This window comes from Rhipicephalus sanguineus, chromosome 8 (assembly GCF_013339695.2).
Source record: "Rhipicephalus sanguineus isolate Rsan-2018 chromosome 8, BIME_Rsan_1.4, whole genome shotgun sequence".
Lineage (NCBI taxonomy): Eukaryota > Metazoa > Arthropoda > Arachnida > Ixodida > Ixodidae > Rhipicephalus > Rhipicephalus sanguineus.
Genome location: NC_051183.1, coordinates 29,196,179 through 29,257,020, shown reverse-complemented (window position 1 = coordinate 29,257,020; position 60,842 = coordinate 29,196,179). Strand labels below are relative to the sequence as shown.

At 46.6% G+C, this 60,842-nt stretch overlaps 3 protein-coding genes across 3 annotated transcripts; 2 read left to right on the top strand and 1 right to left on the bottom strand.

Annotated features, from left to right (window-relative positions):
- The first annotated feature begins 12,136 nt into the window (after nt 1–12,136).
- On the top strand, nt 12,137–18,532 carry LOC119401618 (D-beta-hydroxybutyrate dehydrogenase, mitochondrial). Its single transcript, XM_049418174.1, has 4 exons — nt 12,137–12,341; nt 13,711–13,917; nt 16,493–16,675; nt 18,183–18,532. Exons 1-4 carry the CDS (start codon nt 12,137–12,139, stop codon nt 18,530–18,532), a joined length of 945 nt encoding a protein of 314 aa, XP_049274131.1.
- Nucleotides 18,533–24,358: 5,826 nt separating this feature from the next.
- LOC119403109 (tear acid lipase-like protein) lies at nt 24,359–36,095 on the bottom strand. The gene is made up of 4 exons (XM_037670056.2): nt 35,955–36,095; nt 27,260–27,331; nt 25,825–25,893; nt 24,359–24,763 (listed from the first exon to the last, which is right to left on the bottom strand). Exons 3-4 carry the CDS (start codon nt 25,873–25,875, stop codon nt 24,509–24,511), a joined length of 306 nt encoding a protein of 101 aa, XP_037525984.2. The 5' UTR covers nt 25,876–25,893; nt 27,260–27,331; nt 35,955–36,095; the 3' UTR covers nt 24,359–24,508.
- Nucleotides 36,096–53,474: 17,379 nt separating this feature from the next.
- On the top strand, nt 53,475–55,544 carry LOC119403107 (uncharacterized). The gene has a single exon (XM_037670055.1). The coding sequence runs from the start codon at nt 53,475–53,477 to the stop codon at nt 55,542–55,544; it is 2,070 nt and encodes a 689-aa protein (XP_037525983.1).
- The last annotated feature ends 5,298 nt before the right edge of the window (nt 55,545–60,842 follow it).

Genomic DNA, 60,842 nt, shown 5'->3' with positions numbered 1-60,842 from the left:
TGGGGGTTAATCGAATGTTTTTAAGCTGACTGTTCTATTACGTGCACTGTTTAGGGGATGGGTACATATGCACAATTATGGGGAAGCCTTGTTTGGGCTCGACCCCATCAGCGCCTCTTCAATTAGATGCGAAGCATCTTATGGCGGAGCTCAAACGGTGTGCAGCGCGGCCACCCTTACTGCGCATGCGCAAACCCTCTCCACGCACCTTCTCTCCACTCCCACTCTCCCCCTCTCCACTCCCCACCCTCGTTTAGATAAAAGGCTCGCGTTTCAATGCCAGTAAGATGCGCCCGATCCAGCCGTTCACCACCCTCTCCTCTCGTTCTTTCCTACCCTTCCCCGTCGGCTAGCCTTCGCGCCTGCCTTGCGTTCATGGGGCAGAGTACCATTAGGTGGTGCCCCGCTACGGAAATCAGTGGAGGTAGTTTTTTGTTCAGTTGTGTTCCTATTCGTGGGGCGGCGTCTTGCATCCCTCGTGATTAGAGTGCCTCGATGTTCTCCTCACCCGCCACTCCGTACGGAGGGGAGAGTTAGCACAGACTCCAAAGGAAAGGCTGGGCCAAAATAGCGCTGAACACAAGAGCACCGCCATTACCCTACCATTGCCACTGTCGCCTTTGCAGTTATTGACAGTTCGGCTAAGATAGCGCTATTCACTGTTAGGAATATTAGCAGTATTGTGGGCGTTTGTTGTGAGCTTCTTCCTTACCTGTGCATTATCATTATCATCATCACCATCATCATCATCATCATCTGTTTGTCTCTCCGTGCTCATCGTGCCGTGCTCGTCGTGCCTAGGGCCTAATAAACGTCGTCTCAACCAATACGTCGTAATATAATTCAAACACGTGCATTTTGGCGAATTACAAACGCGCCGGCAGTGTTTAATGTTTATTTAGAATATTTTTAGGAAAAATTCGAGGCCATTTAGGCAATTTACTGTGCGTGGAACTCGCGGTGCAGGAAGATGCCTTCGCAGGAACTTTTGCTAGATGGCGCCACTATATTCACTTGCGTTCCAGATCACAGCAAATTGCGCGCTTTCTGACTAAGTTTTGAGTCGCTGGGCGTCGACTTCTGCGCTTTCTGTTTACACGTGCTCCCGATATTACTTGACGTGAGCTAACTGTCTTTAATTACGATGAAAACTGAATACTACCGTCAAGTCTAGCACGCGTCTCAGGAGCTCGTAAAGGCCTGAACATACGTACGCGTTGCAGCGTGTCAGTGCGTGACTTTTTGACGTGGCACCGCGTGCCTTCCTGTTTTTTTTTTTTTTTTTTGATCACGTGACCTCAGAGTCACTTGACAAGATGTAGTCACAATAAGACATAGCCAGTTAAAGCCAGTCGCTTTAACCAATGACGTCATACGTGACGTCGCAACTTGGGGTCACGTGACCCTGAGTTGTTGAGGCGCAAATAGACTCTCCCGCCAAGCGAGCCTTTCGAGCTTGCGGGGCCCTGGAATAGGGGCTCCACCCACGGGAACCTCAGTTTGCCGATTGACTCAAATGTTTATTCCTCGTCCTCCTCCTCACTGCGACGCTGCTGCATGCGCTGGCTTTAAGATGTGCCACACGAGCGCGGTGAGGTGGCGGCGACATTGCTTCGAACCACAAAGGAAAGTGTACGGAGAAAGAAATCTTACAGACGCATAGGAGAGGGACGGCGCGTCTACCGCATCTCCATGGGAACGCGTTCAGAAACACGTGTGATGCAAGCAGTCATAACCTTTAGGTGGCCTCGCACTATGACAACTCCTTGAACTAAGGCCAACCAACGGTTCCCATGAGGAGCGAGCGTTTGCACGGGTAGACTGTTCTAGAAGCAGGCTTGTACACGTTACAGAAAATAAATAACCGATTACAATTACAATTACTTCCTTCAAAATGTAATTGATTACAGTGGTTAATTACAGCCTCAAAAAAGTAACTGAGCAATTACAGAAATGTAATAGATTACTTTTGCGTTACTTCAAAATTTTATTGCCGTCAAGCAATAACACAAGTTTACGCAACGAACTACTTTGCCTTGTATAGTAGAGAGAAGGCTGGAGGCTTACGTAAAACCTCGAGGCTTACTGTCGCTTTTGTGATATAGCGTTACACGTTGTTAACTTCCAACAGGAGTTGTTTTTCAGTGTTGTCGCTGATTGTTCCACGTTTCCTGTTTATTAAGAGGTCAGCTGCTACACTGAACACTCTCCCAATGCATGCGCTGGAGTGAAGGGCGGTATTACAACGTGGGAACACCTTGCGCACCAGCTAGTTGTGGCGCAATGCTTCGATGCTAGTGTCCATGTCCCCCAATAAAGCGTTGCACTTCGCTGTTGCTGGCACTCGCGTAAGGCGTTGCAGGTGAGGCCAAGGTAAAGGTGAAAAAAATTGGCTCCGTAAGGACGCCCCTTTTGACAGGACGGAGCGCCCCTACAGGGCGGCTTCATATTTTTTCGGGACGAGAAATGCTTTAGAAGACTGGGTAAAATATGATTTAGGAAAAAAAAGGAAGTGATTACCGGTAATCAATTACAAGAAAATGTAATTGAAGTACCGAGAACGTTAGTTGCGAAAAAAGTAATCGATTATATTGCAAAATTACTAGAAAATGTGATGTCAAGTAATCGGTTACTTGTAACGCGTTACGTACAACTCAGACTATAGGAGCGTTTCTAGCACACTCTACCACTGGCACATAAAAAATAGATGAGGCGTTGACACCACGAAGCTCCAGGCACGCGACGCTATAGGATCATGTTTGCTGCAGGAACACCGCTTAAAATAATTAAAAATTCCGCGGCGGCTGCATTTTCGATGGAGGCGAAAATGTTTGAGGTCCGTGTGCTTAGATTTAGGTGCACGTTAAAGAACCCCAGGTGGTCGAAATTTCCGGAGCCCTCCACTACGGCGTCTCTCATAATCAAATCGTGGTTTTGGGACGTTAAGCTCCAGATATTATTAAAATAATTAAAAATTGAAGCAAGCGTAGCAGCAACGTCCGTATTGGTATAAAAGAAATGTCTTTTGTACAAGAGGCTATGACTGCTGCTTTGGTTCTTTAGAATGTATCCGAGTGTTCAAGAACTGAAAGAACCTCGACTCAACAACTAACTGAAAAAGATACTACTGTTATGAATGGGGTGGTCAGTGTCTGATCCTACTTGTGCCTGAAATAACATTAGTGAATGTCGCGTACACTTTCTTCTCCGTATTTGAACCAACTGTAGGTCACCGTGTACAATATGTACTCTCTACGTGTTGACACAGCCCATCGAATACCTTCGTGAATGCTTCGTGATGAAGTTCCTTAAGCGGTCCCATGATCGTAGCCTCCCCAGTCAAATAACGGCGCAACATGCAGACGAGAAAACGGCCCGGGTTGTGGGGATCGTGGCACGCCCGAATGCGAAACGTCTAACGCGAGGTAGCGGCCTCTTTATCATGGCAACGTCGTCAAGTGCGCTCACCTCATCGCCCGCAGATCCGGCATGAACATTTCTGCATTGAGAGGCAGATGCGCCATTGTTTTATGCGTCTCATGCTCGTGGCGCTAACATTTTAATGACGGCTTCACCAGTGGCAAAATGGGACGGCGATGTTTGGTTCAGCAGTACAGCGGTAGCTGCCCTACTTGGAAGTAGAACGTAACTCTTTTCAATGCTCCATCTTATCCAAATCGGATAAAAGACTGCAAAGACTGCGACGTGACTACGGGTTGCTTACACTAGATTACAACGTATTGGGGCTACTCTTTTAGATGCGAAGCAGCTCTTTGACTCACATGTGTAACGCCGTACGTTACGTGCGTCCGTACGAATGCGCCGCAACGCGTTCCCCTCGCCACAGGTGTTGAAGCGTTGCCAAGTAGGTCACGCCACAGCTTTGCGTTGACGTCACGCTCCCCTCGCACGCTTCCCTCGCAGGTGCGCGCTGACGCCACTCTCTCCCTCACCCGCAGCATGCTCGCCGTAGCGCCCGCAGCTGCCGTCTGCTCCGCCCGCTCGCAACACCTCGGAACGAGTCACTTCTCTCTCGCTTCACCCGTGGTAGTCAAGGCGAAACGCGCGCCTGCTCCGGTCCAGCGCCCGTGTCTCGACTCTGAAGAAACAACGACTACGAAGTCTTGCCAAACGCTTTAATGAAACTTACACGAAACCCAACCCGCCTCCCGTGTCTTTGCGTTTCAAACAAACGTTTACTCGAGTAAACGCTACACCGAGTTTCGCTTCAAACCGTTCTTCCAGCACTCGCGTCGACTCCCGTTTCAACCGGGTCAACGCCGTGCGCACCGCTGCTGCTTCGCATCTCATCAGGGTTCCCTTCGGGGAGATGGTCCAAGTTTTTGGCTTTATGTTTTGTACAGTGTCGTCCCCCTCTCCCGCTCTCTCTCTCATTGATTCCTCTTTCATTCTGTACATGCCCCAGAGTGCGCAGCGTGCGCAGTTCGCTTTCTGAACGATGTTCCAGCCGCTGTATGCTCTCAGGATAAACTGCGGGTTGAATTTAGAGAAACCGCACGACACGTAAAAAACATCACGCCTCTGTAGGGCGCACAATGCGGTCGACTTGCCGGGCCACCGGTTAGATCTGAAGTCCCACACTCACGTGTGTGAGGTATGCAAGATATCTTAGAGAGAAATTTGAATATTTATATTAATTAGCGCCTTTGCTTTTGAGGCACTCTTTTGCCAGGCACATTTCTGTACAAAACACTCGAGTGAGTGAAATGGAGCATCGGGAGGCAACGACGTATCTTAGTGAATATGGGTCCAGTTATACGACCAGTTCGCGCTTTCTGATTGGCCCTTGTGTATAGGCCCTATTTTACAAGCCCAGTGGCTCTACTATGCCTATGTAAGAAAGCTTTCTTCGTTTACGCAGTTCTGCCGTGTCGCCTACGAGCTGATGCAATCCCGGTATGCCGAAACGGGTGCGGATGCGACGCCCAAGGCAGTGTCGGTGGACGTCGAATACTTCTACGCTTTCGTGCCCTTTCCACCCCGACGAACGTTGTACCCCAACACGCGCGTCTTCGAGAACGAGCTGGAGTGGACGGCTCCCGGTGTGCTGATCGAAAGGCACGACGAGGTAGCGTCCGCGACCGAGGCGAAGGAGAAGATTTACGCGGATGGTTTCAACACTGGTCGTCTCGTGGATTCTAGTGTGAATGACAGCCGCACAATATTTCCGCGCTTTAAGACAGTACGGACTTACTTCGTGGCGCACTATCGTGCTTTCAACAACTCGCGAACGTTGTTGTAGATTTTTGTGCTTTTGTGTGCCACTTGTCTTGTAAATAAAGCATCGCTACGCATTTTGTTTCCCAATGCTTTTGTTAAGTGTCATAACTCGACGACTGAGCTGATGACACCACAGACGATTTTACTCCCGACACACGGCGCCACCATCGCGGGCTTCTACGCGAATGTTTTCTTATTTTTATATGCCGTGACGGGAAATTACAAAGGTTCACGAGACATCGAATACACAAAACCAGCCGTTTCATGCGTAGTCGTCTACCGTAGCACGGTTACTTTAGCTTTTAAACATATAAAACAGCAAAGTTAGCTGCCCATTAGGCTGGCACCGACACCCATCTGTATATAACTTATAATAAGCGCAGGGCAAATAGGCTGAGCACGAAGTGACCGGAATTTAGGTGAGGAGCAAAATAGGAAATATTCGCCGATGACGATGAAGTGGCCGGTTCGGGCGTTTTTGTTCATCGATGTTGCATAACAGTCTCAAGTTTTGTGATTGAAAAGACAGACACTTTGCCAATAATTACCGTAACTCGCAGCTTAACCACATTAATATTAGGCAGAATGTCAGGTATTATTAGGATTCATAAACTAGATACGATGAAGAAGCTAAAGAATAAGTTCCGCCTCTTCCCTTTCTGGTTCCTTGATGTTTTTTTAGTTCCTTATTCGTCTGACTCCGTCTTGTACGTTGTTTCGCGTCACGTATTTTGGAGCATATTTATGTTTTTTATGTTCTCATAACACATTCCTTTAAATTTCGCAGCAGAAGGTTAGTGTCACAGTCATCCTAGTCAGAGACAATAACAACCCTGTAGTGGGTGTGTACATTCCGCGCCGAGGCCAACCGTTCGAAACGATCCTTCGACAAAGTTCGCATCATGTTCGCATCATAAGACAAAGTTCGACAAAGTTCACATCATAAGAGACGGTAAGGAACCCGCCAATGGTCCTCAGGGTCTCCCCGCGAACTTCAAGAGCTCCAAGAGGTCCACCTCCCATGAGACCCGAGCACCCTCCGAGAAGCCCGACGCGTCCGTCCACGGCAAGCCATCACCACGGTATGAGGCTTCAAGTCATGCCGGGTATCGCGAGCCCGAGGCAGTCGATTGGTCGTCCGGCTACAAACCGTACGACCGTGAGGCCGCCTGGCCATCAGCCAGCCGCACACCCAGGAAAAGGTGCGAGGTGTGTGAGCCCACCGCGAGTGGTTAGGGCGCTCCCTAATCAACCGATCCATGCCGCCGAAAGGGCTCCGATGTCCCCGGCCTACAAACCGATGATGAGCCCCGAAAGAGGTTCGGGGCATCCCACGTTCCAAGAAATGGGGCACCCGGCCGCCCAGTCGCCCGTGAACCCAGGACTCGCTCCTAGGGTTTCGTTCCACTCGCCGATAATGGTACCAGAACGGTACGTCAAGCCGCCGCACAACCAGCCGCACGTGGGCCAAGAGTGGGCTTTTAGGAATCCAACAAACCAACCACCAATGGGCCCCGCGCAGGCGTTCAGAATGCCGGATGTTCACCATAACCTCAGCGCACAAGGGTTCGCGATGGCTCCGGTGAATCAACAGATGACGAACCCCGGGCTGTACGTGGCGCTACGGCAACCAAGGCCGATAGCCGATACCGACTTTCTCGAGGGAGGCTTTCACAATATACCGATAACGGTGATCCGCGGGGACTTCAGTACCAAAAGTGACGACACGTCGCCACCCCAATACCCCCTATCTCTGAGGCGCCCTCGGTAGTCCTTGTCCTACACGTTGTTCAGGGGGGCATGCTGCCTTGCATGCTGCTCGTGTGGCGCATCGTTAAAGGCGCCTGCCGTCATCTTCGTACGGGATTTACCAGCGAGGCCCTATCCAAGGCATCCGCAACACAAATACTCAGAATCATTGGCGACGAGAGCATTCCTGACAGTGTGTTCTGGACAGAGCCCCATCGTCGCGTTTACTGCGCTTTTTACGGCACGTTGTGCCGGCACTTAGATCTCAGTGATTGCTCGTCTAACAACTGTCGACTAGTTGGTCTTGTGCGGACAGTGCTTTGTAAATCATGCTCGGCATTTTAGGCGCTAAGTTTTTTTTCTGCGATAATAGTAAAGATATATTTCGATTTCCACGACGCGTGATGACTTGTCTATCCCAGTCCACGTTCTTTGTTGAGCATTGTGCGATAGCTTGGGAGACTTCACGTTCCTGTGAAGAAGTACGCAATCATCCAAAGTAAACAAAGTAAGCAGTAAGAGGAGAACAATAATAGAATTGGAACATACAATGATACGCCTAGACGTTAAAGGGGACATGAAGCACCCCTTGGGCTTGTTGAAAAAACACATCCTGCGGAAAGCTGACACGGCTATGAACTGCTCTGCCAAATACTACAGTCGTGCGCGCCGCGTAAAGGCCACAAGCGGAGCGCGAAGTTGCCGTTTCCCCAGGCGCCCTCTTTTCAAACAGAGGCCGGTTTTCACTCTCGTCGGAGGGCGGGGCGTCTGTCAGTTTACGTCGCGGATCCGTCAGTTTACGTCGCAAGAGACATGGCATGCTTATTGGCCGATAGCCGACGTAAATCGAGAGCGGCGTTCGGATCAGATGCGCTTCTTGCCGCGGGGTGCCGCCACTTGCCGGCGCCGCACTCCTCAGTACACGGTAGCCGCACTCGCGCACGCGAATCACAGCGGGAGAGCGATCGCGTTTCATGACGCGCACTGACGTAACTTCTTTCCCCCGTGTCATCCCTCCCTGTCTAGCTTCCAGTGCGCTCGTCGGCACGAGAAAAGAGAGAAAGCGCTGGGAGCGTGCGCCAAACCCCCGTAACTCCGCTGATTCTTGACGGATTCGAGAAATTTTTGCGGCAATCGATTCGGGAGGCAGTAAACTCCGATACTAAGGTCATTAGATCACTACTTGGAAAAGTGGTTCATGACCCCTTTAAAGACGTACCAAGAACGCACTGAAGTAGAAATTATGAAAACATTTCATCAAAATTTTATGTTTTGTGCCACAGGTGTCTATATGTGGCATTAAAACTGAATGTCATTTTTTTCTCACGTTTACTGTCTACGGCAATAACATGGGGTCTGTGTGTCATTTGATACCTCAAGGCAGTTTTGATATGCCGAAATTTTCGCATTAAGTATAAAGATTTCACTGTTTCAGTAGTGTTGTTGCTTTGTGAAAACTGTGACGCGTTCTTTTAGCGAGCGGTGTTATAGCGACGGAATTTCGTTCGTTCAGTTTTTTTTTCGAAATAATTTGCTAAGACAATAGAATAATCCTTTCGAAATAGTCTTAGTAATGGTTATTACTGGCTGTACATCGGCTTCTTTTCATGTAGGTTGCTTCAAAAATAAAGTTTTCCGTGAAGAATTCCTTAAGGAATTCAGTAAACAAGGCTACTCGCCATTTTTATCTTGTATCTAGTTGCACTGTTATACTTTGGTACAATGCCTAACCGGTGAGCTGAATAATTAACAGCATTACCGGATGTATCCTTTCTGGCAAATGAGTACGTCTCGCCATAAAACTCTGTATTCAGTGGCTGATTTAGGTTACATCTGTAACGTGCGCATTGGCGCACTTATATTGCTGCTACATGAGCACGACGTCATACAGCATCAGCGAGGTCGAGTTGCTCGCCATCGCGTCAAGTAGTTGTGCGCGTTGTATAATGTCCTGTACACCTGCACCACCTGTCGTGATCGTCGCACATGTTGGTCGAGGCTAGGCATGTGTGCGCCTCCACTGTAGCAAGACCGGTTCGCACCGTCCACTTGTTGCACGGTGATGTAGCGAGGGTAAATGTCACGGCGTACAGACTGCTGAATGAGTGCATAGCCTGGGTCTGCCGTTTCGGTGTACAAAGCGAGTGCACGAAGGTTTGATCAAGAAAAACGCACGAGTTTTTAACAACAAGGTACTTTAAGCCGGCGCCATCAAGAATTTACGGACGTCATTTCCGTCACGGAAATCACGTCTCTACAAAAGCACTCCAGTTTTGCAGTATCCACGAGAAAGATCTCTTACTGAACTTTCGGTTTCAACTTCAAGCCTCCCACTTGACTTTTGGCATCTACTTCCAGACTCTTGTTGACGGATTAGGAAGGCATTCGGCTGGAGGTGAGCAGAATTGCGGTGAGGGTTTGCAGCGTGGACTCGAATCCAGTGTACCCCGGAGCAAGCCAACAAACCATTATCTGTTATATTTTCAGCTGTAATTACGGGAAACACCAGTTGGTCCTTCCTACATACAATACGGGTCTTTTCTATGTACTGCTGGTGAAAATGCAATAATGAATTGTGGTTACCGCTTCGTCACGAGCTTTTACTGTTCCCAGTTGTGTACAGTCCTCTGTTCGGTTTCGCTCTGTCGCTACCAGAGGCGTATCCAGAAGGGTGCTGCGTATGTCCTGAACACAACTCCCCCTATTCCGCCGCATTAATTTCATTACTTTTTCATTGCGTACTCCGAATATTATCAATTTAGATATATGCGATTACGAAACGGATAAACGACCCGTAAATCTTTGATACAGTGCACCTATCTTTGCCTGTTGCGCAAGTTCTCCGCTATAAAGCTAATAATTGTGGATTATTAACTAGACCGAACCAATTCTTTGCTTAGATATAGACCTCATACTCAGCTCTGGGTATCAGACTTCCTACAAATTCCCCTCCCTATTCAGTCAAAGTATGGGCAGACTTTGCGCCCCCCCCCCCCCCCCCCCCCGTGCGCTCACCTATGGGCATAGACACATTAGTTTGTAGCCCTCTTGCACCCTTGTCGGGTACAAGAATGTGGTTGTTTAAATAAGCTTTAAAACTGCGTACTTTTACTGTTCTTTACCTAACATCTAGTGGCTGCCGCAGCGTACCCTCAGTTAGCTTTTTCGCCATAAAAAACTTGGCTTGCCAGAGCCGACGGAGATTTAGGGCTTAGTCGTCCTCAAGAGCCACATAGCCGCATTTGCTCAGTCATTGACCTTTATGTGTTTTCTCTTGTTTGTTTGTACATCATGCGTAAAAAATTCTGCCATATCTCGGGGATTCAGCCATGAATCACGCCATACTAATTGTGAGGTCTCTCTCTCTAGCCGACCCGCCGCGGTGGTCTAGTGCCTATGGCGCTCGACTGCTGACTCGAAGGTCGCGGGATCGAATCCCGACCGCGGCAGCCGCGTTTCAATGGAGGCGAAATGCTAGAGGCCCGTGTGATTAGATTCAGGTGCACGTTAAAGAAACCCAGGTGGTCTCAACTCCCGGATCCTTCCCTACGGCGTTTCTCATAACCATATAGTTGTTGTGGGACGCAAAACCTGAGCAATTATTATTCCTCAAGAGTCGTATAGCCGCATTTGCTGAGTCATCGACCTTTCTCTGTTATATCTCGTTTGTTTCTACATCGTGCATTGATATTCTCCCATATCTTTGAGATACAGCCATGATTACGCCATATTAACTGTGAGGGTGACTGTAACTCTCTCTCTCTAACCTTCTCTATACTTCACTCGTCATCATCCGGCGCCTCCTTTCCAGTCAACCTTCATAAGGAGAGCGATACAATATCGCAACCCAGATCGTTCGGGTCTTTCAATGCCAGAGCGGCGCGCCAATTCTAAACTGTACTGGCGGCCGTTGCACGTATATCGGGTCAAGGAAAGGAACTAGCACCGTCGCGTTCGTGTTGCGTCGCCCCCCTTCCGCCTCTTGCGTCTCGAACTCGAAGGTGCTATGGCGAGGTAGTTTCACCGTGAACGGGGCACCAATCGTCGGGCGCAGTTTGAGCCGGAAAGGTGTGTTTACGTAACGTGACCGGTCGTTCATTATCCTTTCCCGGTACTGCCGAGCGCAAGGAGAGTTGACGGCGCTCGGCGGCACTGCGTGAACTCCGCGTAACTGCAGGTAAGTTCTAGAATGCAGAGTTGTTAATAAGAACCCATGATAGTTATGATACTTATATTTATTTATTTCCTTTCATCTTTCATGTCAGACACTGTTGTTCGGGACAAATAACTTTCCTCTTAGTCTTCGTTTTTTAACCGTTTTAGGAAGCAAAGTTGCGAAAACAACAGCGTTGAAGATAACCATTGCCATGCACGTTTCGCGAATGTGTCTGAAGTTTGAGCCGTTCACTTTCTTGTACTGTGTATTGTGATAACAAATCCTATTTTGAGCCTCTTTCGTTGATGCATGCATACTTACTCTGCAAACGACCTTCTGGTTATAAGGAATGCGCATTTACGGATAGATAATTAATTTTGATCGCTTGAGGTTCTTGAAGGTACACGTAATCGAAGTACAAAGTACACGGGCGTTGTTTTAAGATTTCGACTCCACTAAATATGGCCACTGAAACTTGCATCGCATATTCATAGCCTGTGGGCTGCTGCAGTACATACTTTCTAATCAACTTAATCCGGAGAAGTGTCACCAACTCTTGCAGTAAGAAGCAGTTGTGACTCAGGACTTATCACTGCCAACAAAGATCGATTGATCTTTGTTGCATGATAACGGCGATTCAGTGGTTGACTTGCTGAATAAGGGAGCAGAATGCTAGAGTCTTGTGTACTCCCTCCACTACGGCGTCCTCATAATCATATGGGCGTTTTGGACGTAAAACCCCAACAATTATTATTAATAAATATTATATTGATTGATTGATTGATTGATTGATTGATTGATTGATTGATTGATTGATTGATTGATTGATTGATTGATTGATTGATTGATTGATTGATTGATTGATTGCGTTTTGGGTTGCATAGTTAGACTTGCTGACTTTGTAAATGGGATGTCTTGCCCGTTGACTACACTTACTACTTCGAGTTCAATGTTTACAAGCATGAGCTCGCAGTACCCGCAGGAGACAACATGAAGACAAGGTGGATACTCTTCTTCGCGCTCATCTTTCCCGTCTGGCAATTCTGGAATCGATTGCCGTTACTGCTGGAGCTGGGATCTTACTTCGGTTCCGGATTCCTAGTGCTCCTGATTAGTTTTGGTACGGCGAAATTCCTGTCGGCGAAATTCTTCAGGAAGCTAGTTGACGGAGACGGCAAGGCTGTCCTGATAACGGGTGAGTGAATGTTCATCCCACTTGTAGTTTATTATTACTTCATGTGCTTTGTTAAAGTATATGATGCCCAGACAAAGGTTGAATGGTCAGGCACTTCAGCGGGGCCCTTGATCAGTTGGAATGGAAAAAAAAAACTTTATTCAGGTCTGTCGGGGCACTAACTAGCACGTAGCGGGCCGCTCCCACGTCGGGACAGACAGGCCTGGCTTCACCGCCACCTCGTGGGCCCGTTGGACTGGCCATAGTTGTGTTTTAAAATCAAGACCGCTTAGCGCAGCGTCCAACTTGGAGTTGCCAAGATATAATACAGTACGTAGAACAGAAAGCAACAGCATAGAATAAGTTAACGATATAAGAAACGAGTGGAAACTCCAAGAAACCAGTGTGTTCCATAGCGTAAATGTAGCAAAAGATTATGCAATTTTTCTTTAATTAGTATAACACACAACCAAGATGAAGTTGCCTTGTGTTACAAGCTTCAAACCAATGGCATTAACAACCAGTTGAGACCTTATCAAGGAATAGAGAACTCATTTAGTTAGTAATTGGAAGAACATGCTCGCTACATGATTGTGGCACAGATCTGTAGTTTGAAGGTTCCAATTTCTACTGTGTTATTGCTCAGTTATTTTTCTTGTTTTCCCCAAACGTTCAACAGTGTTTAGGGCTATTCATTTTCTGAAACTACGTTGGTTGGGGTGGTGGATTTTCTGCTAGGTAATGTGGCCCACACTACTGTTACGCGGAGCCGGAACTGTCGCTGAAATTACCTCGAAAAGACTGACACCGCACAAAACGTGCCCCGAGACGCTGGTGGTAATGAGAAGATCGATAATTATAGTGATCGAATCCATCACGATATTCGCAATCCAAGTAGCAATTAGTAACTAGGACATTACTAATTGTATTTCGGACATTTTCTTTTACGTTATATGTCCTTTGGCATATGTGTGTCTGCGTGTTGATTTATTGTGTTGTATGCTTGATCCATTCACCAGCTAAGGAGTAACCGGCGCCTTATTTGCGTGCCGACATCTCCTTCCGATTACATCAATAAAGAAAGCAATTACAAAGTTAAATTGCCATATCTCGTTCTTGGGGAGGAGGCGTTGACAAATCACGGGAAGGGGGGTAGCGTGTTACGGGCAGGGGCGAGTTTCTTCGGGGAGGAGGGGGGGAGCTGTCAGGCGAAAATGGAGGGAGAGGGGGGGGGGGCGCCCCTGGTTACAGAGAGAGCTCTCTGTCTTTGCTTTATTCTGGTTAAAAAAGGAGGGATGGGTGTAAGGACCCTTGTAGGGTCGTAGGAGGATTCCTGGGATAAGTTGTATAAGGTACTGAGTACACGTTTATTTTCTTCGTTCTCTGCCAGGCTGCGACACAGGCTTCGGGAATCTCCTCGCTCGGCGGCTATCCCGCGATGGATTCCTAGTGTACGCCGGTTGCCTGAATGCCTCAAGCGAAGATGCCTGCGAACTGGCCAAGGAGCCTAACATTCACGTCCTCCAGTTGGATGTCACCAAGGATCAGGAGGTTGACAGTGCCCTTGATGCCGTGAAGAGCTCCTTAGGAGACAAAAGCAAGTGAATCTCCATTCTGACGCTCTGACTACAAAAAAGAAGAGGCTATGCGGAGCCCCTTGTACCGGAAGTCACGTTGAGTCGTCTTTATTGGAAGCTGCAGATAGATACCAGTGGAAATTACTTTTTTTTTTCCTGGCATGAAATGAGCATTCAGAAGATCTCAGCAACTATTGCAAACGTTAACTGCTAAGTGAAAAAAAGAAAGCTCCATGGCGAGCGTTCAATCAACTGTATATTAGCAATATCCGGCTTAACCGGACCTACAACAATTCCTTTCCCTGCAAGATTAAGTTCAGGAAAGGCATCATACGTAATTGGACAACTTTGATAAGCCGGGACTCAAAATTTAAATTGCTTAGCATTCTTGGCCCACAGAAAAGCACCACCTGGTTCCTTGAGCGTAACGAAAGCACTCATATATTTTTCTGAAGTACAGGCTTAATATAACGCCGCGAACTACTTCAGTGTGTGTATGTGTGAATTATGCACAAGTATAACTGTTTTCTGTAATACTTGTGAATATGGCATTTATGTGATAAATTACGATGCATCGTGAGATTTTGACTAAAGCGGGCACATTTCATCGCTCGCAATATAGGTGATGATGGCTGAACGTAAGTTGTTATCGGGGGCGTAGCTAGAAATTTTTTTCGGGATGGGTTAACTTGTATATGTGTATGTGTGCGTGTATATATATATGCAAGCAAAATTGGAAATTTTCGGTGGGGGTTTGAACACCACCCCCCCTTGGCTAAGCCCCTGGTTGTTATGGCTAGGGAATCGTCGACCTGCTCACGGTCCTTACGTGGTCCCGGCTGTAGTAATTCTTGCAGTCAGCAAGGCCGCGACCTCGCGCCGAGGCTGCGTATTGCAGTACGGTCGGTTTATTCCCGCCATTGGCCTTCAAGGTGCCCTAGTATCAAGGTGAGAGTACGGCCGCCATTTTCGATGATTGCAATGCCGAATGCAGCCAACAGAGTTGTCGCTATACTGCGCAATATAAGTTGCTATTTTTCCGCACACTGAGAAGCGCAAAGCTGAGACATTTCCGTGCACAGGGCGATACCGTTTGATTTATTTCGCTTTGAATGCTGTTCTGCCGATGGTGCGATTAGGACTGAGTACAGCAGCTCTTCAAATAAGACCATGATGTCCGTAAATGGTGGTGTTGTGTTGATATTGCGGTAAAATACTTCTTAATTTTTCGCTCGTTCGCTTTACAACTAAAATATTCCATTGCTTCCGTGGAAACATAGTTTAGAGTACTTTTGTGCGGAACCTGAGCAAAGCCCAAGCACTAATGCACTCTAATATACTTTCTGAAATTTGGGCAATAACGAAATAATTAACGTCCAAAAAACTGACGGTGCTGAAACGAAGCAAGCTTCAAAAAGCGCGTAATATTTAGGAGGCTTGGACTTCGACTTCCGCCCCGCCACGGTGGTCTAGTGGTTATGGCGCTCGACTGCTGACCCGAAGGTCGCGGGATCGAATCCCGGCCGTGGTGGCTGCATTTTCGATGGAGGCGAAAATGTTTGAGGCTCGTGTACTTTGATTTAGGTGCACGTTAAAGAACCCCAGGTGGTGGAAACTTCCAGAGCCCTCCACTACGGCGTCTCTCATAATCATATCGTGGTTTTGGGACGTTAAACCCCAGATATTATTGTTACTTCGACTTCCGGTCCCATCCAGGGCGGAGCCACCAACTTGACCTTAGGGGGCCTCCGGCTTTCTAGATCGGAGTTCCTGACGACTGAAATAATGTTCTTGTCATGTCATGTCATGGCTGTATGGAACAGAAACTCTGTTGTGAGCTTGGTATCACGTCAGCTTTAAGAGAGAATAGGCCGCTTGCCGCTAAGAGCGTGAAACATGTTTTCAAGTTTCGGGCGTCGTACGGGTACATATTAAGTGCACGGAAACCGGTGTCTTACAGCGAAATATATGATGCATTACAGAGATATACAGTCACAGTATCTGTAAGCTGCACACATGCGATCAAGCCAGTCGCTCCATCGCCTCAAAATTGTGTACCCTGCCTTTGAAGTTCATGTCCTGTTATGTTATCTTCTGTTATGCTAAAAATGATAAGTGTAACCTTAAGGGATAAGAAGAAAGCAGAGTGTGTCAGGGAACAAGCGGGTTTTTAGTACATTTTAGTCGAAATCAAGAAAATCAAGCGTACGAGGGGGAGACAAAGTTCGGTGGGCAACTGAGATTAAGAAGCTTTGCGGGGATAGCGTGGTCGCAGTAAGCACAGGACCACGGTTATTGGCGAAACGTGGGAGAGGCCGTTGCCCTGCAGTGGGCGTAATCAGGCTAATGTTTGACCTGCCCTTCACGGACAACTTTTGTTGGAAGTACTACTATAGTGTGTAGTATGATGATCGATAAGAAATCCAATGCAGATGGCACGATAGTAACATGAATGTTCGAGCGCATGCGTATTGACTCAAATGCCGACTTTATTATCACTTTGAAATGTTGCAATCTTATTCAAGGCTGACTAATGTTAGCACAGTTAGAAATGTCTTTGAAGCGAGACATTCCATTTTCTTTTCGCTGGCGCAGAGCTGTGGGCTGTGGTGGCGAACGCTGGCGTAGCGAGTCATGGCCTTCTCGAATGGGCAAGCATGCCGTATATCAAGAGAATCTTTGACGTCAACGTTTTCGGTGTAGTCAGCGTTTCGAAGAAGTGCCTGCCACTTCTGAGGAAATCCAAGGGCCGTCTCGTCATTACAGGAAGTGTTCTCGGTAAGTACAGATTGACTGACTGACTGACTGATTGACTGACTGACTGACTGACTGACTGACTGACTGACTGACTGACTGACTGACTGACTGACTGACTGACTGATTGATTGATTGATTGACATGGATGGATAGATGGATGGATGAATGGATGGATGGATGGACTGATTGATTATTATAGATGTATGGATGGGTTATTGGGAAGGATTTATTTATTTATTTATTTATTTATTTATTTATTTATTTATTTATTTATTGAATACGAATTGATAATTACAGGTCGAAGCACTGTGCCGACAGGTGTCGTTTATTGTATGAGCAAGCACGCTGTCATCTCGCTGGCAGACGGACTACGCAGGGAGTGTTGTGACAAGGGTGTGTACGTCGCCACCGTAGAGCCCACGGCCTACAGGTAATGTCGTGCATTCCGTATCCGCAAATCAGTGCGATGTCCTACGCACTCTACCAGCCTAACTTTATTCGTATACTTCGATAGAATAAATTCGAAATCGCACCCGTGAGCAGCTACGATATTTTTATGAAGGAGATGGTAACAAGCGTAGCGGTAACAGCGCGCATGCTCCATCTTTATGTCAACTTCTTCCATGCACGATTTTATACTTAAGACACATGGGCGCCGTAATCTTGCGCTGTCAAACTAATATCTTCTTATTTCTGTATGTCGCGACGTGAATTAATAACGTCATGAAACGTCAAATGCACCAAGACGACCATTTTAGTACGTATGCGTCTACCGTAGCACTGTTCGTTTAGTTGCTAAAGGCACAAAATGGCAAGGCTACAGCCCAACATCGCGGCACCTAAACCCACCAGTAAAATAATCTATATGTGACGCCAGCCATCTCAGGTTGGTTAAACGAGATGTCTGGTAAAGAGCACTCAAGAAGTTAAGGTTATCCTTATTCCACGGTCTTGACATTTTTAACGGGCCTGGGAAAGTTTAGAAGGGCCCTGAGCTAACTAGCGATAATTATATGGATAACTTCACAATGCGGCTGATGGGCATGGCTCCATCAACAGCACATGTAAGACTGAAGTCTTCAGCCGTCAAGAGACCGGATTCGATGCTCTCCGAAGTTGCAACCGACCACTATTTGATTTAATTGAAGTTCTCTTGATTGACGCGACCTTTTAGCAAGAACTTGGGCGCTTGAGAACAGAGCAGTGGAAATATTTTCGCTGTCGTGTTGCCTTGCCAGTTAATGTAACATTTGCAAGACGCACAAGGGTCAGATTATAAGGAATCTATCTCATCTATCACGATGTTTTGAACTATGGCTAACTATTGCTGTTAACAGGTTCTTACTTCACCATGGAGCAGCGCATACTGTCAGCGAAACCGCCCGCGCAATCGCTAAACTAATTTGCAGAACAGTACTTCCCGTGATTTCACATGTCTGCAATCCGTCATACGATGCGTTAACATGCTAGCTATCTCACGGATCGCTTTCTGTTCTTAATCCTCTCACTAGGACGCGGATACTTTCAGACGTCGGTTCCATGGAAATGACTCGCAAGCAGTTGAGCATTTTGCCTCGCGAGAACCTCGATGACTTCAGCGAGAAAGAAATCACCGACTGGATGAAGGCTGCCACGATGATCGCCGATCTCACGAGGCGCGACGACATCAACGAAGTGGTCGACCAGATGGTGCTCGCCGTCAGGGAGGCCGAACCGAAGCCCAACTACGCAGCCTGGGGCCTCTGGGAGCCCGTCTTCTACTTAGTCTGCCGGGAAGCACCGGCTGAGCTGGTTGACTTTCTACTCGTTGTGTTCCGCAAGGCAAACAGAGCCGGCTTGTTAGACGGAACTTGGAGGCTGGCCCGCCTATGGACCTAGTAAAAGTTACTCAAAAAAATTGCACGGCCCCTTAAATATTTCCGTAAAACGACCCGAAGGCAGAAGCCATCTTCTTTTGCTTCTCAGTCGACTGTACCAATTTTCCCCACCCCCTGAAAGTTTTCTGCGCTATTGAAACGTGGTTTATGCACTACCTGGGGGATCTGAGGCATTGCAAGCTTTCTGCACCTCACATGGTTTTGCAGTGCCTCCGGGATCGGCCCATCTTGGACTATGACACGATGTCATGTGATGACATCATGATGTCATAGGGTGACATCATCATGTGATGATGATGTTTTTTTCAATCAATCGCGTTGACACTGACGGACGCGGTTCGCTTTTGATGAGGCATATAAGGCTTTCGCCTTAATATTCCCATTTATGCAAAAAACACCAGGCCTGCGCGGAAAGCGCAGCACAGTCACAGCGAAAGCTGGAAGAGCGACATTTCTAGAGCCCATTGTGAACTCTCTTGGGGTTACTAATTCCAGTACTCTAGTAATTAAGGTACCCACTACGCTATAAATTATAATTTTCGTGAATGTGGGAAGCACCCACTACGCCATTATTTGCCATTCTGAGGAGAAGCGAGGTGCCAGCTACACATCAGTAAGGCATTATGTGCACTTTGCTGATTTGACGGCTGATGACGATGAAGAATTATGGCTGAGCCCATTGTAATGGGTTGGAAGCTTTAAACGACCCTCTAGTTACGTAATTCGTGACACCCGTTCGTTATTTCACTCCCGCACCACGCTATATAACATACGTTAACGTAAGAAAGAGGGAGAGAGGGAGGGAAAGAAGTTTATTGAGGCCCTGAGGAAATAGGTCATGGGGGCCTTATGGGCTTCCTTGGCAACCAATACAAGTGCACTTGCTACGATCCCACTACGCTATAAATCATAATTTTTGTGATGTAGGGAAGCAGCCAGTATGCCATTTTTCGTCATTACTTCTGGTTAACCTCCCTGCCTTTCACTTACCCTTTCTCTCTCTCTCTCTCTCTGCGGAGAACCATGGTACCCTCTAAACACCTCTAAGGCATTATGTGCACTTTGTTGATGCTGTACCTGATGACGATGAAGAATTGTGGCAGAGCCGTTTGTAATGGGTTTGGAGCATTCAACAACCCTTTCGTTGCGCAATTCACATTGTGTGACGCCTGGTTACAGAATTCGCGTCGCGTGACGCCTGGTTGCTATTTTACTGTTCTACCATACTATATTACATATGTTTATGCGGTTCCTTCTCGACATGAAGCCTTTACAGGGACTTTTTGCGAAGGAGTTTCGAACACCGGCACTGCTCTGTGTTAGAATATTGGGCTCCCACGCAGAGGGCCTGGTTCGAACCCCGTTCCGTCCTAGATATTTTTCTTACTAGTTTTTTACTTATTTCGCGCGACAGCGGATACGGACACTGGCGGTGGCGGCGGCGGCGGCGGACAACTACGGCGTCAAAAATGGCCGTTGTTGTGATCTCATAACAGCTCTCGCTGTAAAAGAAATGAGAGATGGTTTGGCTCCGCCAAGCAACGTATTACTGTGTGAAAGCACATTGGAAAGCCTAGTTGGGTTATGTTAAGCCACCGAAGAACTGGCACTTTCTTTTTGTCTGTTTCAAGTAGCCGAACTAGAACTATCAACGGTGAAATTGGGCACGAGGTCACATTCCAATGTCGAATTTCGCGTGGGCCATGATGTCTCCTAGGCATGTCCAATCTTAGATCTGCAGTGAAATTCATATCTTGCAGGGTCATTGCCGAATTGCGTTGGCATGCCTATATATTAGCCCACTGAGTCCAGCTTAAGCGTTGTGTTCTTTTCTAACATCCACGGAATCTCGATGGGTAGGGTAGAAGTAATTTTGCACTAAAACGATTCCTCGGCGGAAAGGAGGTTTGTTTGGTTCGGAAAAAGTCCACGCCACCACAAAATAAATGTTCCGGATGCACAAGTTCTGTTGGCGCCGGCCTGTGCCTACCAGTGTTGCGGAGTGGCCACTACGGAATTGGAATGACTCCGTAATCATTCCACATTTTCGCGACCCCGGAATGGAATGGGGACAACGCTTGGAGGAATGGAATGGGAATGGAATTAAGCGCCTTTTGCTCAGAATGAAATGGCAATGGAATTACGCCTTTTTCTGAAAATAGACCACGTTCTCGTCTACGCGCTGCTTTTCAAACTTCAAACATTAGTAAGTCAGAGCCACAAATTTAACAATTTAACAACAAGACATTGCATGCCTGCGCACAGACGAACACAGAAAGTTCTCCTCACCGCATCCATGCTTGCGAGGCGCGCCTGACAAGCTTCAGTGCTAAAGAGCAGTGCAGCCCAGTGTTCCGTATTTGATGCAAAGGCACCAGGCGCCCGAGTGGTGCTCTGTTCCAACTAATACCAGCAGATCTAGAAGGTTTTGTTCCTCATTCACTAAATCTTGGTTTTCTCCATATTCACGACCGCTCCAGAGGCGTGGCAAAACTGCTTGGTCTTCTTGAACAGTACCTTTGTCAGAAGAGCGATGAATTTGGCTAGTTGGTGGTCGTTCATGGTTTCCTTGTTGTGCTGCAGATGACGAGACGAGGACGGTAGGTCGATACAGGGACACAGGACAGGTGGTGCACAACAGGTGTTGTGCACCACCTGTCCTGTGTCCCTGTATCGACCTACCGTCCTCGTCTCGTCATCTGCAGCACAACAGGGATACCTTTGTCAGCATAAAAAAAACATGGCTGATCCCTCTGTCATAGGAATCGGTATAACACGAAAGTGAAACGTGTCTTCACAGACGTATTTGAGCGTTTGTTGTGCATCCTCTCGCCCCAAGCGCGAAGCAATGAATGCTACAGCATCACATTGTAAAGTTGCGTGAAGAACGGCAAGCCGCTCGAAACTTGCAATGCTCTGCTCAAGCAGAAAGGACGCGCGGAACGAACATACACAGGATGAGCGCGAACTGTCACAGTTGTAACTTATTTCTGTGTGAGCGCTCTCCTTTCGCAAAAGCGGCTGCTGAAGTGAGCGAGGTGACCTTCGTGCTTTCAACGGAAACTTGCAGGCAGAGAGCAAGACGTACAAACCACCGATATCACGAGATAAGCGCCCGCACGAGCGACCACGCCCTGTCAAGGCGCGCGCTAATCCACGTGGGGGACGACTTTTAAAGCGCACTCTTCGAGCCCTTCGCGCCATCTCACTAGTGATAACGAAAACACGCTGTACCGCCAATCTCTGAGTACCGCCATCGGCAAATGGTGTACATAAATAGCTCGCCGTTAGCATAGCAGAGAACATGCCGTCTGTGGCGGAGTCGTTTCGCGCTGCGCACTGGCGATCGAGAGGTCGTAAGTTCGACTCTTGGTGACGGAACTTTTTCTTATAGTTTTTTCTTTGCCATATGTTAGTCTTTATGGGTCATTCCACGCCAACTGTCCCAGCCGGGGCGCTCGACAAAAATCAATTTCTATGAAAAAATCTGAGTAAATTACGCACATATAGACATTAGTTCTACAGTATTTTCCCAAAATATTTTGAGCGGCCAAATTTTTTCGGGCACGTGAGCGCCATTTGAACTGCTAGATATGATGGAAAACCAGGTACGAAAAAAAATTCGCTATAAATGGACCGTTTCACGCATTCATTCGAAACTTGTTTTTTGTGTTTTTAGAGCATCGCGATTTTATTGTAGGATAGTTGCTTAGAGTAGCTTTATATTTTTCACTCCTTGGCGCGTATGTAAAATTGAGTAAATTGCAGTGTTTTCGGGAATTTTTTTACAAAAGACGATTGTAGACCATTGTACTTTTGCAGTTCTTAATGCATCTGATGACATCAGCTTTATGGGGCGTTCGTTCTTAACTCGCTAAAACTATCAAGATGCCTTTCCTACGTTGAGGAATTACAGGAATGGAATAGAACTGCCAGGCCATTCCCGGAGTGGGAATGGGCAAAATTTTTTCATTCCCAGGAATTGAAAGGAATAGAATTGCGGCAAATTCTAATTCCCCGGAATAGAATTGGAATGGAATGGAGGCGCCCATTCCGAAACACTAGTGCCTACCTTTAACGCAAGGTTCACGAACACACCGCTTCGCGCCGCCACCTTCCGGCACTTTAGCTTGCACACCTAACAATCATGACCCGTATTTCAGGGTGCGTCGCTGTACGTTGCAGAATGGACGGCATCTAGGCGCACGCAAGATAGGTTGAATAGAACGGACCCATGGTTTTGCTTACAGCTGCGAAGTGTAGAGCGGTTGAATATGGAGATATGCTTTTACAAAAATACTTGTGGAGACCACGTGTTATCGAATACAAGCAGTAAGGATGTCGTATTGATGTCGCCTAAACATTTTTTTTTATTTTGCAAGCAACACAGTTGCGTGCAATACACTTCTGTTGGCTGTGTGCACTGACACATTGGGAATAAATTTGGAGTGTTTATTTTCAGATGGCGTAGCAGTAAAGTTTTGAGAGACTGTGCGCTAAAAATTTAGCGCTTTCGCCATATTTGCGACCATGGCATTTACTTAAGGCTGTCCGTTCCAGAGAACAAGCCTGGGTGTTGGAAAATTTTTGTCATTGTTATGGTCCTTAATAAGGAGACACCAAATGAAAACGCTAGTTAAGGTATACGAGCTTCTGCTGATAAATTATTTCTCGTAACTATACTTTCCTAAATTTTAGATTATACACGCAATAATACCACGCTAGAGAATGTTCCTTCAACTTCCACGGTAAAATTTAACCGTGAAACCAAAATGCCACTACGCCAATATGATGTCACCTGCTTCAGCAGACAGGTTTGTATTTGGGCCATTTTGTCTCATTAGAAGCGTTTTGTTGCTTATTAAATTAATTGGTTGATCTTTGCAGCTCATCTTAGCTGAACAATAATCTTAGGCCCGATTACACTCCACTGAAATTAATTATGTCATGTTAGGTTGATGCGGGAGCTTTGATCCGTAGTTATCACTTGTTCTTTTGTGCGTAATAAGCCTAATGTGATAGTATCAGTGATATTTCTTGGTATTGAAGACTGCTTTGGTGGGCCTATTGCACACACTTTCCTAAATACAGTATGATGATTTCTGGCACATTTCTGGCACATTTCAAATTGTCGCTAGTACGGGAATTCCTTACAGCCAGTTCTCGCAAGTGTTAGGTAGCCCTAACTATCGTAGGGCGATATCGGCTACTGGTGGCTTAGTGACGGTTATTACCAGCCAGTGTTGGGTAATTGTTGGAAAGAGTTGGTCATTATCGGCTATTGGTAATAATTCTATGTGAAAACAGCAGCGTTGTGTTCGCTCAGTACTAATATAGGACACGTTCCAATATTTACTGTTCTCAGCAAAATAGCCACCTTAGCGGACAGCGGCCCTCTTAAGTCGCATTCCAGTCCTCGCATAGCCAGTAAAATAGACAACTTCGCGAGGACAGCGTCGGAGGCAAATACGATTCAGGTTAGTTTGCTGTCCAGACAAGATGGCAGCTGAGCGGAATGCTTGGATCTGGCCGATATGGTCGTATACCCTCAAGTAAACGTTTTCTTATGCGCCTTATGTAAGCTACGCTCAGTTTTTGAAGTTTTCTAACTCGAAAGAAGCTAAGTTAAGAACAATTCTGTTTTCTTCAGATTTATTTTGTCGACGAGAGGTAGCGTTACGCCACACAAATGTCATCAAGACGCGTTCTGTTAGCTTAATGTTGTCTTCGAAGCTGTCAGCGTAGACTGTCTACGATGCTGGTAGATTTCGAACACAGCAATAATGATAAGGTTATCTACAATTTTTGTATCATTTAATCTATCACTGATGCTGTTCAAACGATACTTCTCTTTAATATCCTTTCAGCGGGAACATTCCTTTAACTTGGCAGTTATTTTGCCCGAATTAAAAGTAACCTCTTCTTTGATAAGGGGATCATACGAGCATGAACTAGCGACAGTGGACATTGAGAAGAATCATGGGTTCTGGGAAGAGTATTTTTTAGCAAGTTCGATGGCAGTGTTGTGCACAAAGTCGTTGGCCCTATTTCCGTTGACGAAGTCCTGGTGGCAAAAGCTGGCCTGGGGCACAACACGATGGAAGACGACGCTGGAACCGAGTCTGTATGCCAGGTCTGTCACGTCGGCTGTGTCGGCCAGTATGTCACCTTGAGACGAGAACATGGCTATCGGCACTTGTATGCGTTCCAAGGGATAAGGTGGTGGCGTCACCTGTGCGTGAGAATGCGAAAGCAACAAAGTACACAAATATAAACCGATTACAGGATTAGGTCAGCAAACTCCCTCAGACCCAAAAGAACCAGTGAGACGTCATAGCTATGATTCATACGACACTTACGGCACTGTATGCGAGACAACGTGATTACGCAGAATTGCACGTAGGTGTAAGTCCTAGTTGTTCCGGTTGTCTCAATTTCTTGTAGTAAAAGTCAATGTGATCATAGCCAGGTGTACTTTCTGTGAGTCCAACCCCATGTGAGCTGGTTGAATTAAATTTTCGTTGTGTCGGTAAGTTACCGTGAGTCGGATTTCAGTGGGCCTCATTAAGCTTCAGGTAAATATAAAGATTGTTAGTGAATCTGAGTGAGTTTACTATACTTTAACTGTACGTCCTGTCTTTCTGCACAGAGTGACAAAGTAACGCTAGCGAGTGATCCACGGAATATATTGAACTCTCTCTAGGATACCCTAAAATGAATTGTCAGAGGCTTTTTTGCCATATAAGTCAGATTCTGTTTTTGTGTTCTTGACCTTTGTGGTATGATGAAGTGACGACACTTGCCTGCCTGGCATAAACGAACAATTCCGCACTAAAATCCATTAGTTCGCCATTATTTACTCATCAGTATACCTTTGTATTCGTGAAAACTTATTATTGCATGGTAATTAAAGAAAGAATGAAGCGTAGTCAAATAATGCCACAAGGACTTTTCAAGTCACATGGCTGAACTCCAGACGGATTCACGCATTTATAACTGTTCTCACGCTATGTGAACCACCGCTGCTCAACATTGCTGTCTGAAAATTTTTCGAGTTTTCTAGGAAATTTTATGTTTCATAGCTAACATCATATCGTACGTCTCAAAAAAAAAAATGAGCGCGATTTTCTTCCCGTGCCCAGAGGATATGCGGAAATCATACGCGGATATCTCGCGGTATTGCTCAAACCAACAGCAGTGTAGAATGATGGTTTTAATACTGCATGCTACATAGATCGGGTATATCAGAATGAACTGCACAGCTAAAAAGCAAAATGTAAAGCCGCCGTTTACCTGGCCGTATCTCCTACGGTTCTCAGCTGCCCCGTGGTCATACATAACCATGTTCTTTGCTTTGTAAATCTGCAACAAATCCACGATCGTATGTGACATTCACTCCAGCAGCACTCACGCGATTTTCTCAAAAGGCGGGGCTTATAACAAATGCTAATGGAAGCTGGAAATTGTTACCGAATGATTCAGCGACCAGATGTCATTGCACTAAAGCTTTTTGAGGCATGCAGTTAGTCCTGTCTCTATTCGCCACAGAGATGGAAAAACAGTGAATGAATCGAAAGAGGGAGTCCGGAGGAGGAGAAGGAGAAGGATAAAAGAAAGACAGGAGGGTTAACCAGGGCTGAGTTACCCTGCACTGAGAACGGAAGGAAGGGGAAGAGAACCCAAGGGGAAGAGAGAAGAAATAGTAGAGAAGGAAAGGCAGGGGGGTTAAGCAGGTTAGAACAACCGGTTTGCTACCCTACACATGGGAACAGTATGAGGGACATTGAAAGATGGAGAAGAAGGATAGAGAAAGACAGTACATAACACAGCACACATACAGTCAGTCAGTCACAGTCCATCAATCCTGCGAGGTGCACGACATCACTGTCACTGCCGCTTGCCCTATAGTTCGTTTCTTTTAAAAAACCCAGGTAGTGCCTTCATCGCCTTCAGCTGCGATGTCTTCTGCCGACGACATGTCAGAATGGTTTCAACAGTCATTGGTCTGTTGTCATGCTGCGCTAGAGCGGACGCCAGCGACTGTACTTGAACATTATATCCCGAACAGTCTCACAGAATGTGATATAGCGTCTCCTCGCAATGACAGGTACCGCAGAGAGCGTTGTCGGCCATTCCAGTGAGAAATGAATAAGATTTCGTGAATGCCACCCCTAGCCGTAAGCGATAAAGGTATTGCAGCTACAGACGGTAAATATTTCAGCTGACTAGACATAAGGACATGGACGTTGCGTCGCTACATGAAAAGCTACATAAATATAGACCGAATGCGACCACCTTGTGCTTGTACTTTAAGTAGACTATAGTACAGGGTCATGGGCAAAAGAAAAAGCTCCACTAACGTGAAAGCCGGGGAAATCTAAGCACAGGTGTTTCTCATAGGCGACACGCCAATAGCAACGAGAGGACAGCGTCCTCTCATTGCTACAGACAGCGTCCAGCGTCCATCGCAGAAACAGAGCTTTACCTGAGCCAAAGTGCCGTCTTATTTGCCACTCGGACAAGCACACGTGGTGTTGTCTCTCGCGGGTGAGCCCGAGTTCTCGCGAGCGTTTCCTGAGGGAACGCGTCCTCTTATTTGCCACTTCCTTTACTCTGACAGGCGACGACAAGAGACACCATGACGGGCTAAGACGACAGGAGACGCCGACAGCCCGAGCGCATAAGGTGCTTCGCCCCTAAAACAATGGCGATGGTTGTCGCATCGTACCTGGTAGTAATGAAGAAAGTTTTGCACGCTCGTGCCGATAGGAAAATGGCCCAGGTAAACCGGAATCCGCGTCTGCAAAAGACAACATTAGGTATGAGTTAGACAACTGCCTTAGACGTGGCGTTACGCGACGAGCCCAGTTTTCAAATTGTTTTTGCTATGAAAAGAGGAATGAAACAAAAAAAACCACGGTTGATCCCTCCGTCATAGGAATCGGAATAACACGAAAGTAAAGCGTGCCCTTACAGAAGTAACTGAATCCTTACTGTATATTGATATAAGAGAGTTTGCACAATGTATATTGATGTCTGGCAGCTAATGGCGCCGTTTAACGTGTATGCACCCACTTTGACGATTGGTGGTACTTCTACATCCCGACGACTAACGTCCATGCTAAATGATTAAACAAACCCTTGTGGTAGCTGTAGTAGTTAACGGTGAAAGCGTAATCAGACAACGAGGTGTTAGAAGCCAGAAGAGCGTCGCATATTGGACGCAGAAATTGGTCGCCATCCCGCGGCATGTTAAAATGTGATTGAACACCACGGCCGGACTAGAGGGAAACGCAAAGCGCGTCGTGCCGCCCCGGTAGCCCGGCCGCGATTTTTCTCGGGGCGAGCGCGTGAGCATGGAACGCGGTGTTACAACCAGGTGAGGCAGGCGCGTGTCGCAGAGCTACTTTTGGTTTGTATTAGCGTGATGCTGAGCGAGGCTATAGTGAACTAGAACAAGCTTGTTCTAGTTCACTATAAGCGAGGCCGACGCTTTTACGTTGGGCGCTGAGCCGTGCCCCCACGACGGGAGGCAGAAAATAGCGCCCCTTTTCATTTTTTTCTTTTTCGAACCACTCTCTCTCTCTCTCTCTCTTTTACGACGCTTGGGCAAAGGTCGCCACCTCGCGGTGTGTTAAGGCATTGACAAAATTCAACTTCTATTGAAAACGCGCCGAATGGGACGGACGCGTAAACGCGTTGCAGGTGCTAGTCGCGGAGGCCACAGCAATGACGAATTACTTTACCTTACCACTCCCAGAGGTCAACACCACCCAGCCAACCGGGAGAGTGGTAGATATAAAAGGTGCGTTCGTAAAACCTCCAGAGTCTGTGACCGTGGCGCAGTGCATAGCGTGCCCAGCATCTGTTCTTGCGGACCGAGCGGTCGTTGGTTCGATGCTCGTTGACGGTACCTTTTTTCTTTGCCATCTGATCGTGTATATTTTTTCGACGTCACTTCCGTGACGGAAATACGTCACTGAAGTCTTGGTGGACCCCGGCATAAAACACTTTCGTGTTAAAAATGGCAAGAAGCAAATGAATGCTTAGCACGTCACAGAAATATTGCGTAATAATTCAGGATAAGCAGTATATTTAGAATGAATGTCGTGGCCGTACACTGTAACAATACTGTCGATTCATTTCTACTGTGTCTTTCTGTCGCCATAGGCTCTCACAAGGCTTTCACAAAGTTCGGTCATTGGGTGGCAAACACAATAAGTGTAGTGAACTGAAGAAACAGAATGCGCACAAAATACGTTCTCTGAATTAGAAGAACACTCGAAGTGTCCTGTTAGAGTAACTTGATATTTTTTCAAAGAGCCGCCGTTGGAGCAGCTTCGTAGCACATAATAATAATAATTGCTGGAGTTTCAAGTTCCAAAATCACGATGTGATTATGAGACAGGCCGCAGTGGAGGGCTCCACAAATTTTGACAATATAGTGCTCTCTAGCGCGCACGGACATCGCATAGTACAGGTCCTCTAGCATTTCGGGTCTATGGAAATGCGACCGCTGTGGCCGGGATCGAACCCGCGACTTTCGGGTCAGCAGCCGAGCACCGTATCCACTGTACCACCACGGCGGCATCTTCATGGTTCAGACTGCTCCCCTGCTACTCCTTGCTATTACAAAACCTACATGTCTACCTCAGCAGGAGGTATTAAATACTGGCTGATCGTTGTTTATTCACACTCTACAGCAAAGTAGCCAGTGCAATCAGCAACAACTGAAGGAATGTTTTGTCACCAAACCAGCTGCACTCAACGACAAAATTTTACCGAGAAGTAACAACCAGGGCCAGCTCGTCCAGTTCCCACATGATTAAAATGAGAGGATGAAGTGGGTGGTTGGTGAAGTAGTAGTAGTAGTAGTAGCCTCTACTGCATGGCTCATACCCACTCAGGGGGATTGGCCAAGAAGTTGTCTTACAAAAAAAATTTTTTTAAATAATATTTTGAGTATTGAATGCTGATGCCAATAAAAAGAATAAATAAATAAATAATAGCAATGCATATACAAAAAAACACGTACGCATCAATGAAAGAGTGCAATAATAGTTTTTTAAACATACAGATCAGACACTTTAATCATTGTTCCGAATAGGAATTAGAATAAAAATAATAAGAAGAAGAAGCACAATAATAATGAAAATAATATCAAAACTTTTTTTTTGTTATAATAATACTTATACAAGCGGAAATTTAAAGCCGTATTCGTTTTGTTTCTTGAAGGTAGCTACACACGGCATCAAACGCATTTCTGTGGCTGAAGCCCAGAGTTGAAGCACCGAAGGTAAGAACATTGTCAATTGTGAATTGCAGCCCCAGGTTAGCGAATGGGCTATCAAGAAGTCTTTTTCTGAGTAATCTGTATCTGCGACATGATAAAAAGTAGTGCTCTATTGATTCTATTTCTAAACAAAAGTGACATAGGGGCGATACCGCCAGACCAGCCCTGTGTGAATATAGATTTAACGGGGGCACACGACATCGTAGTCTAGTTACTAATACTTCCAATTGTCTAGTAGGACACCATTGGATCTTCCACGGAAATTTTAAATGACTAAATTCTGTCCTAGCTGTTATTGATTCTATGGCGTCTGCACGAAGTGAAAATTTTCTATATCTAATCGCAGTTACTACAGGAAGGACAGGAACAACTGGGCCATTCAATGCAGCTCGCGCTAGTGAGTCGGCCATTTCATTTAATTCTAATCCAGAGTGGCCAGGCACCCATAATAATTTTAAGAACTTCAGCTGTGGAGGAATTAGCGTCAGGAACGTCTTTAGGGCAGTTGATTTTGATGAAGCTGTAAGGGACGTGCATACTGACATGGAGTCTGTTATTATTATTGCGCTATGGGCGTTCAAATCTAATTTACGCAGGGCTAGAATGATTGCCAAGAGTTCAGCTTCAAAAATGGGGGTGAAGTCCGGTAGTCTTAATGAAAATGACCAACCAAGCGAAGGGGAGTAAATGCCTACTCCTGCCTTTTCGTCTATTACTGAAGCGTCTGTGGCTACTACATTATTTGTTTCCACGTGTGCAAGGTAATCTTGTAGCCGGCTATTTAATACCCTGTATGGTTGAAATTTAGGTTTAGGGGGGAAATCTCATCATATTCTATCTTTAGATTCTGATTGGACACATTTGCTGCAGGCACATCTCGAATTTTCACGTTTATCCGGTCTAGCTGCTTCTGAACAAAAATAATCTGCGGTGTATGAAAACGTGGCTAATGAGCAACAAAAAAGGAGTCTTGGTTTTTCATAAAAGCATATTCAGATCGTCTTAATGGATAGCTATAAAATTTTAAAAATGCCTGCACCGTTAGGATGCGGAATCGACAAGGCAATGTTGGCAATCTAGCTTCCTGGTACATAACATTGTTAGCTACAAACCTAGGGAGCCCTATACATAATCGCAAGGCTTCTCGCTCCAGCAGAATCAAAGGCTTAATTTTGTAAGCAGGGCCACCTGAGAACAATACACACCCAAATTCTAATATTGGACGCATGTACATTTTATATATCATCACCATTGTGTCCCTACGTAATCCATATCGTCTGCTGCTCAGTCTGCGCAGTATGCCTAAGGCACTTTGTGCCTTAGATGCAATACTTTCTATGTGAGGAGTCCAGTTTAGCTTGCCATTATAAATTATCCCCAAATATTTAAGCGACTCAACCTGTGGAATGGGCTCTTGTTTATAACATATTGAAATTGAGATGGGGTCTGTTAATGGAAATATTAACAGTGCGCTTTTATTTACATTTAAGGTCATGCAAATTGCCTCTAGCCATATCTCTAGCATATTTATATATGTCTGCAATTTTTGATATAAAGAATGAATGTCACTATCTGCCGCGAAGAATGCAGTATCGTCTGCATAAATATATGTTTGCACGTCCTGGCAAGTGGGGATTGAGCTCATTAATATGTTAAATAATACAGGAGACAAGACTGCTCCTTGGGGGACTCCGCGAGTCTGTTTAAACTTTGACGATGCGCTTCCATCCTTAAAACAATAAAATTCTCTAGCCTTCAAAAATTCCCTCAGCCATGCAATCATATATTGTGGTAGATTGTGGCTCTGTAAGATGTCTAATAATACTGAATGTTCCACACTGTCATATGCTTTGGCTATATCTAGTGTCACTAGAGCAGCGTGTTGCCTTCTTTTTCGAGCAAGTTGAATGCGGCTTTCTAAATCTGCGTGTGCGCACCATATTGAGCACTCTGCTCTAAAACCAATTTGATTTGGATTAGTACTACGTTTTCTGCCAGCCAGACTGTAATTCTTTTATGTAACACCCTTTCTATGAGTTTTACCATATTCGATGTAAGAGAAATAGGTCGTATATTTTCTATGTTATAGCCTAATCCTGGTCGTTTTTCTATCGGAATTATTTTAGCTAGTTTCCAATCGTACGGAATCCAGGTGTAATTTAACGAATAATTCACAGTGTTTAGGAGGTCACATGGTGACAATTTGAATAGTATTTTTATCATATTAACTGTAATTCCGTCCGGACCTGGAGCTGACGAGGGCAAATCTTGAATCACCTGAGCCAATTCTTCCAATGTAACTTTGGCAAAATCTGTCATTAACGCTGGTATTTGCAAACTGTACGGCTTAGTTGATGTAAATCGACACTCCAGTCCTCTACCTATAACTTCCAAAGATTTCTTCATTTCCTCTGACGACATAATTTCATAATCTATGTTAGTTGGAGATGGCAGAATTTTACGTAATCTCATAAATCTAAACAGCGCATTTTTATTCTTAGGTTTTGACAGGTAATCATAGTGTTTCCTATCATATTCCTCTTTAGCTAAAGAAACTGTGCGTTTAAAATTTGCAGCGTAAAACTTGTAATCAGACCAATTTTGGGGGCACTGGTTATACAGAAGTTTTTTCCAAGCTGCCTGTCGTCGTCGGAAATCACGTGCACAGTCTGAATTCCACCAAGGACTATGGGCGGTACTCTTTACAGTTTCGACAACAAATTCTGCCTTTTTGTACGCTCTTTTTATCAATGCACTTAGTCTCATAGCTTTTGTGTCTTCTCGTTCTTCAGTATGGGTGGTCAAAGCAGTTTCTAGATCTTTTTAAATTTGCTATAATTAATAAATACTCGAGTATGAGAACATGACGGTGTTATTGTGCAAACAACCTCAAACATCACTGGCAAGTGATCGCTGTTGGTAGCACACTCCAAGGCTGTCCATGATACACTAGTGAGTGACGAACTCACAAAGCTTACATCCAAGGCTGAGCGAGATCGATGACTAATAAATGTAGGCGTTCGCGAATTCAGGCAACGCAGATTGTTATCTGCTGTCCACTCCCACAATCGTTTACCACACCGATCAGTGCGAAAACCCCAGCACGTATGGTGCGAGTTAAAATCGCCCACCACAATTTTATCCTTACAAATAGATGTTACTGCGGCGTCCAAGCATCGAGTTTCTTGCACACCTGTAGGGAAGTACGCATTGACTAACAAGAGGGGCTGGCATCCTGGCAACGTTATTTCCAGAGCAAAAATTTCGCTTTCAGGTGACATATGCTTATATGCAATTTTCGCCTTGAGACTTCTATTATTGATAAAAATGCCAGACCTCCGCCTTTCGAAGGGCGATCTAGCCGGAAAGATCTGAATCTATTTAATCGAAAAGACTGATTCATTGAAAGCCAGGTTTCTTGTAGAGCAATGATATCTGGAGTGAATTTCGATGCCAAATATATCAAATCAGTTACAGCTGAGTGAATGGATCGGCAATTCCAGTGAAGAATTTTAAGTGACCCTATGGTTTCGCTAAGATGGACTCGGCTACTGCCTTGCTTAAGATACTTTCTTTTAGAAAATCGGCTTTAGACAGGGTATCTTTCTGGTACTTTTTAGTCTTTGAGTTGATTGGTGTAGTACCTTTTTTAGCTAAAGGGGATCGAGGGCGCTTTAGCGATCGGGGATCCGTCTCCATCTCATCTGAGTCCTGCCCGTCATCTCCGATAACCTCCCTTTGATACGGTCTGGCTTCAGCAGATGCACCTACAGACTGAACACCTTGAGAGGAGACATCAAAGACTGCCTCCTTTGAAGGTCCTGAACGCTCACTATTTTGAGGTGTGAGGCTCAAATTATCCGCTGAGCCTAATATTTGGGCCATCTGGTTCGTTAGTATTTGGGCTAATGACTCACAAAGGTTCCCAGCGAGACGTTCCATTGCCTTTTCCATTGCCTTTTCCATTGCCTTCTCGATAGCTTCCGCCATTGAAACGGAGAGAGACGCTTCCATTGATGGAATATGGCGGGCTGTAACACCAGCATAACCTTGTGTGCGTGTCTGTATTTCAGCTATTGCTTCCTTACGAGAACAGCGTCTTCGTTCAGTTATCTCGAGAACTTGCAGCTCACGTGCCTTTGCAGAACAGCTTGAACAATCTGCAGCATGAGGTTCGTTACATAGGCAACACCTTTCTTCCTTGCTTTGACACTCACTAGAATTATGATCCTCCCCACATACTCTACACCTGACAGCGGACCTGCAACCTTTTATGGTGTGCCCATAACGCCAGCACTTTACGCATTGGAGAGGGCGAGGGGAAAGAGGTTCGACTCTGTAAATTAGAGGCCATGCCTTAATTTCTGATGGCCGCACTGACCCTGCAAATGTCACTATGACGGACTCCGTTGGTATTTTGTTCTTGTCAACCACACGTCCGCATCGGTACACTGAAATAACACCTGCTGGAGAAAACAATTCTAGTACTTCAGATGGTGTCATGTTGGCATCAACGCCACGGACTAGACCTCTGGTGCATGCTAAGTGTGGCGGTATGAACGCGCTCACCGGGTTGGATGCAAACATCGTGCACTTTAGAAGATCTTGCACACAGGACTGGTCTGGGGAAAAGCAGAGTATACCCCCTCTGCCGAACTGGCGGACCTCTGTTATGCACTGGAAATGGGCCGTTGCCGACCGCAGTTCCGTCTGAATGGCTTTCGGGTTCTTCATCCGAATGAAGCCGTCATTGGTAGGGACTAGAGCCACTGGAACGGATGAGATGCCGTTGCGCAAGAAAAGATCTACTGGTATTTCCTGCGGAGGAATAGAAGCAGACCAGAGGAAAGTCCCTGGCCCAGGCGAAGAAAAAGGCATCCTGTCTGGTCTGATCTGCACAAAAAACACTTATAAAACAACTATTGCACTATGAGAATTGATAAAAAACACTGATGAACGGGCAGGCATACAGACATCATGAAAGAAAGAGTTAAGGAAAGAGAGAGAGTATCAAAAAAAAATCACAGCATATCCACGGAGTGAATGATGATGAGTGGGGGAAGCTGCGGAGGTGCATCGGTAAACCGTGAATCTTCCGTGAATTCTGCCCAGTACATCATCACCGACGTGAGATCGGGCGCGTTTATACTAAAGGTTCGATGAGTTATGACGACTTGCAGAGCACTTTAATTTTACATGTACGCTGTGAATTTTCATTGTTTAGAAAACCATTGCTTAGAAAACATCTGGCGTCTTTCGTTAAGCAGCTGGCGTCTTTTCGTTTTGCTTTAGAAACATCTGGCGTTCTTTCGTTTTGCGTTTACAAAACATCTGGCGTCTTTTGTTGGTTTATTTCATCGATCAACGGCGTTTTGAACAAAATTTTTATTGTTTAATCACGCACAGGAGAAATCTCACCAGGCACTACCTTGGAGGTAAAGAATGGCTGCTAATGGGAATGAGAGACAGAAGAAGTCGGCTTTTAGCTAACGCTGCGAATTTTTTATTGTTCAACAACGCACAGGAAAAATCTCCCACCGGCACCACCTTGCAGGTCAAAGCGTAAGACTGGTTACATACTACGCTACGAGGGACGAACGGGTGCCGCTATAAGGAGCTTCGCCCCTAAAATAGAAAGAAGGAAGGATCACTTTTGTCATAGGCGTACCTAGTGTACTTCACTGTAGGGGGCCAACTTTACCACAACGCAGCCCTCACCCACCGCATTGGACGAGTCCAACAGACAACGAGCTCCGCAATGAATTAAAAAATGCTGCTCACAACGGCCTTGGGGAAGTAAACTGTTCTTTGAATGCAACATATCAGGGGTCCTCGTCCGTCATATCATAAAAAAAACTGCACTGCCATAGACTGCACATCACACAACGACAGCCAAGGTCTAACTGAGCAAAGATATGCATCTTACGTGGTAGGAAACATGCCAAGTAAACTTTCAGCTTACTTGGCCCCCCTCGGATGATTAAGGGGGGGGGGGGGTCGGCACCCACTGGGCGCACGCCTACGATTCTTGTTAAGCTATGCACTGGATGGCTGTGTTGTTTTAATCTGAACAGAGCACACTAAACCACTTTGTTTACTTTCACAAGCGTGTCTTTGCCCTCGATCTTACCTTATTTAACTGCTCTGGACTGGAAGTGCCAGTCACTGCAAAGCCGATGTCGCAAGGCAGGCTCCAAAATATTTTGCATGCTGCAGTGAACAGTTCCCGCAAGCCATGTGTTGAGCCGAGGTAACCTCCTTGTGTAAATGGGTAGACGAGCTTCTGTAGGGAGCCAGAAAAGGAAACACGGGTTTTGCTACCTCCGCACAATTACCAAGATAGCGAGTGCTTTTAACAGGTGACACAATGTAACAATAAAAACAATAAATAAGAACAATTATATACATTGTATTGTATTGGTCCCAAGTTCGGTACTACCCACAGGACGAATTTTTTGGTCTGCTAGGAAGATTTGCTTTCTACAATATTGGTATGGATTTTCTCGTGACTTGGTGCTACGAAGTAGTGCATGCCAACTTGTCGTGAGTGCTCTTCCGTCTTATAAGCAAGTGCTGCTCTAAACGCCTTGTTTTGTTATCAATTTCCGAGAATTTAGGCGAGCTGAAAAAAATATATATATCGTGTAAGTATTGAATAAGGGGAACTTGCCATCAGGGTAGGAACGTAAGGCATAACCAATTTGACAGGAAACTTGATGTGAGTGATATTTCCAACAGGAGCGTACGCTATGTAAAGTGAGACCTGCAAAGAAGAAAGATTGAAAGAATATATACATTCGCTGTAAGCTCTCAACGCAAAGTCGCGGGCTACGAGAGCGTAGACACGGGGCTAAGTTCGAGCATTTGAGGTTTTGCGTGTACCAAAATCAATGTACAACTCGCGTCAAAAGTTTACATAGCACTAAGCCTGAGAAAACTGAATCTATCAGCAATTTGTGACTGTATTCGGCAGAACTGCACAGTACATGTTAGCATGTTTTAGAGCATGCCAGAAATCCAAATTCCAGGCTGCCTGCCGAAGCGTCCGAAATATTTAGCTTCTTTTTTATGTCTCGTGGTCTCTAAACTTTTTTCGCGCTGACTGTACATGCGGGCTTCCACTAACCACTATAGACGAATATGTGGGTGTCGAGGCCGGAAATCAAGCCCGCGACCCAATGAAAACGAAGTATTTTATCACGGTCTCAGTGATCTTGATAATTTTGCGCCCCCTATCTTACAAGTTAACTGCCAGAGAGAGGTCTTCACATTGTTGCCGTCACTGTTGCCATTGCTGCCGTCACTTTAAGGCAGTCTACGTTAAAGATGTGCATGACAGATCATCATCAATTCCAGCTGGCAGCGCTCCATGGCTTGCTCATTGGTAGAATTTTAAGCTGTAGGTGCATTTCATTTCCACGCGGATATATTAAATAATATAAAGTTATATTGCGAAAACCCTTTGCACAAAAGAAAACGAAGGCGAGACATAAGTGTGTCGCTTTCTTTGTTTTTAGAATAAATATTTTTTCGCGCTGAGACCTAGTAACATGAATAACCAACTAGCGGTTACTTTCCGGAGTACGGAAATTCATCATGAAACGATTCATCATGAAACGCTCCGTCGTTGCCAAAAAAAATAAAAGAGAGTGCAAGAGACCCCTACCTTTTCGCTGTACTCCGGTCTTGTTGAGTGCAGTATGAAATTGGCGAGCGTTCCTTGAGAGAACCCCACGACTGTCAACTTGGGGGCGCCCGTGGCGTTGAGCACGTGGTCTACGCCGGCGGCAACGTCATAGCGTCCTATTTCGTCGAAACTGCGGAGATACGAATTTTCACGGTGTCGTCCAAGAGCTGCATAACGTTATATTGAGTTTTGTGTGTCGTAACGGGGCTGTCGGCGTTTTGCTTGGTTCGCGACGCCTGCAATGCACAGAGTGATGTGCGTAGCACTCGAGCACTGGCAGTTTATGTGGCAATGTGTTACGAATGTTAGATTGCTACAACTGCGGATAGCCAAAACTTCAAACACAGTTGGCGTTGCCCCAACATGAAACATGCATTCGTTCTTTTACAGCGCAGCTCTTATGCACCCCTTCCTGCGTTGAGCGGCGTCGGCGTCGTCGTAACCGGCAGAGCGAACGAGGACGAAAGAGAGCTAACGTAGAGCGCCTCGGAGGATGAAAGACAGCGATAGCGAGGAGAGCGCGAGGAAGAGGGAACGACAGTGGCGAGACGAAAGGTTCCGCGGCGGCCATCTATGGTGCCACAGTAGTGCGCGCCGTCGTGCAGTCGCTGATGACGTCACCACTAAGGTATGAGGTGAGGGCGTCCCCCGCGGAAGGCAGCGCCCACGCGCTGCCTTCCGCGGTCTCTCGGTTAGCAATGCAGTCACGCTACCCTCCGTCTGCAATGATCGATGTGAAGTGGGCTGCGCGAAATTGTCCGCACCAGTCACGCTAGTCACGGCGTGGTATGCAACTGTACATACATACGTGTCTCTATCATATCGTTTGTCTCAACTTATTGCAAAATCAACACACCTAAACAGCTGCGCTCAGAATTCGCACTAGGAAGTATCGTAATGGTCGGTGAATTTTTAAGTGCGGAGCACTTTTAGGGGACCGGGCTGTTGTAGGCTGTGATTCTATGCTCTCGTCGTAGCTTGGCGTAACTCAGGCAAAACCACAATAGCATAGCCATCTGAGCGCGCGCTCGAGCTAAAGTGAAGTCTTCTTCCTTGTGTTCTTCGAGAGCCTTGATGATGATATAAACGCAGGCAAAACCACATGCAAGACTCATGCGGCACAACCTTTGTACGAGCTCAAACGGGCTTCATATGTAAATCAAAATAAATAAATAAATAAAGAACGAAGCAACGAAAGAAAGAAAGAAAGAAAAAAAAGAAAGAAAGAAAGAAAGAAAGAAAGAAGGAAAGAAAGAAAGAAAGAAAGAAAGAAAGAAAGAAAGAAAGAAAGAAAGAAAGAAAGAAAGAAAGAAAGAAAGAAAGAAAGAAAGAAAGAAAGAAAGAAAGACGCCAGCAGGCGTAATCTCCACCACTCAATCTTCTTCCCTGGACTGGCGGGATGCGGTTATGGGCGTTTAGCCACTGCCTCCCGCAGGAGAAGCTGCTGTGAAAGTTTCCTAAGACATTAAATTTTCGGTGTCGGTCGTACCGCTGTTGTCACTGCTTATATCCCTTGTTAACATGCGCGACTCAGTGTACGAGCGAGATATTGTTTGTTTGCTGCTCGTACGAGGGGAATCAACCATCTCGACCAGTAGGCGTTTTCTCTTTACATGTTACTGCGTATAGTTGCACAACTTCCGCGTACGTTACTGCGCAATTCAAAAAGAGGAAGCAAGCGAGAAATAGAAAGAGAGAGAAAGAGAATGAAAAAAATAGAAAGAAAATAGAAACAAATAGAAATAAAGAGGAAAAAAACATAAAAAAGACAGGAAAAGAGAACGAGTAAGACAGAGAGGAGGAAAGAAAGAGCAAACCGAAGAGAAACAAAGAAGGCTGCTCATCTCCGCAGTTCCTTCAGGCTTGGCACCCCTAGTGCAAAGTCGTCTTATTTTTTTTTCTTCATGCCTTCATCTCCCACTTGCGTCTAGTTTTGACTGTCACACCGTTGACACGTGCACTTGTCTTTGTTTCTTTTTCTAATGCTGTTGGAAACCGCTATTGCAATCGGTTTCACCGATTAAAACAGTTATACGTGCTATAGCTTTGCGAAGGCCGCCCGCGTGTATATAAAGCAACATTCCCAAATGTTTTCAATTGTTATAACCAGAACACGTGCGCATCGCGAAGAGTGGAGCGCATTCCATAACGCACGCGTCCACCAGCGATTACACTGGAATGTACCGCATATATTTAGCAGCCAATTTTGATACGCGCATCAGTTTTCCGACGACCGACAACCCCTGTCCCCGCTGTATTCGCACTGTGAGTGTTCTTTTTGCCTTTCCTCAAGTTAGCTGACCAAGGGGTTTAATCTTTGCTGGTTTGGCGGATACATTCTTTGGTGTGATGCTATTCCAAGGTTATCCGTGCCTATACCGTCAAGGAAGACAGCTTAATTAAGGTGTATTTCGGTCCCACAACGATAATCATCATCTGGCTTGCTTGTGCTTACTTTATTGAAAACGCTGCAGCACCCGAAAGAAGCGGCTTCGATCCTGACCGCAGCGGTACCATTTCGACGGAGGCGCAATGCAAGATGCCCGTGTAATTCTATTTAGTTTCATGCTAAAGAAGAAGAGGTGGCCGAAATTTCTATAGTCCTTCATTAGGGCATGCCGCGATCATAGTTGACGTCGGGGTTTTCACACGTAAAACTCCAGCAATTACTACTACTTCTTGGAAATTCGGCCCTCGCCACTTTCCTGCCAAGAATTCCTATGGCAGGCTGAAAGCGCGTACGCCATTCGCAAGGGGAAGCTGTCAGGCTCCGTGGCAATATAGAAGACGATTAGCGCTGTGAGAGAAAAATACGCACCAACTCCTATTTTTTAACCTCTTCAGACGCCACCTGTGAAGAACTGCCTGCCTGTAAATTTGTCAAACCGATACAACAATATTTCAAGACACACAATAGTCTATTGCAACAAAAAATATTATCATTATATGTTAATTTATGTGTGTTATAGTAGCTAATACTAATTAAGTTCTAATTATGTATTTATTTATCCTGAAGTCATTGATGCTCTGTCTTGGCATAAATAGAATGAAATCTGAGGCTAGAAATATAGTGCTAGTTCATTTTTGGCTTTATCCATACTGAGCAAAGAAAAATTATACTTTTCACATGGCTCTTAGGAAGTGGCACGTCGAACGACTGGTCTAACGTGGTAGTGCCTTCAGCAAAGTGATCATATGCAACAGTACACTGCAAAATGAAGTTAAATGAAGGCGAATTTATTGTGCAGGGGCTCTATATATCCCGTTCTTTCCTAGCCCCTAGTTGATACAAAGAGCAAAAAACAAGGGGTGTACGCAATTGTGTACACAGCGTGTCAAAGGGTAACGAGTATATTTATGGCAGCCTTGAACAATACTACGCTAAATGTTCAGTCCACCCCAACCTCGCCGCTAATACGCAACAGCTGTGTCGCGTGCTCGGCAATATATTGAAACAGAAATAAAGAACTGGTATCGTGAGATTTGTGATTTGTATGTGGCCTCCCGACTTCTACAGCAGTAAATACCTCGGTATCCAGGGGGTAGTCAGAGTTTCAGAGCGATGTGTTCAATTTTTAACAGTATTAAGCATAAAATACGTAAAGCAATGTTCAGAGCAACATAAAATAAATAAGTGCAAACTATCAAGGGCAAGAGAAAGTTCAAACGAAATTATGACAATATTACATGATCACGAACGCAGTCGGGAATGAAAATAGTTGTTGTCGACACATTCTTCCGGCAACGATTACCAGTGTCTTGCAGTTTTTAGAAGGAAGGGCTCAGCAAAACAGTCTTCAAGGCACGTGGATTCGCTGATCTTCGTTGACTGATCATGGCGAGTAGAGACGTGAGTGATTTCCGACACGTTTCTGCGACTATCGGTTCGTGTTTGATAATAGAATGTACACGTGGAAGAACTGAAGTGTTCATTTTTTTAACAGCGGAAGCTGTCAAACCCTAAAGACGGCAGTGATGTTGCGAAAAACTGGGCTCGTCGTCCCCTAGCAACCGCCGAGCACAGCAGGCGCTCTGCGATGGAGACCGCCGAACATAGCGACTGATGGAGACGCTGCGCATAGCGTCCCATGACAGTTTAAAGCCATGGGTGCAAAGATAGATGAAATAAGAAAGAAAGAAAGAAAGAGGTACCAAGCATCGCGACCAGATAACGCACCACCTGGCCAAGATGCGCATGCGCGGTAGGTAAGCCACGCCCTCCGACGGAGACATTGCGTGCAATCTCCGTTCTACAGTGCATAGCCTGTCTGCGCCCGATCTCACCGAGACAGCCACAGGGCGTCCCAAGAAAGCGCGTACTCCCGAGAAGGAAGCGGCGCATCTCGAAGCTAGACGCGCCGGTCGACGGGGAGTACGAGCGGCGACGGGCCCGTGCTTCGCTGTGCTAGGCTTTGCGTTACTTAGTGCAAACTTCGCGATTTTTTTTCCTGAAGACACACGTTTCCGAGCACGACTAGGCCTTCTATCTCTGTGACTTGAATCAACCTCTAGAACAGACAATGATCGATGGAAAACACAACGTAAGCGACGAGAAACCAAGACACCCAGATTACCTGAACTGCCAGAACTTGGGTTCATCCTGAGAGAGTGTCTTGTGGCGTACGTAAGGTTTGTTTTCTCTCACGCTCATGGCCCACACGTCGAAACCATTGTCGGCGAAGAGGAAACCTGCGAAAAAAAAAACGATATAATGCTGCTGAAGTGTTTTGTTTCAAACATTTGATGTTTGGACATTACTACAAGTGCCATGCGTTCCAAACATTTGATGTCTGGAACGCATGGCACTTGTAGTAATGTGCTGCTCGGGTACAGTGATGTTCTGACACAGTAATGTTCTACTTGTAGGCAGGGCTCTCCGATAGAGAGAGCCAAGTTTCACAACAGCACATACCCCCCGCGCCTAATTGGTAAAGTCTGAAAGCAAACAAGCTTTCACAGTACAACAGCTTTCAGTAACGGACGCGTCCTTTCTATGGATGCACAAATGGATCAGTCCCGTGTCCCGAAAGGCAGGCTGCAGTTGCTGTACTCCCCACACGATTGTCTCGTACGCGCTCCGGCAAAAACGATGTCTTCAAATGTCTGATGACCGAGACCACCCTTTTGCAGGCCTTGGACCATCGCTACCTTCTCCGCGCTGCAGAAGGCTAACCCGGTCATACGCAACATCATCATCGCAGCAAAAATGAAAATGAAGCGATGACGTGATTACCACAACGACCTGCCTCAGGTCCTAGGCTTTGTGGAGGTAAAGATGCGAAGGGAACAGCTCTTGGAATGCAACATCAGAGGTCCTCGGCCGCCATTTTCGTGAAAAAACTTGGGCGGCCATAACCCTGTACTTTTAAGAACGACTCAACAGGCCTTGCTTAGTAAATATGTGGGGCTGACTTGGCGTCACCTTTGGATGATTAGGGAGGACGTCAAGTCTGAGCTTGCCTCCTCGTGAAGGCCTGCGCATGTTTTAGGAATTTCTTGCCCCTTGTTACATTATGAGATGAAACATGTTCAAATGTCCGAGAAAGGAAAGAAACGCAAGGAATGTCAGTAGCGCACACGTACGTACAGACAGTGTTACTCACCGGGACTTTGGCTTGGTAAGTTCAAGAAGTACACATCAACGCCAGCCAACAAGGAAGGTACCAGGAGCACGGGAGGGCGCCGTTGTGATTGTCCGTTTTTCTTTCCAGTACCCGACTTATTGCCCTGTATTCCGTGCGCAATCCTGTACACCTCTAGTATATAGCCGTCCTCAGTGGTCGCATGCGTGATCTCGCAGGGATATCCATGGTACTTGATCAGATCGCACTGAAACATACAGGCTCATTTAGAAGGGTTAAAAACGTTGAAAAAGGCGCGGCCGTTCGGCAATACTGCGTAGTTTCGCACGTTATCACAGCAGCATCCGCCTCATATCATGCCACACTCTTGTGAAGAAGGTATTTGGAGCTTTCGTTTTATGTTTATAGCCGAAAAATTCAAGGATTTCCTTGATTAACTTTACAAGGATATCTAGTTACAAACATTCAATTTCTCGGTTGCTTCGTTTCGGCGCTTGCTAATCCCATTCTAACACTTTTGTATGACTAAATATTTCTGAAATAAGTTTCACTCGTGCCGTTGCCATGACTTTCTCAACGAAAGAATTTCCGTAAAGGCGAGCAAAGCGAGCGAGTGTTTTTCTTTTGAAGAAATATGGTGCCGAACAGTGAAAACTTATTCCTGAACAGTGAAAACTTATTCCCGTTCATAATATAGGAATCTGTCATCCGCATGCAGTCTGCTCAAGTATATTTATTAGCATAACAGTATGCACGTTCTAAGAGAACCCACCGCACACTGAGAATACAAGATGTTTGTTAAAACAAGAACATCATGCTAATCTTTGGCTACGAACGTTACTCACAGGTAACAAGCGCGCTTCTAATTCCAGGTCTTCCGCCGAAGCAAACAAATGCTGGCACGGCGAAACTAAAGCAAACATGCACACATGAATCAAGTGCAAAGCAACCATGTTAGCTCTTGAAGGTGTTAGCCTAAAAGGATCTCTGCATGCGTGCGCTATCCCAAACAACGCTTCAATGAAAGTACAGACTGCGTCGCTGAACTCCTCACTTCAACATTTCAGGGGATTGTAAAGCTACATACAGGGTGCCCTTACGCCATAGATTTCTCTATCGACATGAGTAGACACGTACTGTCTCATCCCCCACGATTGCATGAATGGCGCACGCGCGTTTCTGTGTGTCAGTTTGTTGAACGCTACAGGAATGGGTGAAACAGCGCTCACGCTTGCTGCTTCGGCATGATAAACTACTTTCCCGTGCACTTGGTGACAGCGCGAGCAGGCGTTCCCATACAAGCAACGCCACAATAGGAAGCATCCGGGTGTTGCGCTACCTGTGCAACGGTCGCAATATGTGTGTGGTTACGCGGCACCAATGGCCGATTCAGACCTCCGCACGTGCAAGCGAATGAGACGGTGCTCTGCGACCTGTCCAGTGTTAAAATATGACCGAAGCATTCGTGTAGGAGAGATCAAACAGTGACAGAGTTCACAAAGGCGTATCTTGCTTCCACGGGTGGGAAATCGAGCACAGTGCAGCTGCCGGCGCACGTGTTATGGGCACTGTTTCCTGGGTGCTATAATATTGTGCAGTCTCTTTTGTCAGAATGGCATTCCTTGGTGTCCAGGTTATACGCGTGTACACGCAGAACACAAGGGCTGCTAGGCAGACTGAAACATGACCGTCAGATCGTCTCCTTCTTTCGAAACTGCACTATTTCGACATGCCAGAATTCCTAGCATCAACTATTGCCTCCATTCTTTTTGTCTTTACTTATCGTATGGGTTGACAGCTTTACAAGAGCGAAGCGACGCATTTGTGTCAAGCTAGGTAAGAGACATACATAACACATACATAACAAAATGAAAAAAAATAAAGCATTTTACTATTGAGCGAAAATCCTAGTCTATTAGAGAAGAGTTCGCTAAAAAAATCCGCTGGGGATTTCTTCACATTTTTATAGCCTTGATATCAACGCAGTATAAATCCTTCAGGTGTCATTCCTATCCGGTATATCGGCTTGAAAGCGCGGATTAACTTCATCGCAGGAAAGGTAATTCACGAGAGGCCTCCAATCTGCGTTTCGTAATCCTCTATTCGGCACGGATACTTCTAAAGTACTTGGCCAAAGCAGCGCAGCGCGGAACACCGGGACACGGGTAGAGAGACACACGGGGTTGCATGTCCCCATATGAACCTGCAATATGAAACTGCACTATGGCAGTATGAACCTGCAAGGCTGCGCTACGGCGATTTCATTTATCAAGCCAGCGTCGCCAACTCCGGCCGCTAGAGACGCGAAGACAATGATGTAACACGCCAGCGGCATATGCTTCGTCGCTCGTCTAATCGTTGCACTTCGACTATTGCGATGCTCAAGTTTAGCGATGTTCACGCCTATTGAGACCCCAAGTCATGCGATACGCCGCGTGTTCACTCCGAAAGCTTAACGCATTGAAAGCTTTTCCAATCTGCTGAGAATTTCGTGCGTCACCATCAGGGGCGTAGCCAGAAATTTTTTTCGGGGGGGGGGGGGGGGGTTCAACCATACTTTATGTATGTTCGTGCGTGCGTTTGTATGTGTGTGTATATATATACGCAAGCAAAATTGAAAAATTTCGGGGGGGGGGGTTTCAACCCCCCCAACCCCCCCCCCCCCCCCCTTGGCTACGCCCCTGGTCACCATGAATTTTCATTGTGTCTCTTTGACTGTCCGTTAGGCGATGTGTCCTGGCGTATCAAATTTGGAAAGCTTCAAGGCAAGGTGAATATTACGCGCTGTGCTTGCGTCGCCTTCTCTCTTTTACCACTCTATAACGTTGGTGATGAAAACCGCAACATCCTTGTCCGCCTCTTAAACTAAATCGCCGCAAACTGACGCAAGCATTTCTTTATACTTCTGCGATACGTTTTCGTAACGTTATCCCCTGTAATGTTAAACCGACATTTTATATTCTAGGAACATGCCTTCCAACGGCACGAAATGATTATGAGGCACGCTGTAGTGTGGAATTTGTTTTTACCGCCTGATATTTTTAATGTGCGAGTTGATCTAAGTACAGAAGCGCCTTTGCACTTCTATCCGATCTAAACGTGGCAGCCGTGGCCGATTATATACACTCGATGCCAAGGGGGTGTTAAAAGGATGTGTGGTTTGTACCTTTGGGGAGTAATGGGGCTGCCACAACCATTAATATCTTTAAGGACTGACGGCACCAGCTCTAACAGTTAGCGCCCACAGATCCCCTGAATGGACTGACATTTAGTCCTCACATTTACAGCAAGCTGGCAAGTTGGGCCACACTTACACCCTAGCGGTCAACTGTTAGTCCTCAAAGATCACCTCAATGGACTAACATTTAGTCCTGACATTTACACCTTGACGTCAAAGAAATTGCGTGACGAAAACACGGACAGAAGACATGTACAAACACAGCGCAAACTGCAACTGCCACAGGTGCTCTGTTGTGCGATCCGCTAGACGAAAGTACTCCTGAAGCACACCGCGTGCTGTGGGAGGACCAGCGGTGCTGTGAATCTGTGTTTGTGCGCTCTGCTTGCACTTGTCTTCTGTCCGTGTTTTCGTCGCGCAATTTCTTTGACCTCATGGATCACCAAACAGCCCGAAATGCTGCTCTCATTATTTACACCTTACCGGGCAACTGTTAATCCCCGCAGTTGCACCTTGCCGGACGAACGTTCGGTACACCCAAATATTCCATTCGGATGAACTTTTAAATACGAAGCATTTCTTAGCGAACTTCTGCGACTTTGACCGTATCTATCTATCTATCTATCTATCTATCTATCTATCTATCTATCTATCTATCTATCTATCTATCTATCTATCTATCTATCTATCTATCTATCTATCTATCTATCTATCTATCTATCTATCTATCTATCTATCTATCTATCTATCTATCTATCTATCTATCTATCTATCTATCTATCTATCTATCTATCTATCTATCTATCTATCTATCTATCTATCTATCTATCTATCTATCTATCTATCTATCTATCTATCTATCTATCTATCTAGCCGCCTACGACTTTGTGCTCTCCTGGTCGCTTGGTTAATCAAATGTACACCAAAGTTGGTATGGCGTAACATGACTGTATGACGAACATAAATGACAAGTCATAACATGAAAATCATGACACGCATGTCATCTACAGCATGATTTACATGCGACGCTCATGGTGCGCTGGCGGCCGTTTCGCTAGCTTGATATACACCAAAATTGGTATCTTGCGACCTGACTGTGTAACGAACATAAATAACACAAGTCAACATGAAAATCATGACACGCATATCATGTACAGCATGACTTACGTGCCACGCTCATGGGGCGCTGGCGTGCGTTTCGCTAGCTTGATATACAGCAAAATGGGTATCTTGCGACGTGACTGTGTGACGAACATAAATAACACGAGTTAACATGAAAGTCATGACACACATGTCGTACAGCATGACTTACGTGCCAGGCTCATGGGGCGCCGTTTCGCTAGCTTGATCTACCCCGAAATTGGTACTGCGCGACGTGACTGTGTGACGAACATAAGTAACACGAGTTAACATGAAAGTCATGACACACATGTCATGTACAGCATGACTTACGTGCCAGGCTCATGGTGCGCTTGCGGCCGTTTCGCTAGCTTGATCTACCCCGAAGTTGGTATTGCGCGACTTTACTGTGTGACTAACATAAATAAAAGGAGTTAACATGAAAACCATGACACGCATTTTGCTAAACGACATACAAGACGATGTATGCAGCTCTTTGCTGGCTGCTTCGCATTACATCGATTCCCACAATGCATGGGATCTGCCGGCTTTTTTTTATCCTCAGTTCGAATTATCCGTTGATCCCCAGGGATGATTGCTCTGCAGTTACTCTCCGCAGGGCTTAATACTTTTCTCGCGTGCTTTTTTCCGCGGTGAGCAACAAATGCCGCGGAAAAGAACACGCGAAAAAAATATTTAGTCATGCGTATATCACTGCTTTCGCAGTCAATGCGACAACGAAAGACAAAAGGGAGGCAATGAAACGTTTTATTTTTCTCTAAAGATATAAAGGTTCTGCTTTCTTTCATTGAATTTGCTGTAAAATGTTCAATACAGGTCCAGTCGCGTTGTCATATCCCGTACAGTCCTTTTTGTGAAGCTCCTCCAACGGAAGCGACAGATGACTGGCACTACACGCGCCAGCGCACGCAGCATTCTGCACGTTGTGGACGACGGCTGCATCCTACAAAGCACAAAAAGATTGCAAATAGTTAGTCGCATGTTACAGAGAGGATGGAAGCGCACGCACATGGCAAGTACGTGCAAGGTGAAATAAAAACACACGTATAAAATATGGCATGTCAATAATTTCACCGTGATGCCATACATTGTCAAATACGCATTTCGAGCCACATGGCGCAACAGCTCAAGTGCGGCAGCTGTATACACCACGCCGAGCAGCCAACGAGTCGGCGAGTTTTCAGATCGAGCAATCGTACAGATCGAGCGAGCTCGTCAGCCGCCGCCGCCGCCAGCAATCCTATGATGCCACATACCGTGACATCACATAATGATGTCATCACATGGCATCGTCGCTTGGTCAAACGTGGGATGATGAAGGATTCAGTGGAGAACCACGTTAGGTGCAGAGAGAGAGAGATAGAAATGCGATGCGGAAAGGCAGGGAGGCAATCGGTAAACAAATATCTGGGTTGCTACCGTGCACTGGGTAGGGGTAAGGCGAGTCAGAAAAGTATGGCAGAGAGGAATGAGATTGGGAGGGAGGGAAGCAGCACACACACACACACACACACACACACACACACACACACACACACACACACACACACCACACACACACACACACACACACACACACACACACACACACACACACACACACACACACACACACACACACACACACACACACACACACACACACACACACACACACACACACACACACACCACACACACACACACACACACCACACACACACACACACACACACACACACACACCACACACACACACACACACACACACACACACACACACACACACACACACACACACACACACACCACACACACACACACACACACACACACACACACACACACACACACACACACACACACACACACACACACACACACACACACACACACACACACACACACACACACACACACACACACACACACACACACACACACACACACACACACACACACACACACACACACACACACACACACACAGGAGTACCACAATCACGCACTGAGGCGGGTCGCTCGCAGGAACTTCAACAGCGCCTTTGTTGCTTTCTGGCGTGACGCTCGATCTTTCCGGCACTCTAGGATTGATTGCTCAGAAAGAGGCTGGTCGTCGAGGTGTGCAAAAACTGCTGTGCGGGACTGTCTCCGAGGGCTGTACTGAGGGCACTGACATAAACTATATTCAATGGTTTTGTCGCTGCCGCAACGATCACATGCAGCACTCCGAGAGCAGGAGGGTGGATCAATACTTCGACTGAGAAGAGAAAGACGGCTTTTGTCTTCGAGCCGTACGTCTTTGGCAAATATGTAAGGGACCCTGCGCGTTTTAAGCGCTTAGCACTTTAGGAGCCGGGCCTGTCGTCCATTCATAGGTCGCATGCGGTGTGACCACACTCAAAATACAGTGGTCAATACAGGCCTAACACAATGCTAGCAATGCTCAAAAGCGGGTTAAAATAAACGAACAAGGTCTTAAACAATATAATTAACAGAAATATCACAAGAAGTAATAGCAATAATTAATTCAGAAACGCTTCGGAAACATGTGGCTGACACCAGCGCCGCGCAAGTGAGGGCGCCACCTCCTCGCCAAGCAATCGATTGCTCCTCCCACCGGCGCTTCTCCGGCGCCGGGGTTAAGAACTCCTGCGAGAGATCTTTCGTAGACGAAGATTAACGACAGCGCAACGGAAATCTGTGGGCGCCCGTGCTACGCACTTCCCCCGGTTTCTCATTAGTGGAGCTGCACTTAGCGCAGGATTCAGAACTACGCTAATCCCTACACAAGAACGATATTTCTTTGGCTGATTGGTTCACCACAAATGCTAAATTTCCTTTTCGGTGAATGCGCAATCTTTGACTGTTGTGTTGAGCGCTCAAGCCTGCTGGACACACAGTTATGTTTCTGCTTGCTCATAGGTATCTGTTCCTTATACGTAGCAGCGACAAACTTTGCAAGAGCTTAGGATACTGTGACATAAGCGATATAAACTGTAGCATGTTTAAATACTAAGTTTATACTTCCTGTTATTTTACACTGCTCCGCAGTGCGTTCGGAAACATGGGGTTGCTAGTGAGTTCATCTGCTACAATCTTACTGAGCTAGTTCTCTAGCAATAACTTAATACTCATGAATTACGTGCAAGAGCAATTACCAGGTGGCACCTGCTAATGAACTGCTGATTACGTTATTTGAATATTGTGATAAAAAATTGTGTTACGCGCTTAACCACGGTAAGCGTTCGCTGCACGGCCGATTAGCGTAAATTTAGCAAAACATTTGCTCGGCTCCACAGCTGTAGTTGCAGTTCCACCGCAAGTGTTTTTGATTAGGACAGTTTAAGCTCCATTTGGACAGGGTGCTACCATCGGTCGTCGTGATTTTTGAAGTCTCGCCCTCTTATAATTCAAAACCAATTTCAATCAGCTCTTGCCCACATTACATGCCTGACGAAAACTTTACATAGTTTTGAAGACCCCAGCGACTACAAACGACAAGCCTCGACGAACACTCAGTTTTCAACCGTGAGGTGGTGTTTTTCAAGTGAGGAAATTTTTTTTGAAGTCTTTATATACCCCGCTCTCCCCATATAGCGACGGATAAAAAATGAATGCGCCGAAAAGCGACGTAAATATCTGCCCGCCGCATATGCTGAAAAGGTGGAATTGCGTATGACAGCTAGTGAATGTAGTGCGCGGTTGGGCTGTAATTTTTATTTTGTCACTCACAAGAATGCATGTTTGTGAGCTTACGCTTGTCGGGAAAGTGAAAATAAACATAATTGTATGGAGCAAAGGAAAGGTAACTTGTCTAAAACGTAAATATAAAACATCTAAAGGTGCTTACGCGTTTCCGACCAAACGAACATGTGAAGCATTCAGAAGGGATGCAGCAGACGGGAGCGGAACGCGAAAGTTGTCAAGTTTCAGATTAGACCTAGTTGACTAAGAAGGCGAGCGTCGAGATACCGTCACGTGACCGTTTGACTGAACCGCACTGCCCAACATGTAAGTATTTTTTCTTTAGCTACAACTTCCCTTCAACCCCCTCTTAGACACATACCTAGAGAACCCTGCCAGTCGCTGATGCAAAACTATTGTCGAGCACGTTGACATGAAAGCTGGTGGTTAGGACCACTTACAAGCACAAAGAATCACCATAGAAAAAATAAGTCACTGGGTGCAATAAATATTTTGTTGAAATATATGAGCGAGAATGAGCAAATATACAAGCTAACTTGGAATCGTGTATACTCCATGCCGTTGTAAAACGTATAGAAACCTCTTACATGTAGATATAATAAATTATTGCCCATTCTTTGCAGGTTTTCTAAACATTGTGTGGCGCTAGTGGGCACTGTTGGACATCCTATCAGGCATCATGTGTGCAGTTTTCCCATGAGCTCAAACAGTATAAAAAGCAAAAACATTATAAAGAGTGTCCATGAAATGTACTCTACAATGTTTCCTTACCGTGCAGAAAAAAAACATTGATGCTGGATGCATGGAATGCTGCGCCGACTGCATACAAGTAGGTGAGGGAGCATGCCTGCTATGTCCAACACGCACTTCGATGGCAGCTAGAAGTGTACAATAAATCTCTCAAATTTTCTATCACGAGTCAAAAGTGCATTGTTCTGATCGAACACGTTAACCGCCTCAAAAGTGAAATAACTGAAGCAGAAAGTATTGTTCCCTCTTGCGATACTTCTACTCGCCTACCATCGATCGTTTTATACAATGCCTTCTTTCCTGAATGGACATTGTTGCAGAAAGTGACATGAAATAGTTCTTGCTGCTCGCGATCGTGCTTATGCCCACTGCGCAAACTTTTTGTAGTACAGCGCCACGATTGTCACACCCGTGTGTGTTCACCAGTGCCCTAATTCCTTGTATACTATTTTATGGGTGGGTTTCAGTGCCACCATACTAACTGTAGCTGTTGAATCTACCGCGGGAAAACGTTGGCGGGAAACGCCATGCCGCGCACAATACGCGCGAAGAAGCGGGCGTAAGGCGGGGCTGCTCGAGAGCACGCAATAAAGAAGGAAGAAGTGTTCAACCAGGGCAACACGGGTGTCAATCCCCCAGTGTGGGTATGAGCCACAGCTTCCAGGCTCTACTACTACTACTACTACTACGGGTGTCGGCCTCTTCTCTGTCGCTACAATATTGGTGCCGAAAACCCGGGAGAAGGCCGACATCCCCTGCACCGATGCCGTACCGAGGATGAACAAGTTACGCAGACATCGAGGCGTCCTTCGCTCTGCCACTACCCGACTCCTGTCCGAGGCCACCGAGATTCTCCTGCAAGGCACAGTACCGTCTTCCGCCGACTTGCAGGAATTCATCGACGGGCTTCGCGACAAAGACACAGCTCTTGCCGAACTGGACAAGCAGATCGCCGACGCCCTTGACGGTGAGGAGTTCGACGAGGAAATTCTGGGCGCTCTGGATTACCATGAGAAGATCGTGAAAGCCATCAGCAGGCTTCGGTCCGCGATGAACGCGCGTGCAGCGGTTGGTTCTACCGTCACCGAAACCAACCAGCCGAGGCATGCGGTTACAACTGACGGAGCCAGCAGCTCCATGGGAGCTGCCCATTCGGAGGCCATCGGTCAAGACCTCGCCGATCCCACTAGACCACGAGCACCGGGTTTGCGAGTCGCCTTGCCGAAACTTCAAGTGCCCGTCTTCAGCGGCGAGAACCGTGAGTGGCAGGGGTTCTGGGAGCACTACGAGGCGACCATTCACACGCACCCCGATCTCACCGGTATCGAGAAGTTCAAGTACTTGAAGACGTACTTGGCCGGCGCTGCGAAGCGGGCCATTGAAGGAATAAGCCTTACAGAAGCGAATTACAACATCGCCGTCAAGGTGCTCACCGAAAGGTTCGGGCGAAAGGATCTTCTCATCGACGACCACATCGACAGCCTCCTTGCCATCGAACCAATCGAGACATCGTCGCAAGTAGCAAGGCTGCGTGACCTGTACGAACAAATACAGTTCAGGACCGGCTGTTTGGAAAGTCTTGGCATGCCGTCTTCAGAGTACGCGGTTGTTTTGCACCGGGTGCTGATGCGCTCATTGCCAGAGGACCTGGCGATCCAGTACCGAAAACGCAAAAAGACCGGCGCAGACGCCGCGGACTCTGCAGTCCAATCGAGAGACGAGAAAGTCAAGGCGATCCTGAAGTTCCTTCAAGTGGAAGTCGAAAGTAGAGAGGAGAGTCGAGCGTCACGCGAGAAAGCCACTTCAGGGAGACCGTTGACGAACCGCAAGGCTGCGGACACCTCATCACCGCCACATCTACCGTCCGCTCTAGCCCTGACAGCACGGTCATCATCGCCAGGTGCCACTTCAAGGCCTGCACAGACAATATGTCCCCTCTGCGGCATATCAGGCCACCTGACGCGTGATTGCCGGGCCGCCCTATCCGCAGAAGAAAAACACCAGCGCCTTTCCAGCAATAGCTGCTGCTTCAGGTGCGGGAAGAAAGGGCACATTGCTCGCAGTTGCCGAACCGCAGCCTGGCTTAAGTGCGACCGGTGCTCAGGACGCCATATTTCTGCTCTTTGCGACATCTGGGGCCGACGAGGATTCGACAGTCCACAATCGACTGGAGCTGAAACCCGAAATGCGGCCACACAGCGAGAAGAGCACGTAACAACGGCTCCTGCTAGCAGCACGCGTTCGTCGTCGGTGTTGCTACAAACAGCCACAGTGTGGGCATCCGGAACCCGTGGCTGTGTGCCAGTGCGACTGCTGCTTGACACCGGCAGCCAACGAACGTTCATCCGAAAAGACTTGTCGCAGCAGCTTTGCCTGCCTTCCACTGGATATGAAGAGATGGATGTCTATACATTCGGCGGGTCAAAGCACCCACGACATTATCAGTGCCGAAGGGTGAACGTCACGCTCTGTGGACGTATTGAGCCAATCGTCGTCGATGTTGAAGCTCTGGAGGTACCAGAGGTCAGCACCGTAAAGGGTCCAGCTTTAGAGCCAAACGTCATCAATATGATGCGTGACCGCAATTTGACCTTGGCTGACGAAGTTCAAGGGCACCAACCTCGAGACTCCACGATAAGCGTTTTGATCGGTTCAGATCACTACTGGAGGGTAGTGACCGGACGCGTCGAGCGCTTCACCGACAATCTGTGTGCAGTTGAGACTATATTTGGCTGGATCGTTCAAGGAATGTGCGCTAACACCTATTTTCCTTCGACACCGCGTAACATCAGTGCAACTGCCTTGTTCCTGGCTTGTTCCGACGACTGGCGCACTGAAGTCCGACCTGGAGGCGTATCAGAGATGCGGCGCTTGGACGCCATCGGTATAACTGACGGACAAGAAGACGACGTCAGCCAGCACCTAGCGCTCGTCCACTTTCGTAGCACAATACACAAGAGCGCAGGACGCTACGTCGTGCCGCTCATGATCAAGACGCCAGGTCTCACGTCTTGTACTAACCGAAGTGTGGCTGAAACCAGGCTCAAGCGTCAGCTTCAGCGGTTCGAACATGACCCAGAAGTTCTGAAGGAGTACCATGCCACCACCAGCGAGTGCTTTGATGAAGGCCATGCAGAGCGAGTAGTGCCGTCTGCACCCCTTCACCAGCCTCATCATGCGGTAGTCCGACGTGAGGCCGTGCCTACAAAGGTCCGCGCCGTGTTCGATGCCTCATCCCACGAATACGGTGAACCGTCTTTGGACGACATGCTCGACAAAGGCATCGATTGGGAGGAGCCTCTACCACCTGACGTCGAGGACTTGTGGAAGAAGACGGCATCGGAACATTCTCAGCTTTCTGGCCTTCGCATTCCACGTTGCCTCTCACTGACATCTCAAGATCAGGGAGGCGTGACAGCAGATGACCACCCTGTAACGCAACTCTGCGTGGAACCCGAAGAAGCACGGGCGCTGACACGATCGCACCTCCCAACCAGCAAGCACGTCGAGGGGCTACCAGCAAGAACTTGCGACTGTTGGCATGGTTCCACCATGCAGTACTCGCGAAGGCGTGTGAAACACAAGGAGCTTTTCCGACTGTGGAAACAAAGAAAGAAGGCTTGCGCCTCGAGCGCTCCGATCGCTGCGAACCATCGTCTTCGTCGCGACTGCGCGTTTGTGTCTTCGTCAATGTAAATGACGACAGCCTGTCAGCGCTGCAGTGGGAATTCGTCAGAGTGGTCGAGGCGTTTCCAGGCAGGGACGGCATCAACAGGTATTTCGAACACGCCCACCCAAACCACCGGCAAGTCCTGCGCACTGCTAGTCGGCTGTACCTCTCGCAAGCAAACGACCACAGCGCGGCCCCGGGAGGATGTTGAATCTACCGCGGGAAAACGTTGGCGGGAAACGCCATGCCGCGCACAATACGCGCGAAGAAGCGGGCGTAAGGCGGGGCTGCTCGAGAGCACGCAATAAAGAAGGAAGAAGTGTTCAACCAGGGCAACACGGGTGTCGGCCTCTTCTCTGTCACTACAATAGTAGCATTGCTGCTTCGTATTTTTTAGCAGCCAAACGAAGAGTGCTACGGTAGGCGCATACGCAGGAAAACGGTTCGGTTGGCGCATTCACGTTTCATGGCCTTATGCAAAAGTAAGAAAATATGCAAAACTATGCAAAAATAATAAAATGTTCGTATGAAAGCCCTGGGTGGCGGCGCTCATAAGTCTCATGTGAAATAGGGCCACTGGGGCCCTGGACAAGAGGCTACACACACAGTAACAAGGAGGACTTATGCTTATAAAGCTGTTTCTCTTTCCACTCTCGCTGTAGAAATGATTAAATGTCAACGCTCTGTGTTCCAGACCATCTTCATCTAGTCCTTGTGCAACGTCTAATCATTCGAAAGAGACGATCTGCTCTCGCTTTATCCTCCCGTTTTGGTTCCGAAAGGGTTAATAGAATTCAACCGAGCCACACGACTGAAATCGGCCACTTTGTTCGCGGCTACGTTTCGCAACCCAGCCGTTGCATCCTGGACTACTGTGCAAACGTCTACGACATGCAAGGAACGGGGTTTACGTAATCTAAATGTACAAGGACGTCGTTCGTACCGTGGTCGCCACGTGCTTGCAGATTTCTTGCAGTTGCGGCAACAACTCGCTGCGCTTGCCTGCACAATGAACCTCGCGAATCTTTGCGAATGTTCACTCAAAGAGTCTAGTGCCTGGAGTACGCGTCCAAGCACTAACGATGCCGTCCGATGGCGTAACCGAATCGCATCTTCTAGGTCGCTTCTCATCTTCCAGTGCTTTGGAACGCGAGATGGGATTCGATTTGCGTTGGGCCACGTATCTCGAATATCGGTGGTGTCTGGACAAATGGTACGTCCAGATATGAGAAAGCTTAAGATACAAGTCTCGCTGTATGCTGCCTCACACTTTTCGTTCACCAGACCAAGCAGCGACATGGAAGGTTCGCGCCTAATTTGGGCAGCGTGGTTCGTGTCCCTAACAGCCGTAACTATTGCCAAAGAAGACATGAGAAGGGAAGCTGCCATGACACCCGTGAGTAATAGTCATTGTTTTTTCCACAGATTTCTCTGGAGAAGCGTGTCACTACAATCGATAATGTGGTATGCATGCAGAAAACCTACCATAAGACACCGCGAGCCGAGATATGGATATTTACTTTTCAGGGTCATGATTCTAGGTTATGGCACGGTCCGTATATTAGTTACTCTTCTTTTAGTAAATATACTTGTGGAGATTTGTGAAACAGCATTATTTACCGATTTAAGTATAAGGTGAGTAACTATGTAAACGATAAAAGTAATCAGGTTTTTTCTGGCTTGCTCTACTTTCCTTTTGAAATTATTTGTGATGTCATCTTCCTTTTTTCATATTAGCTAACATTACATGTGTCCGTTACTTAAACGAGAACCTCTGTTACGTCTAACAGTGCATGTGAAGAATTCTAGCTCTTCAGGAGTCAAGGATCAACCGCTGCCGTACTTGAGGACCATCATATCATATAAATTAGAACATTCTTCGTTAAAAGCAAGCGCAAACAAAAAAATATATTGACAAGTGAACGTGTATGCTTGACATAAAGATGAGCTAACCTCCTCGGCCATAAGGGCATCAAAGTTGTTGACATTAACTTGTCGATTTAATGTCATCTCGACTTCGAAAGATTACCCTGTGTGGCAATGATATGACTACTCTGGTGATCGGAATAATGAAAAATAAAGATTACTTCCACCACTGACGCAGTGCGGGCTTGTAAGATACCATGGTTACCCATGTGAAACAAGCTACGCAACCACGGATGACGGATTCAGGCTCCATGTCATCAGGGTTCCTCACGGCATTACCAACGGACCGGGCACCGCAGGTGGACGAGAGAGGGAGCGACCACGTCGACATCCTGTGCTTTTCGTGCCGCCGTTGCTCGAAACCTCAGCCGTCTACTTCATCAATTTCCCATCGGAGAGTCCAGGCCAGTAGCTGTTAGTCATCGAAATTTCAAGATGAGGCTATCAAACAGGCACTAGAGACATAAGACAAAGAGAGGGAATGAGAGAAAGGAAAGAGAGAAAAAGGCAGGGAGCCTAACCAGATGAGCGTTTGGTTTGCTACCCTACGTTCGGGCTAATGCAATGGAGACTAGAGCGAGAACAACGATCACAGGGTTCTCTATGCATTTACCTAAGACGACTTCAAGGCGAAAGCCATCTTCTTCTCAGTCAATGTATTGATCCCCCTCGCCCCTCCCCCCTCCGAAAGCTTTCTCCACCTCACATTGTTTTGCAGTGCCTCCGTGATCGGCCCACCTCTAAAGAAGCGGCGATGTCATGTGATCACGTCACATTTCGACGTCGTAGTGATGTAATGATGAATTCGTCAGGTGACGACTTTTGCGCATCATTTGTGTGGACACCGACGCCAACGGTAAATTTTCGCGTTTGATGAGGCATCTAAGACTTTTGCCTTAAAATAAAACGGTTAGTGCAGGCGCACAGGCATAGGCCGCGGATGCCGCTGTTTATTTGGCAGAAGGGTCAGATGTTCTTAAGCCAGTGTTTTCATTTCTTCAGTGATTACCACGGCACGTCCACGGTCCTCTTGTCAAACACAGATTAGAAAGGCCGCTACTTCTCAGTCGAACGCACAAGCGCTGAGATGGAGAAGAAAGTAAAGAAAAAACACACAGCATATCCACGGAGTGAATGATGATGAGTGGGCGAAGCTGCGGAGGTTCATCGGTAAACCGTGAATCTTCCGTGAATTCTGCCCAGTACATCATCACCGACGTGAGATCGGGCGCGTTTATACTAAAGGTTCGATGAGTTATGACGACTTGCAGCTCACTTTAATTTTACATGTACGCTGTGAATTTTCATTGTTTAGAAAATTATTGCTTTAGAAAACATCTGGCGTCTTTCGTTAAGCAGCTGGCGTTCTTTCGTTTTGCTTTTAGAAAACATCTGGCGTCTTTCGTTGGTTTATTTCATCAATCAACGGCGTTTTGAACAAAATTTTTATTCTTGTTTTATTCTTGAATTTTATTCTTGACTGACTGACTGAATCACGCAAAGGAGAAATCTCCCCAGGCACTACCTTGGAGGTAAACAATGGCTGCTAATGGGAATGAGAGACAGAAGAAGTCGGCTTTTAGCTAACACTTACACTTCTACTTCTACTAACGTTTCCTACTGGAACATGCCAATGGCTACTAATGGGGAATGAGAGACAGAAGAATTCGGCTTTTAGTTAACGCGCACGCTGCGAATTTTTTATTGTTCAACAACGCACAGGAAAAATCTCCCACCGGCACCACCTTGGAGGTCAAAGCGTAAGACTGGTTACGCACTACGACTACTACGACTACGACTACGAGGGACGAACGGGTGCCGCCTTAAGGAGCTTCGCTCCTAAAAAAATAAGGAGGTTAACCAGAGGAATTCTGCATTTGGTTACCCTGTACTTTGCAACGGCAATGGGTTAGAAAGAAATGAAGTATGATAATTCCCAATTAACAAGCCGTACAGACACAGGAATAGACTAAACAACCACTAGCTCTAATAAGTACCTCTAACTCGGGACCATAATCTGTTCGTAATCCTGAATTTGTTTTTACAGCAAAGCTGTGTTAGTCTACACTGTGCTGTCGTCATTGTCGTCGTCGTAGTAGTAGTAGTAATAGTAATAGTAGTGGTGGTGGTGGTGGTGGTAGTAGTAGTAGCAGTAGTAGTAGTAGCACCAGTAGTAGTAGTAGTAGTAGTAGTAGTAGTAGCAGTAGGCGCCACGCAGGTCACATGACCAGAAAGAGGGGGTGAATAAAAAGTCATAGTTTCGCCGCAACGGCGAAGCAATGAATGCGATAGCAACAAATTGGAATCTAACGCGAAGAACGAAAAGCAGCTCCAAATTTCCAGCGCGTCGCTCAAGCGCAAATGACGCACGAAAAAAAAAACAGAGACAGGACGAGCGCGAACTAACAACTGTCACCGTTGTTACTTCTTTCTCTTTGAACAGCGCGCTCCTTTCGCAAACGCGGCCGCTGCAGCGAGCGAAGCGACCTTCGTACGCTCTGTAACTTCAGCGCGGACATCGCGGTGAAAGCACAAGACATACAAACCACCCCCTTCACGAGTTAAGTGCGCGTGCAGGCGACCACGCCCTGTAGGTTGAACTGTGCCTGGAAAGGCAGGAGGAGCGGAGCGACGATCTTTAAAGCGCGCCCCCCCTCGCACCCTCCGCGCCATCTCGCTAGTGACCAATAAAGCACGCTGAAGTAAATGGTGTATATAAATAGCTCGCCGTTAGCGTGCTGAAAGACGTACCCTCGTGGCCTATCCGGCTAACGCCTCACGCTGCGGAGCGAGAGGTCGCCTGTTCGATTCCGCGATTCGGAAAAAAACTTGTCTGAATTATTTTTCTGTGACTTTAATAGCTATATATATATATATATATATATATATATATATATATATATATATATATATATATATATATATATATATATATATTACGGGACCTGACGGCGACGGCAAAAACCAGCCGAGGGTGACCATATAATTGCTATCGCGATAAAATAAACCAAACGAAATCATGATGGTGCTCAAAATTATGATTACGATAATGCCAGTGATCTCGCTAGCCAATCACACGCTCGCGCTGACAGCTTCACTACCCGATGGTTTGCATGGCGTGGAACAGGTTAAATTTCATTTTCTCATATATTCATTCAAACGCTCATAACGCTGGCCCTACCTCGAGTGCGCTATTCTGGACACTGTCAAATTCCGCCATATTGTAAACTTTCATAATGGCAGCATTATAGGCCTATCAGAGAGGCCGGAACAGCCTCTGATTTGACAACAGGCCCGAACTTGACAATGTCCAGGATAGCATCCCGCATCAAAGGCTCCAATGGCCGAGAACATCCGTGCCACCTGCTTCTGGTACCAGGACACACGTTCACTTCTTT

What these genes read in the sequence shown, in the direction of transcription:
- LOC119401618 (XM_049418174.1), top strand. Translation starts at nt 12,137, where the DNA reads ATGAAGACAAGGTGGATACTCTTCTTCGCGCTCATCTTTCCCGTCTGG. An exon ending in CAAGGCTGTCCTGATAACGG is followed by an intron (nt 12,342 to 13,710) that starts GTGAGTGAATGT and finishes GTTCTCTGCCAG; the next exon opens with GCTGCGACACAGGCTTCGGG. An exon ending in CATTACAGGAAGTGTTCTCG is followed by an intron (nt 16,676 to 18,182) that starts GTAAGTACAGAT and finishes GGATACTTTCAG; the next exon opens with ACGTCGGTTCCATGGAAATG.
- LOC119403109 (XM_037670056.2), bottom strand. Translation starts at nt 25,875, where the DNA reads ATGGTTATGTATGACCACGGGGCAGCTGAGAACCGTAGGAGATACGGC. An exon ending in ACCGTAGGAGATACGGCCAG is followed by an intron (nt 24,764 to 25,824) that starts GTAAACGGCGGC and finishes TCTCACGCACAG; the next exon opens with GTGACGCCACCACCTTATCC.
- LOC119403107 (XM_037670055.1), top strand. Translation starts at nt 53,475, where the DNA reads ATGCGCTCATTGCCAGAGGACCTGGCGATCCAGTACCGAAAACGCAAA.